General features: G+C 38.0%; 1 protein-coding gene and 1 long non-coding RNA gene across 4 annotated transcripts; both read right to left on the bottom strand.

Annotated features, from left to right (window-relative positions):
- Positions 1 to 4,321: 4,321 nt before the first annotated feature.
- On the bottom strand, positions 4,322 to 7,196 carry LOC141737678 (uncharacterized). The gene is made up of 2 exons (XR_012585223.1): positions 6,811 to 7,196; positions 4,322 to 6,249 (listed from the first exon to the last, which is right to left on the bottom strand). It is a non-coding gene; the product is annotated as an uncharacterized LOC141737678 (long non-coding RNA).
- Positions 7,197 to 19,217: 12,021 nt separating this feature from the next.
- Positions 19,218 to 57,876, bottom strand: GNAI1 (G protein subunit alpha i1). 3 transcript variants are annotated; one of them, XM_074582918.1, is made up of 10 exons: positions 57,610 to 57,876; positions 57,335 to 57,478; positions 37,757 to 37,799; positions 37,536 to 37,677; positions 32,678 to 32,835; positions 30,772 to 30,900; positions 23,991 to 24,120; positions 22,561 to 22,714; positions 21,429 to 21,644; positions 19,218 to 21,327 (listed from the first exon to the last, which is right to left on the bottom strand). In XM_074582918.1, the coding sequence occupies exons 2-9, from the start codon at positions 57,450 to 57,452 to the stop codon at positions 21,454 to 21,456; spliced, it is 1,065 nt and encodes a 354-aa protein (XP_074439019.1). In that variant the 5' UTR covers positions 57,453 to 57,478; positions 57,610 to 57,876; the 3' UTR covers positions 19,218 to 21,327; positions 21,429 to 21,453. The 3 variants fall into 3 exon arrangements, with proteins under 3 accessions (XP_074439019.1, XP_074439886.1, XP_074440817.1); XM_074583785.1 differs by having other exon boundaries at positions 57,335 to 57,542; positions 57,652 to 57,870; XM_074584716.1 differs by having other exon boundaries at positions 57,652 to 57,867.
- Between the last annotated feature and the right edge of the window lie 14,213 nt (positions 57,877 to 72,089).

Genomic DNA, 72,089 nt, shown 5'->3' on the forward strand with positions numbered 1-72,089 from the left:
CAAAGCAGAAAGGAAATCTGTCATGAAGAATTACAGCAGATAAGAAAAAAAAAAAAAGAGCTCAGTTTTCCTTTGTTGCATTCATTGGTGCAGTTGTGCTGTTTTGCTTCTGCCGCAGGTTTGTTGTTGTCGTGCAACAGAATATTGATTAGAGAAAGTAGAAAGAAGGCATTCACAAAAGCCTGAAATGTCGAAATTGGTAAGTATGTCAATTGTAGGGAACACCTGATCTAGAATACTTCAAAGAGCATTTGATCTTTGCTTCCCCCCCCCAGACATAAGCAGCTGCAAATCTAGGTTTGAAAAAAACGAGTGATCAGTTGCACAAAGAAAAAGATGTTAACTTGAGAAGTTGGTTTATGTCTCTTATTGCTCATTGCCAGGCATGGTAAATATTTGCCTAGAGTATTTACTTTTACTTTGCTAAAGTATCAGTCCAGATTCATTAACATACCCTACCTGCTTTATGCTACCCCAAAGATGAAAAGCAGCCATAAACTCTGCTGAAAAAAAAAAGATTACGCTTGCTTTGTATGGACAGCATGAAATAAAACAGCAAGAATGTACCAGTCAGTGTAGATATAAAAATCTGTCTCCACTGGTAATAGACAATTTGCTTTCCTAAAATGGTAAACTTTAAATGGAAAATGTGTCTCTTGGCTACGGACGTAATTTCCATCTTTCCTATAACATTGAGATATGTCTTAAAAGTTGCATATTCTGATAGTAGTTCATGTTTTTCAAAGGTCACTTATATCACATTTCCAAATCTGTTGATGATTGAGCTTAAACACCAGGGGAAAGATTCTTTTAATGGCTTTGTCTGTTCCGTGTCTATTTCTCTCTGCTTCCTGAAGGAAATCAAATCATGAGGCACTTTTAAGTCCCTGGTCACATATGTGAATGTTTCATAAGTGACTTCTGTATTTATTTTCCTAAAAGGAGAGGGATTCATCACCTCTGATTTACTCTGTTAGTAAAGCGCTACATCCAAAGCATAGAAAAGTCGATTCAAGTCTTCTGAATAACATTAGTAAGCTTAACATCAGGCCTTAAAGTTGTTTTTTGTAGAACAAAGGTATCCCTCTGTGTCTGGTTTTTTAGACTGAAAGCCATTAAACTTGATCATTACGAATAATTTAATGATCTGAACGTTATTTGTTGTACTTTCGACGCCAGACACATACCAAACAGGTCTTTCCTCATTTTATCCTCACCTCCCTTACTGTTACACTTTGCAGCCCAAAGAGACAGTCAAGTAAATATACAACGAACCTAAGTAGTAGACACAAAATCTGTATGTTATTCAGCTGTTTTCTTTAGGGCTCTTAGCACTTTGCCCGAGTCGCTAATGGAACTGCCTGGGTACTTGCTCAGCCAGATCAAAAAGCATCGGTAGGTACAAGAGCTGTCTACTGGTTGCCTTTCCCTCTCTATCTATAGATATCATCTATTAGATGATATTTAATAGATCACGTCTATTTTTTCAGGAAATATAAGATGAAGAGTTCTCAAAAATCTGCCTGAGTTTTGATATACTCATCTTTTTTTAAAAAAATATAACCCCTCATCGATCTCAGCCATAATTAGCAATGCAATTGTGAGGCTGTTTAGCTAGAGTCCCCCTTTTACTGAAAGTCTTGCAACATTTTAAAAGGTTTTGAGGGTTTTTGATGACTCTTGAGACACACACACAAAAAAATAATATTGTTCTCCCAATGGATAAGTGGTTTCATATTGCCTTCAAGACGGTGTTGTCTTTAGGAAAGAAACAGTCGGAAGACCACCAGATGATTGCATTGTTCCAGCAAAAGAAATATGCTGTTGGGAGCCCTTCTTGCTAGACTTTGGCTGTGACGTCTGTTTAGTCACACGATTTAGTCATGCGATATCCCCGCCTTGGACTCATCTGAGAAGAGCAGTATGATATTTTGAGCATAGAATTATAAGCAAACCCACCTGAAAGTAGATGCCTGGCGGTGAAGAGCACATGTATTTACATCACTTCTGATTGTAGCTGAAATATTAGGTTGCAAAGAGTGTAGAAAGTTTCCAACACACCTTGAATATTCTTTGCTTTGGGATTATTAGATCCCAAATACCAAAAGTTGAACCAGTCTCAGTAACTGAAAGCCCCCTATGTTAACGGCAGGTACGACTCAGATCTATCAGCACAAAGTGGCCTTCGCTGGATACTCATTATTCCATTGTTTAAGACTTCAACACTGAAACCCTGGGAAATTCTTCATCTTTTTCATTCTTGCAGTTTCTAAAAGAGTAAACGTTCATTTGCTTTTGACACTTAGAGCCATTGTAGCTTATTAAATAAAATGAATAGAGCTGGTGTCAGACGTCCAGAAACTCTTAGCCCTGGTGTTAGAAAGAACAAAGTCAGAACTTCACTGTCTACTTCTTTTGAAGCCAGAAGGGAAATAATTTTACATATAATGAGACCTATTCAACATGACAGGACGCAGATAATTTAATGAACTGCACAACTATCCGAAATATGAAATACACGCATAAGCTCTCCTTAAAGATGGAGCTACACACATATGGGAACTTCAGGTTTTGGCTTTTTACTCTGCAAACTTGCCATAATCTACAGGATTTTTGTCTTCTGAGTAGGAGAGTGACAGTCCTTAATATTGGAACCTATTATTTTTGCCTGTGGACGTTGGATTCACCCTACGTGGTAGGTACATATACCACCTACGTGGGTGGTATGGGATGAATTGAAACAGAATTCTGAACACAGGACGATCTTTCTGATCGTAATGGTAGGCTAATGTGTTGCCCAGTGACTCTTTTCACTCTGTTCTCCTTCGGTTTCCTACTCATAGAACTTATTAATAAAGCACTCTGAATTAATATTAATATATTCACATTTATAAAATTTGTAACACCGCACTGTGAATAATTTCTGTAACATAAGAGCTGTAGCACGTATTTATTTATAAAGAATTTAAGGATGCCATTCATATGAATCTTGATGAAATGTTTCCACTAAGGTAAAACAGTTCACAAAATGTTAAAAAGTACAATGTAAAAGGCGGCTGAAAATTATTAGTGCAATGAGGACAATCACGTCTCTTATTGTCAAAGTGCACATGAATATCAAACTCTTCAAACACTAACAAAAATTTCTATCCCTTGAGAAAAGTAAGCAAGAAAAAACATGGGATTCATCAGCACTGAAATTTAATCACTTCTGTATTAGACTTCTGTTAGGAGTTACGTGCAGCCATTAACACATTTAAACAGACCTAAACACCCTTCCTCGCAAAAAAAAAAAAAACAAACAGGGAGGGAGGGGACTCAAAAAACCAAACCATCAAAAGTAAGAAAACTCACTGAAATTTGGAATACAGGTTATAATTTCGAATCTTTCTCCTAACATAAAAATGCCATTGGCTGTTAAAGTAATGACTTTAAACAGGCTCACGGGTTACAAGTTTCACCTGAAACAACTACCATCAGCTTGAGACAAGGCTTTTCTAAAGAAAAAGTTTTCATCTGCTAAAACTATTATTATTGTTGTCTAGAAAATAGGAGAGTACTTGTAACTGAACAGACCCTGCACTTCCTCTATTGGGACAATAGAGTAATTTTTCTTGTTGTTGTTGTTTGGATTTAGGTTTTTTTTGCTATTTTTAAGGAACAAATAAGAACTCTTGACAGCCCAAATGAAATGCTAACTTGAGTCACTCACATTATCAGGCGATTTCATTAACTGGAGAAGTAAAGGGAATAAGGACCTGCAAAACAGCCATTTTTTTAGCTGTACTGGCATAAGGAACACAACATTAAATACATGGGTTTTATCACTGGCTTTATCACTTAAGGAAAAAGTGTATATGAATATATATACAACAGGTGACCGGGAACAACCCTGCCTTCATATTCTTTACTACATCTTGGCTCAGCCAGATGGCTAACCACAGATCATTGCACTCAAGCATAGGATTGTGGCACAGAGAAAATGACTACTTCGCAGGGCCTAACCCTTGTTTTAGAAAGGTGACATCATTACCGAGCACTAGGAAACTGAAATAAGACTGAGCTGATTTCCTGTTACTTTGCGTACCTCCCTCAAAGATGCATTTTACAGCCTGTATTCACAGCCTTGCAGGAAAAGGATGCTTATTTTTAGCAACATCCTTGAACGTTTCTACCAGTGAGCAGATCTATAAGCAAACAGGACAATTGTTAAATCTCATTGATCCAACTGTTTTTTTTGTTACTGAAGAACAAAGTTAATTAGACTACAATGGTGCATTTACATAATGCAATCAAGGACCAAAGACTGGAAAGAACTATATAAACATCTTACGTTTTTTATTACCTTTTTTTTAAATGTAAAAAAAAAAAATCGAGGTCACAGTTTATTTTTCCAAACAGAATGATTCATATCTACAGTTATGAAAGTGTTACAAAATTCAGACCATGCAATTGAGTCCTGTGGTAGAGATACAGACCGGCATCAGAAGATTTGACTTCAGAATCCTCCAGCAGCAAACCTGCCCTTTTCCTTTTCTTGCTGTGCCAACAGCATCTGTTCTGCCACATTATCTGCCATAAAATTCCCCATGCGGTATTTCCCATCTCAACTGCTGTTTCCCACAGTTACAGGAAAACTCATTCCAGGTTCTCATCTCTAGGTTACTACCAAAACAGAGATCGTCCGGACTGAACCAAGGGCACTGCCATCCAGTCCCTCTCCGCGCTGAGGGATGTTCAGCAGTAGTCAGTAAGACATCTCGATAAAGGCCCTTCGCCAAGAAGTCTTTTTTTTTTTGGTACGATCATCAAGCTGAAGATTCTCACTGAAAACTCTGTTTTTGAGGTCCCGCTAAGCTAAGTACGGATCTGGGCCACAGTGCGTGTCTTCAGCCTAAAACAGTTCCTCACCATGAAAACACCTGAGAATTCAGCCTCGCCTGTTCCCAGGCTGGCACAAACAACTCAGTGTGGGTCATCCAGCAGCAGGTTGATTGTCAAAATGTTGCAAGAAGGAACAACAGAAAAACAGTTTGTCTCATGGGCTGCATTTGAAGGAAAGTTATGGACACCAAGAAGAGAGCAGGCTCCTTGGTCGTGTTTTCTAATCTGAGCCTCCAACCCCAGAAGACCCCATGGCAGGAGACTTCTCTGGTGCCAGAGGAATAGCAGGTGTCCAGGAATCAGCTGCCCTGGGAGAGGCCAAGTAGGCTGCCACCAAGACTGTTGACAATCTCTTCCCAGTCTCCTCCACACACACAGGCTGGCTGCATCCCTCCCAAAATTATAAAATAATAAATCTTAAAAAATTGTTTGTTTTGATGTTTTGTTGGGAGCTTTTTCTGCCCCTACTCCTCTCCCAAACAGCAAACTTTTTGCCAAGAAGGCAGCCCACACAGAAGGGCTGATATAGAAATCCAGGCTGCTAGACAGGCGAGATATCATGGAGGAATGCTTTTAATCTCCATAGATAAGAGCTGGCAGCAGTAAGGAGGAATGCCCAGAAGCCTGTAGAGGTTTGGTGGTGGCTAAAGAGCAGCCTTCCAGCATACTGCCTGAGAGTTTTTCACTAAAATTTTCCTAGCCCTGTAGAACAGGGATGACCTTTATGAGGATTAAATGGTCTGAATAAAAAGCAACATACTGCTTATGCCTTGTATTGTACGAGTGTCCTTGTAAGTACCTGTATACACTATAGGATACTTTGTGCCTATAGCGGCTTTCGCTATGGAGAAAAGATCAGTGCTTTAGGCGTGGAGACCAGAAGCAATACAGTTGAGGGCAACGTCTAGTTGTGCTAGAAGGGAGGCAGGGATGTTTGGAGAAAGGCAGCATCAACAAGGCTGAGCCTGCTGAGCCCTGGCCCGCCGAACAATTCACCGGGGTACACCATAGCTCACAGCTTGCTCTTCCCTGCACAGAGATTCCAAGCATTTTGCAGTGCTGGCAGAAAGGACATCCTACAGCATCTTTCTCCATGGTGAGATGACAGAAAACACTGCATGTCAACACTGAGGAGCTGGGACCCTCTCAACGCAAGTGGATGAGCCTCTCGGTTTCCTGGTAGAGCTGAATTGTAACAAAGAGCGTGGATTCATGTACTGGTACCCTGGAGGATGAGGTTTTCTTTAAGGAGAAGAAATGCATCTTCAGTGGAAAATAGCTGCGGTATAAAAGCCAATTTGTGATGTAAGCTGTTGCTGCAGAGACTCACAGAAACCACTGATCTTCCATAATGGTTCACAGGGCCTGTAAAATGATAGAATGATAATTATTAGTTAATACAATAATAATTGTATTACGAAAGCTGCATACAGCTTTTCAGTTTTCAGTTGGGAGATCCCTGATACCACCACCAGTGCTGATTAACCTCAGGTACGCAACCATTATGGACCAAACTACGCTGAAAGTGAAATATGGCATCACAAGCTTAGGCCATAGCAGATGGTTGCCTTACTTTGAACTGATTCCTCACTGACCATTGCAAGTGAAGGATTTCCAAGATCCAGTGGGCAGTGGCAAGGCTCTCTTCCAGAGGAAGGAGTTCCCAGGAGACTGTATGCCCCTTCAGCAGAAATAAGAGCACTGAGCATGGTAACTGTAGACAGGTTGCTGCCTGCTTCTATCCCAGAGATACACAGTGGCTGAACATCTGCGCATAGGCTCTTACATAGAGTGAATAGCATAACGTGTATCTACATTAGATTTAGTTTTGATCAGGAATGTGCTTCCGAAGCAAATTTGCCAGTCATCCTCACTGGTTTCCACTGTGGACAAGTCCTTCAACATCTGAACCAGGAGTCCACCTACCATGTTCCAGCTGCTAAGGGGCACTTGGTCCAAAAGAGCAGATTACAGCTGGTCCAGAGTAAAATCCCTTGAAAACGCAGAGAGCTTGGCATTGCATCCTCGGCAACAGGCACTTCAACAAATCTGCTTCTCTTGGTCTAGACTGCCTGATAACAGGTACAGCCAAGGTGCGTGTGAGAAAAGCGATCCATGAGCAGGGGGAATACTGGAGACACGTTCCAGAAGAAGCAACAGTTTGTGCTGCGGTTGAACCGTGGTACAGCTCAGGCAAGCCACCGCAGAGCACAGCAAGGTGGAAGAGTATGGTCATAAACCAGCCTGTAACACTTGGGAAAAGGACTTCGATGCACTCTGTAATGCCTGTTGAAGTTACCACAGACACAACCTTCCTCGGCTTCTTTCTATGCTCAGGGTACATTTGTGGTGTTCTCTTTTTCTCTAATGGATTGCGGTGGTTTAACCCCAGCCGGCAACGAAGCACCACACAGCCGCTCGCTCACTCGCCTCCAGCGGGACAGGGGAGGACAATCTGAAGGGTAAAAGTGAGAAATCTCATAGGTTGAGATAAAAACAGTTTAATAATTGAAATATAATAATAATAGTAATAATAATAGTAATAACAGTAATAATAATAATGGAAAGGAAAATAACAGAGAGAGAAATAAAACCCCAGAAAGACAAGTGATGATAACAATTGCTCACCACCAGCAGACTGATGCCCAGCCAGTCCCTGAGCTGCGGCCCCCTACCAGCCTCCCCCCTACGTTTTATTGCTGAGCATGACGTCATATGGTATGGAATATCCCTCTGGTGAGCTGGGGTCAGCCGTCCCAGCTGTGTCCCCTCCCAACTTCCTGTGCACCCCCAGCCTGCTCGTCAGTGGGGTGGGGGGAAGAGCAGGAAAGGCCTGGACTCTGTGTCAACACCGCTCAGCAATAACCAAACCATCCCTGTATCGTCCACACTGTTTCCAGCACAAATCCAAAACATAGCCCCATACTGGCTACTGTGAAGAAAATCAACTATCCCAGCCCAAACCAGCACAGGGATACGAAAAACACATCAGGCTGGAACAAGTCTGGCAATTTCGATTTCGGCTACAAACCGGTTTTAGTATCAGTTTTTATGAAACCTTGAGAATAGGTTTAGTTTTACCTTAATAGGATTGCTGACAGATCATATAGTAAATGTTATATACTAAAACTGTTTACAATCTTACAGCTGGATTTAAGAAGCACACAAAATGTGAAGGGACACTATGGAATATATTTCTGAGAAGTTAAACCCATTCTGAAATCAGCTATTTTTTATGGCAGAGAAAACATGATAAAACAGACTAAAATAAGGTTCAGGTAAACATGCTTTCTAAAGGGACATTTTCCAAGAAAAAGGTTATATATCTAATTTCTAAAGTAGTGGTTTACCCTGTCTCTTTGGAAAATTTAGACTACTTTTCTAAACTATGCCTTTAAAGAAATGCTCAGTACCTTTCCAGGCCATAAGGATAATTAAATACTAAATAAATTTTCTGTATTGCATCACTGCAGCCCAGAGAGCCAGATCTCAGAAATGGCCGAGGGATGATAGTGCCGTTTTGGAGACATCCTGAAGAGTAAGCCTGAATACGGTGATCTCAGAGTTACTTGTTCTGCCACAGACTCCACACGCAACTTCAAGCAAGAAATTTATTGTAAGGAATTAGGTAGGCCAGGAAATGGTCTTTGAGAGATTCTGATGAAGTCAGTTTTGGCCTTCGCTTTCAGTAAAAGAGTAACACCACATGTCATTTCCATTAGTGGAAAAGAACTTCCAGTTTGTTCTTGCAGAAAATATCTTAAATACAAGACCACGTGCAAAGGGTCTGTTTCACAGGTACAAGAACCATCCTCACCTGTACTCTACGGGGTATTGTTTATATACTCATACACAATAAATAAAAAGCAACTGAATTCAGAACAAAAGGGGGATTTTAAAGTATATAGTAGAACTATTTAGATTCATTAAAACATAGTATTAATACAGGCAGTCTTGTTGCTAGTTATTATGTGATGCTACTGTTTATGACAGCATTTGGACCTAATTGCATCAGACTAAACAGACCATATTAAATGCCCACTGGATACCAAATGTCTTGCTTAAAAGTCCTGCTACTACACCATTATGCATCAGACAACATCCGTTAGAAGTATTGCCCTGTTAGAAGGCGATTGTTCACCTGATTTTCTAGCCTGCTTGGGGCTGTGTGGTCATCACAGGGAAGTCAGCGTTACGTTATCCGGTCACCCTCTAACCTCAGTGGAAGCAGAATTCAGTTGTGTGGGACAATGTTGAACACAAAACTCCTGTCTACGTTGGCAGCAAAGCAATGAGCAGCTCTGTCAGGTACATTTTACCGTTGTGTTCTAATACCTGTAACTTTGCTAGCGTCTTGAGAGAAATTCCCTCTCTCTGATGCTGTTTTTGAGGGACGAAGTGTAGTAAGTGTTCTGATGTTTGTGGGGTTTTTTTCTAAAGAGGGTTCATATCCCTCTTAAGACCAGGCTAATCTCTCAAGCTGATTTACTGCAGTAAAATTGTATCTGACCGGTAAATCATGATGTCATCTGCACGTGCTGCAGGCTCCTTCAGCTGCGATTCACTTTGTGGAATGACTTCTTATGCATCCTGATTAAATGAGGGAATTGAATCTTACCCATGTCTTATTTCCATGAAATGCTATTCCAGATAGTTCACCTCAAATGATCATCTATGGAAACAACACCAACAGGATTTTGCATTCTTGGTTACAGCGGGTAATTTGTGTAGGAAACGAGGCAACTTCCAGTTCAGGATGAGTTTGTTCTCTTCAAATAGGAAAGATTTAGAAAGTCCACTTCTGGCAGTCCTCTAATCCTCTTGGACCATCACCGCTTCATCCCTAATGCAGCATGGTTTCATACCTAGCACTCCACTGCCTTGGACCAGACTGACCGTCTGTGACTACCACCATTAGAAGAGCAGCCAGCCAGGAGCTCTCTTTTTCCATTAGCAGTGTAACAGTGACCGAGAACTGCACTTTTCGAAGTACCAACCCCAATAAAGCCGCACATGATATAGTTGATAGCCGTGCACAAAGCACTTAAAAACTCAACACAGCAAGTGCTCAGAAACACATGCCAAAACCTCCTTTGATCATGTGTACGGCATGGAGTTTGGGAGTTGCATGGAAGACAGCTGGAGGCTGCATATATGTCCATATGATCATCATATGGAGACTGTTACAGAAGAGAGATATACCCGTAAGCTTTATATATTGCTTTAAAAGGGCTTATTCTTTATCTTTCCATGTTCTGCAGATCTGACAGTCTCTTTCCATCTGCTTCCTCTCCAGAACATTAAAAATAGCATTCACAACAGAGACGTTAAAGTCTTATTTTTCAGCTATAACAAATCCCACAGCCACTGGCATCCCCAGCTGCTTCCTCTTCCCCAAGATCCACTCACTGCCTTTCCTGTTACCTCCCTCTGCTAATAAAGAGCCCCCTAAATCAATGCATTTCTTGGCAAGTGCAGCCATCGGTAAATAACTAGAGGCGAAAAAAACCCGTAAGTAAGTAGAAAGGTACACTGGCTCACAGATTCATTAAACTACTCAGCTTTTACCAAAGTCATGAGCTGATGGCCCAAGTTAGGCTTCAGAGAGATTTCGGGCAGGCTACACTAAAAAGCAATTTGAAAAAGCACTCAAACCTTCAAGTGGAATCCCAAAACAGAAAAAGAAAACATGCATGACGTTTCTAAACTGTGGAGGAAACATTTAATCATTGTGGTCCACAATAATCATTGTATCACCAAGACTGTAAGTACCTGTGGTTTTTTTCCTCAGTATCTTTAGCACAGCTGTCGTGCTACAGAACACAGAAAAGAGAGCAACAGCAGAGAAGAATAAAGAAAACACAGAAGGAAAAAAAAAACCACATGAAATATTTAAACCCATAATAAGGCAATGAGAATAGAGCTGTAGGAGGATGGTTATTTGAGGCATTTTCCATATATTGCATAAGGTCACGGCTCTGGAGGAGAGGCAGAGTTATGATGGAACGCTTTGCAACAAAGACAGTATGATATTTTTTTTCAAAGCATTACAAACTACCAAGGCCACAAAACTAACCACCTGCCTCTCCAGCTGAAGAGCCTCCAATGAGCAGCAGCCAGCTGAGATCTAACGCAAAGATCTATCGAGCAAAACTATTCAAATACCCCACAGAAGTATTGAGTTCTGTCATTTGGCTCTTACTCCTCCATTATCTACAGCCTTTGGCATCAGAAGCAAATTCATCTTTGTGACTCAAAAGGCATTTTGATTATGCTGCTTCATGATTGTCGCGCTCCACGGCATGCCCTCCGTGTTGTTTGACAGCAATAAAAACATAAATCAGATTTAATGATTAATACATACAGGGAGGTAAATGATGGTAGCTTCTCACCGTACTTCTCATATCACGTCTCTTTCAAAGAATTCAGCACAGAGGCAGAATGCAGCACCACTGGGCACCTACACAGAATCCAAGTGGAGTTGTGCTGATACAACGGCTAACAAAGTACCTTATTTTGGTATAATGAAAAGCTATAAACATCAATTTGCTGTGCTTAAAGCACAGAAGCCCGTATAGATACTTTAACTCCACTATTTTACCTTCCAGAATACAGCTCTGAAGAAAGACCTGCCTTGAAAGTCCAGTGTATACCTCCTGGGGCATTGCCCACCTAAGAACATAAAAGTCCCCTACGAAGTTAAGAGAACTAATGCAAAGAAGAAAACTGACTTCCTACGGAATCTCCTTCTGAACCCAGTAGTCAAAGACTAATGGCTCTAGAGCAGAATTCTGCTTGGCAATGAGGCAAAGAAATGCTTTAGCAGTAGCCTTTGGTCAAAATCAAATCAGGCCTGGGACTAATACCCTGCAAGGAGGCTTCATTCAGAAATTTCTTGTCCAGTTAAAACTCCTGCAGCCCTGTTTTCTTGATGGCCTTTCCTCAACATTCTACCTGAATTCTTCCAGAATGAACGCAGTATTCTGATACTTATTTATCTTTCCCTGGTCTAATAACATCATCTTAATGGAAGTCAGCCATTAATTATTCCAATCTGACCAGAAACTGCATGGAGGCAGAAAGTGGTTTTGGTATTTCAGTCTATGATAATGTATTTTTCTTTCTTTCAACCTGCATTAAAAAAAAAAAAGTGTATTAAATTTTATAGTAATCTACAAACCTCTCAAGTAATATTTAAGCTTTGGGAATGGAAAATTCTGAAGCCTGTTGAGATGATTCAAACTGATATTTCTTGGTAAAACACTCATTTTCTATTCTTTCCCCATCCATTCTACAAAAAGGAAAATTTAAAAAAAAAAAAATCTTTCCACTTTTAAACCCTTTTTACTTATAAATAGCTCTGCAATTCAAGACACCCAAGGAGAAACGGAAACTGATGCAGGAAAGAATTGCAAGAACAAATGAAGGACTTAAAAAACGCGTTGTGCAGAAAGTTTCATCGGGCTGAATCCATCCAGCTCAGAAACAGCTACAGGATGACTAGATCAGTCTTCAGTGAGCTCTGTAAGTTTTTCCTGTTTGCTGGTAGTTCAAAAAATAATTGATAAATTAATTTCAAGTTGAATTAGACATTGTAAATTATTGTGAATAAGATAGTATCTGGAAAAAAAGGTCTGGAAGGATGATTTTGTTACCATTTGAAGGTGAAGGGGAGGGACATGGCTGTAGTCGTACACAACATAATCCAGCTGGCTAGGGTACTCCTTCAGGATACAGGCAAATCAGCTCAGCATCTGCCTGGGTTCAGAGCAAGGATCTGAGTAAAGGTCTAACTCTGAGATCTTCTATTGAACTTATTTTACTCCGTACAAGACACACTTTTGGTCTGCTGGAAAAGAATGAATGATTAGGATGGGTAACTGATACATAAAGGTTTTAGCCCTTGCAGAAATGAGAAGTCAGTATTATGAGAAGTTAAATAAATTTAATAGGACAAGATAAAATCAAACATTTCAGGGTATTTACTAGCCCATTTGTCAGGGCACTTTTCTCAGAATCCAGCAGGCCAAATGTATTTAAAAAATCAGACTGAGTTTGAACCTTAGCGTCCCAGATGCCAGCTGAATAGCCTTGGAACTTGATTACAGAAAATACTACTAGTGCCATCATCCCCTCAGTTCTGTACATAGTACAACAATGAGAAGTGCTGTCTACTAAAACCTGGCAGAGATCTGCTTCATAAACACGTTTCTGAAATGCTGACAGAACGTGATCATGTGTGTGTGCTATTGGAAGAATACGAGCCTTGGTTACCTAATCTGCACGTTTTTAATTTTGCAAATTATTTCCTCAGTGAAGCGTCTTCCTTACTTCTTAGATGCACGAGTTTCACTGTGTTTTAAATAAACTGAACTACATTTCATTTGTCAAAGGCTAAGAAAACATGCTCATTACCACATGCCAGCTGATAGGCAGTCACTTGGCAAACTGTTTTAACTCACTTGAGATGCTGAACACTAAAGTGAGGGAAATTATCCCATTTCTGACAGAACCGCTCATGGCTTTCTGAAGTCCTTTTGAAAGTGATGAAACAGCTAACTCTTTTTAAAGCTTGCACTGAAAGTCAGTTTCTGTAAACAACCCTTCTACAGCAGTCATCAGTTTGGCCTCAGAGGACGTTAACGCTTGTGCTCTGGTAGTTTAGGGTCCGATATCGTCAATACTGTTTTAATATTCCTTTCCCCTTCGTCAAGGATGTCAACTGTCAATGTACTGCATTAAAACACTAGAGCTATCAGGAAGCACCATCAGTTCTTTGCTGCAATTCCACGGAAGACACAAATACTTCATTCTGCGTCTCTTACAGCCTGTGGAAGCGTTGTATTTCAGCACTGGGCTCAGGAAGGCTCAACACAGAGCACTGAGCGCTCCATTAATCTTCCTTTCACTTTTACTGGGGAAAAAATGAAGTGAAGTGAAATAGCTTGTCTCTATCTCTGCACTTTCATATTTTAAACACTATAAAACTCATTTAACAGCCTCAGGATTTATCTTTTAGATCATTTTTGAGACTCTGCAACACTAAAAATTCTGGATTTGAAAAAAAAAAAAAAGCTCATTGAAGACCAGCAAACTATTACTCTGCAGCTATATTAGCATTTTATTCTGTCTGGCATGGCTTTTAACTAGAGGAAGATAGATCTTCAAGGGCTTAGAATCTGCATAGGACAAGATGTTTCAAGATTAAGTGTATAATATACCAACAACTTTCTCGTAGCAGCACCCAAATACATCATCTCTTCGTGTAAAATTGAACTGACATCAATTCAAAATTGTATTAAACCAATACAATTAATTTTTAAAAATTGTATTAAACCCCGAGAGCATCCAAATACAAACTTAATAGACATCAGAAGAGCAGTCGCTTCCCTCCATCTCTATTCAGGTCCTCTGGGGAGTGCTCCCTTCTCTCCTCCCTGGGAGAATCAGGGTGCCTCTTGCCTATTTCTTTTTGCTGAGTAGAAATATTGAGCTTTTCCTCAATATTTCTAAGATCAGGCTGCCTGGGCCTTTCATACGCAGACATCGAACAGCCTCACCTGGGAAAGGTATAAACAGCTGAGCAACCGCACATACCTCACTGTATCTCCTCCACAATTAGAGCTCCAGGTAACAAAAACATACAAGAACATACCAAAAAAACCAACTTTATGCCACATTACTCTCCTAAAGTTGCTTTCCTCAAATGTGAAGTTCATCATGGAGTATCTTCTTTAAAGCTTTCCCAGAACATCAGTCTCATATGCCTGACTGACTACAAACACCTTGAAAATGTTGGTTTTGTCTCAGTAGATGATATAGTTTATGACTTTCTTCCATCCCTTAAACAGTCAGAAGGCCAAAGACTGAGAATTTTATAAAGAATTAAGTTATAAGTAGAAAAACAAGGCAAACGTTTAAGCCAAACCAACATAACTTGGCTATGAAAGATACTGGCAAAATCTATAAGCAACGACTTCAGAATTTGATCAAATGTGCTCAAATCTCCATGTGCAGTATCTCACAAATTACTTTTTTTACAATAACATTTCTATAAGTATGAGGGATTAAAACTGTATCTTTGTTAAAGATTAAACATAGTAGGAAGATCATCATTACAAACTGGATGTAACAAACTATCCTTGCTGACTTACAGGCGTCCTAAGACATAACACACGGGACCAAAATCACATCTTGAACACATGTTCAAATGTTTGCTACAACAAAATCACTAAATATAATTTGGATGTGCTTTTTCTCGTCATTGTTGTTCAGTCTTATATTCTAAATAATGCAGTTGATAACTTCTGATTTTTATTTATTTTAATAAATCCACCAATGATTCTATTAAAAACATGTAAGTTTTGTCAATTTACACCGATTGAAAGTTAATACTGTTCTCATTGGAAAATTATCTCTGTTTTAAAAATAAAGCTCTCACAGAAAGTTAGACACAGTATTTTAAGTTTGTGGTCAATAGCTCTACGTCCAAGTGGTGACCAGCAACAAGTGGCATTCCTCAGGAGTCGGTACTGGGACAGGTGCTGTTTAACACCTTTGTCGGTGACATGGACAGTGGGATTGAGTGCACCCTCAGCAAGTTTGCCGATGACACCAAGCTGTGTGGTGAGGTCAATATGCTGGAGGGAAGGGATGCCATCCAGAAGGACCTGGACAGGCTTGAGAGGTGGGCCCCTGCGAACCTCATGAAGTTCAACCAGGCCAAGTGCAAGGTCCTGCATGTGGGTCGGGGCAATCCCAAGCACAAATACAGGTTGGCGATGAATGGATTGAGTGCAGCCCTGAGGAGAAGGACTTGGGGATGCTGCTTGATGAGAAGCTCAACATGAGATGACAACGTGCGCTTGAAGCCCAGAAAGCCACACCCTGGGCTGCATCAAAAGCAGCGTGGCTAGCAAGGCGGTGGAGGTGATTCTGCCCCTCTACTCCACCCTGCAGTGAGACCTCACCTGGAGTACTGCATCCAGCTTTGGAGCCCGCAACAAGAAGGACATGGACCTGTTGGAGCGAGTTCAGAAAAGGGCCACGAACATGATCAGAGGAATGGAGCACCTCTCCTATGAAGACAGGCTGAGAGAATTGGGGTTTTCCAGCCTGGAGAAAAGAAGGCTCTGGGGAGACCTTATAGCTGCCTTCCAATACCTAAAAGGGGCCTACAGGAAAGAGGGAAGGGACTCTTTAGTGGGGACCATAGTGATAGGACAAGGGGTAATGGTTTTAAACTGAAAGAAGGTAGATTTAGATTAGGTATTAGGAAGAATTTTTTTACTGTGAGGGTGGTGAGACACTGGAACACGTTGCCCAGAGAAGCTGTGGATGCCCCATCCCTGGAGGTGTTCAAGACAAGATTGGACAGGGCTTTGAGCAGCCTGGTTTAGTGGGAGGTGTCCCTGCCCAGGGCAGGGGGGTTGGAACTAGATGATCTTTAAGGTCACTTCCAACCCAAACCATTCTGATTCATGGAATCAAAAGAGGAATAGCTGCATCTTTGTTTTAATCTACCAAAAAAATCATGGCATACAGAACAAGTATTAGCCTGTTCCAATCAAAACCATGCAACACTCTCAGGATGATTTAATTTCATAGGATTCATAGATTTTGTGGGGGTTTTATCACATTGTAAGAGAATCACTACACTAAAACAGATGAAGAGTGAGAATTTGTGACTACACCTCAGTTCATTTTTTTCAGAGTAAGACGTTACGGTCCCTGGGGTAAACTGCTACACCTTTGAGCTTATGTGCAAAACTCACAGTATATTCATTTGTTTTAGATTAGATAACTGCTGCTTTATTTTGACAAATGGCCAAACCCTTCTGGAAGTATCTTGGTATCTTTGAAATGTGTCTCCCTCTCAGCCATTTGTACTGTACAGTTTCAAAGTGCATTCTGATTTTGTAAAAATGAAGACACTTATTTGTAAGAGACATTTGAGATGTGCTCTGTGTGATACTGTAAGGGCTTCTGTGTATCCCTCTGGAACTATAAGCTACAGAACTGAAAAGCTCCACCTGCTCAACTTTCTGGTTTCCTAGACTTCTTCACGCTTTTCGTAAGTACACTTATTGTCTAATCAGCCTGCACATTCTTACACTATAATAATAACAATAATCTTATATTACATACAGACACCTGTATGATCTTTATCTGCAAATTAAAAGATTAGCATATTCTGTAGGATTCATTCCTTAGATGGCTACACAATAGTACAACTTGTGAGTGAGAAAGCACAGTGACAACATCTCTTACCAAACTTTTCTATTAGTGGAAGGACAGAAACGGAGGGAGAATAAAGAAGTTAGCTGAGAACAGCTAGTTCTGTGAAGCTGCAGTGACTTCTGCTGCTGACAACACATTTGGTTTTAAACATCTTTTGTTCCATTGCAATTAAAAACAGAGTCAAATTTCAGATAGGACATTCTGATCAGTACATCCTTGCATACATACATCTATCTTCACTTAACAGCTGCTCTGAAATTCCTTTCAAAATTGAGGCATTGCACTAGAGAAATATAGTTCTACTATAGAACTATATTTCTACACTGTGGGCTCAACTCTTGACCTTCCTAAAATCCAGGAACATGACCAAAAATGGTATAGCATTACACTATCCCATATGGATCTCAACCCATTGACTGCCTTTTAAAAAAATAAAACTGATCAATAACCCTGATCTCTGCTGTGTCAAGTAACAGCATAAAGCCTTTCCTCTACCACAAACACAAAAAAAGAAACCGCATGCAGAGCAAACCAACCAGAAACACCTGATATGGAACCAGAACCAACTTTGAAAAACACTGCTCCTAAACATGCTATGGATAAAAAGCTTGATAAATGCATTTTAACTCAGCCATTTTTTAGACACAGCGTACTTTCATGACATGGAAACATAACTGAAATTCTGCTCCTAGCTTCCTCTATGTCAAGGTAGCTTCTTTAAAACAACTCCAGAGACAGAGCTGGAAATGGTTTTCTTGCACCCATGCAACTGAAATTTTAATATACCTGTTCTTCAGAATCCAAAACCCCTAAATTTTTGTAAAAAGTTACAGGCACTGATATAGCTAATTACTGGTAGTTAATTACTCAACAAAAAGTGCCCCTTAGATTTCCAGTTCAAGACTCTCTCACCAGTCTCACCTTCCTCACTCATAGCCTGTGAGTGCACTCTCACAGGCTGTGAATTATTCGAGGTTGAGCTGCTTTCAGCCTCTTGTTTCACCTTCTACACTTTTTTCAAAATGAAACAGTCAGGGATTTTTAAGTTTACAACCCCAGTATTACTCTCTGACCCACAGACTATTAGTTATTAATATGAAGTACAGTAACTTCAAGAGACATCCACACAGAAGGATGGCCAGTATCTTGGTAGTTTCCTTTTTGCTTGATTTGGAACAGAAACTTATCTTTCCATTTTCCCCAATTCCAAATGCATACCAGCCATCATGCTGTTCAGCATGCGGCAGATTGAACTCTTTTGCTTGCTACGGTTTTATGAAGAATTTAAATCATGAAGCTGCTAATTGCGTACATGGAAACAGAAACTGCAATCCAGCAAACGCTACGCTGTTCCCATCCTATGATCCTGGATCCTGTCTTAGTTACCGAGAAGTTACTACATGTAACATCAAATTTCCTCCAAATTCAACAGGCAGCATCATGAAGTCTAACACCAAATTTTCCAACTACACTTCCTCACAGTTAAGCCCCTTAAAAATAACTACACATTTAACAATGGCTGCATTTTACTGAAATTCAACCACAGACAATATGCTCACAAGACCACACGGGCTGGAAAAGCCTCCGTAAGGTTGTAATCCCCTACATATACTAAATTATGCATATAGTAAACTTAGAATATTCAAAATAATCTGAAAGAATATCTAAGGTAATAGAGGGAGATTCCTTGTGTAAGGCTAGAAAAACCAATTTGCCCGGATACTTTGCATGAAAAGTGAGAAGAATGGAGAACTGGAAGAGAACAGAAGCTCAGACTGCTCACGGACAAGACTGTCCCTCTTAGACAGTGGCAGACCTACAGGATTTCCTCCATTTTCTGTAGTACTCCAACTGAGAAGCAGCCTCCTGACAGAACAGAGATAGAGTGGAGCCTTTTTACAACTGCAGTGAAAACTAAGTGTGCGGTTCCCACTATTGCACATAAATCCTCTTGTAGCTTTTCCTAGAGCATTGCCTAGGCTGACAACTTTAATCTCAGGACAAAGATTGATCAACCAGTACAGAGCATCTATAGGGAAACATACCTGCTGTCCACTCACCAAGTCAGAATAGACACACTCACCTGCCAGGACTAGGAAGCAAAAGTATTTCACAATTTTATTCCATGGTAAGATGTAAATACTACAGAAAACACTAGTTATAAAATTCCAAAAATTCTCCAACTGAAGTTGTTATGAACAATAGCAAAGGAAAAATATTTAGGAATTAATCAATAATCACTTTATGCCCATTTTCATGTTACTATTTCTTGCAAAAAGTTTTTTAATTTACTCTTGACTTTGTATCTTCTCATTTTTACTACCTAGTTATGTCCACAGAATGGATGCAAAAAGATTTCCATCAGCACATTTAATGAAAAACATTTCTTTCAAGCAAGGCACAAAATTTAAATTTATTTACGTAATTTGATTAATCCCAATTTTTGTTTTACATTAAGTACAAAAACCAACTTGAACGTAGGTGTAAATACAATTTCCACAAAGTAGGTCAATGAGATTCAAAATCAGTTATGTGTCCAGAACTGTAAAGCACAATTAAAAGCAGCCCAGGATATACAGATTGCTTACCATAACTGCTGAAAGAGCTCATAATGTATGAATATACTTAACAACCTCCAGTAGTAAGTTATCTCCTTTCTAATCTCTCATTTAAAAAGCATTTAGCAATTCTGTACCTAACAAAGGAAGCATTAAAGAATGAGTAGTGCAGACAAGTTTTACTCAAGCTATCTGAAGCCTAACCGAAATACATACACAATTAAAAATTAAATAACGAACAATGACTTAAATATTTTGGTTGAACATTTCTAAGAACATAAATGCTAAGATAACAGAAAAATAGCAACAGGTTCAAACACTGATTTACTTCTCAAAGAACCTATGGTGTACTGTAGCTGCCAGAAAAATTTTAACAATTATAGAAAATCATATTTCCAAGTTTGATACGTTCATATTTTCTAGATGACATACATTTAAGACAACCATCCACGAACTTATTTACAAATACAAGCTTGTTCATTTTAAAATCTGTATAAAAAAATCAGTTTTGGCACTACTCATAAGGCAATGGATAAGATAGCAAAACACATAATGAAAGCATAACCAGAAGAAAATCATATTCTTTAACTTATTATTTAAAGAAACAGTGAGACCTTAATTATAATTAAAGAGGAAATTAAAGAATCAACAAGTCACTAAAATACCCTATCCAAAATACCGAAGATTCTTTTTATATGCAACAGGAAATTGCTTTAACCTGTGAACCCACTGTGCCATGTCTTCTGGGAGAACCTGATACTTCTACGGTTATTAAATTATCAACCTTGTTTTATTACCAGAAAATAGCAAAAAGCTTAAGGAGAACATGATTTTACTTCTTAAGTAAGCAGAAAAAATATTACTCTGAAGTCCAGCCTTTTTTAATGGTCTATAAAAAACCCCCGAAGATAATTTTGCCATTCACTGCACTAGTAAAGACCACAGTTTCAGACTTTTTTTTATTGATGTGAATGGTTTTAACAACTTCCTTTTTGCATTTCCATCAACTTCAATGATAGTTGAACCTTAAAATTCAGTTTCTCAGTGTTGCCACATTTGCACTGCAGACTGCTATCCCAGATTTCATAAACTGTGGATTTCATTTAAATTTAAAAAATAATCTTTGCATTTATCTTAAATTTATAAAAACATTTTTTCAAAACTTAAGGCAAAAAACAAGTTTTATTGGTTATGTTTCTTGAAGTCTGAGCAGGTGTACGAGGCTGTTTAAATATCAAAAAAGCTAATGCCATATACAGTATTACCAACAAAAGTAAAGAATAGGCAGCATGCACCCTTAACATGAAAAGAAAATTTAATTTTACAAGATGTTTAAATAATCCAAAGGCAAAAAGTGTCTGTCTCCTCCAAGAGTATCTTCATAAAACATGGAAATTTTAGACGACATCAAGTTACTAAAATATTCCGTTCAACGTTTATACAAATACATTACTACAATTATAAGTTTACATACAATCAACTGACATCTCAGTGTTAACTAATTACTTAAATTTACAAGACAAACATAAATAAAGCTGTTAAAACAGGCAAGTACAGTACTGATCTATCATTCAGCACAATGTATTTGTATTTCTTTCACCTTGAAAAGAATCAGATAAGAATTGTGCGAAGTCATTCTCCAAACCTAGAAATAAAATAAAAGAGAATTAAGTATATCCATGTAGGTTTTACACAGCATTGGCATATTCCAAATGCCTAAGTCCTGTTTTCAGGCATGTAATTTACCATTTAGCAACTGTTTGTCTGTTTCTCAGAAGAGGCCACAGTCTTTAAGGTTATTTTTAATAATGACATCAGTTACAGCATCAAAAACAAACTGCACATTTTTTGTGTCTGTGGCACATGTGAAGTGAGTGTAGATTTCCTTTGTGTCTTTTCTCTTGTTCAGATCTTCAAACTGACACTGAATGTAAGCAGCTGCTTCTTCGTAAGTGTTTGATCCTAGAAGGAGAAAATTGCTCAGTAAGCAGGTTTCAAACTGAGAAAGCCTAAGATGCATGCTATATCTTTGAAGGAAGTGGTTCTTTAGAAATAGTTAACCTAAACCTGAAGAGGAGTAATTCCACAACCACTGCTTTAAGATACCATAGATAAATCCTGAAGGAAACTTTCTGGACACATTTTTAAGAATAAAAACTAAGGACTCAAATTTCAGCTGCAGGAAGAATCTTTCCATTTCCTTCAGTGGCAGACAGAAAAAGTCATTAATGACCCATCATGGTTTCCTCGATTAGGATATTTTGTTTCCTTCATTCAAGTTATTCACTTTCCATTTTTATGTTTTTAAAGGGTTTGGGTTTTTCCCAAACTCAATTAAAGACATACACATTTCTCCTAAGCTTTTACCTCCCAATGTGCTATTTTCTGTATAATATAATAGCCTGAAGTTACAATGAATATGATACATAAAAAGTCTAAGACTTGTTAAATTAAATCATCCTCTTTTTCTATGTATTTCCTGAATAAGCCACCTACTTCTAACATGTATGTACATTCCCTGTTCAAGTAAACTCTCACGTATCCTCAGGGATTCCTGCTACTGAAAAAATTATATCTAAATACAAAAATAAGAGGACGTCAGAAAAAAAGAATGCGCTAAATAAATTAGGCTGAAAAGAGCTGCTGCAGCAGTAACATTTAAATGCTATCAGTGGACCAGAATTATTTCCCTGATTAAAAAGACAAATCTGACTTAGCACTATTTCATTCGTGATCCATAAAAACAATCCCCCATCTTAAACTATATTTCATTTAAACACTTTAGATACTGAGAGTTATTAAACTCCTCCAGATTTGCGCATCAAAAATGACAGAATTTAACTAAAAATTACTTGACACCTGCACCCCCCTCCAATACCTGCATATTCAGGGTAGCAAATAGTGAGAGGACTCCTTTTTATTTTTTCTTCAAAAAGATCTTTCTTGTTCAGGAAGAGAATAATAGACGTGTCTGTAAACCATTTATTGTTGCAGATACTGTCAAACAATTTCATGCTTTCATGCATCCGATTCTGTAATTGGAAAGAAACACCTTGTTATATTTTATCAGCCTGCAGTGGTAAAATCAGGATACATGTTTTTGATTAGTTACAAATGAACCAGATAAGTTAAAAAAACAAAGTTTCTAGCATACAGAATCACATTTTACCGCAGGAAAATAAAACACAGAGAGGCCAAGACCACTACCAAGAACACTTTCACGAGTAGGGTATAAGCAACTGCTGTGTTTGGGTTGTTTTTTTTCTTTTTTTCTTTTTTTTCTCATTTGCAAGCTTAGGCTGTTTAATTTTTTCAAAATTTTTGGTGTGTTTTAACATTTTGCAGTACAGACATTCTACAAGAGCTGCTGAGTTACCTGAATTTTTCTTATATTGATTAGATCTTCTGGAAACTGAAACTGAAATTGTGCACCTAGCTGAGATTCCAGCATAAGAAAAAAAATAAAAATTTCTATAGAACTAGAGAATCAAATGAGCAGATTTTTTTCCTTTTACCCTAATTTTTAACTCTGTAGAAAAACCATCCAGTGTGTAAGTACTTTGGCCAAGCTCGACTCATTTAAGTAGCAGGGTGCTAGCTATGACCTTCTTTGGCTACACTGGACTTGAAAGGTTTTTTTTACGTCTCTCTCCTCCCCAAACTATAAGAAGTTGCAGAACATGAGGAAGAGCACAGAATTAACGATTCACATACGATAGATAAGCATCACTTTAGAGCACTCAGATAGTAAAAAGACTGCGCGCACTGCATACTGACATGGGAGGAATCACACCTTGAAAAAGGAGAAGAGAGTGGAAGGGATTGGAAGGGAGGAAGAAGAGAAAAAATTCTGCCCCCCCCCCCCTTTTTTTTTTTTTTTTTTTTTTTTACACATTTTCAGAAAAATTTCACATTTAGAAAGAAAAACTGAAGACTGGGGAAAACAAAACATGCAGTAAAGTACAAACAGGTAAGCCAAGCAATCTTATTATATACTTCTAGCATACATAAAGAGCCTAAAATGTGTATTACTGACCATCTATCCTCATTAATTTATGCATCCTTTACAACATAAAAGAATGTAGCTGAAGAGAATACTTGTCTCATAGCATTCCTTCTGAGAACATGAGGAAATACTCTGAAACCTGAAAGCACGAATTCTATCACCGTATCTCTGAGACCTTTTACACAAAACCCATACATCTTATAAAGCAGTAATACTCTAAAAGATGTATTTATATCTTTGCTTTCAAAGTTATTTAGTTTCTACCCAACGACTATTCCTGTTTTCAACATTAAGGTACTTGCCATTTCCTCATCTTCAGCCAAGACCAAGTCATAATCACTTAACGCCACACAAAAAATAATTGCTGTAACACCCTCAAAACAATGAATCCACTTCTTCCGCTCTGATCTTTGGCCTCCAACATCAAACATTCTGCAAAACAGAAGTACAAAGCAGGGAATGAACTTTGGAATTTTTAGCTTTCTGAATATTAACCACTAAAAGCTGAAAGCATCAGCTGTGAAGCCAGATCACAAAATTTTTTAGAAGGCATACAAATCTGCAACATTTATTACTATTTAATGTCTCGATATTAAAAAAAACTGTTTTCACAAAGCCTTAAAAGTCTTCTTACACAACATTTTACAAAACGCGAGAAAGTGTGAGATGAAAGCTAAACACAACTGATTATTTACAAATAATTTGTACTATATTTCATTAACAGTTAATTGCAATCTATAAAAAATAAAAATACACAGCTAACTACTAATTGTAAACGAGATGAAACTGTTACTCAACCTTTAGCCCAAATGAATAAAAAGTTTAGAAAAATAAAAGGTATTGATCAAGAGTGTTAAGATTCTTTAAGAGCAGAGTGGTGTCTGTTTTAATACTTTGAAATAATGCAATATGAAGGAAGATGGATACAAGTAAAAATGACTTGATGATTGTTTAGTATTCTGAATATAAATATATAAAATTTAATTTTCACTTTTTCAATTTTAATCTGGAATCTCCAAATCCTGGTGAGTTTCAGATCCTCACTCTCCTAAACCAAACTGCAACTTGATCTATTTTTCAACTGTCCATGTTTAAATAGAATATTTAAGAGACAAAATTATTTTCAAAGTTCTCTTAAAAGACAAAATAAGCATTTACCTAACAAGAATAATCATTTTCCCTCTAATAAAAGCGTTTGGGTTTTTTTTGAAATGCAGGTAAGTGGGAGAACTGAGCTATAAAGGTGAATTTTGTTTCTTTTGAATTCTTAGCTTAGCAGAAATAGAGCAATAGGAAAAGACCACATTCCAGAACTTAACAGCAGTGGATCAGCAAATTAGCACGATATGAATGGATTTGCTTTTCTCTGCTATCTCAATGCTTTAAATGGCCATTTACTATTATGGGCTACAGCCACTCTGAAAGACAGAGCTTTCATTAGACATCATTAGGAACTTCAAGTATTTTGCAAGCCAGATAAATAGCATCTGAACCGTGAATCATGGGGGCGGAGGGGTGGGATGGACATCCAACACCAATAAAAAAAATAAAAAAAAAAGAGAGAAAACAGAATTTTCCCACCTATTCCTTTCTTATCACAGAAAAGGTCTGGTTGCCTCAAATTGCTGCAATGAGTTACAGCTTCAAAACAATGTAAATATGTCACATATTACTTCCCTCGCTATGTCAGTCAATGTTCTATCATGTAAACATATTTTTTCCTCCTACTTACACAAAGATGCAATTATACCTTTTAAAAATGGCCTGACTTCTGTCTTCAGAGCTTTTCACAAGTAATTTTAACTTTTTTCTATATTGTCACAAAAAAGAGCTTAGAAGTCAGTATGTATAAAAATGTTCAAATGGGAGGAGGAAGAGAGAGAAGAAAGAACAGAGGACAGACCAGTTCCTACATCTCCGTCCTCTTTGTTGTAAGGAGCAGAACGGCCAGCTCTATCATGAAAACCTCAGTTAGGCAAACGTGTCATACAAACAGGAAGAGAAATCCAGACCAGAATAACAGTTGTTAAGATGCATAGTTACAATTCTTGTAAAGATATTCCAGCATGGCCTAAAAATCATTCAGAATTATATTAGTAATAAGGCTATCATGTTGAGGGGTTTTTGTCAGAAAGTGCGGCATGTAGGGTTGAACAATAATAAATCTCATTCTTTATAGGACAGAAGAGAATACAAAATAGAAAAATTAACTGAGAAACTGAACAAGAAAAATGCTCCTTTTATTTTTTGTGGACATCAGCTTCTAAGGAACATGAGAAATTAAATGCTTTATACTGATGGCAGTCCTGTAATGTGAATCTGCATGGGTCTCACCTAGTTCAATAATATCTCATGGCACTGCTCCATGCAAAAGTATTACTACTAACATGGTAACTGATAGGCATAAGAAAACAAGGCACAACTTCCATATTAATAAAGAACTGTTGTAGTAAGTATTTTTTCAAAGAACAGCTAAAATCTGTAAAGAAAATAGGTCTGCACAAGAGGCATTGTATGATTTTGGCTTATTCAGACTATGTTGCCAGCATATACCCTGAGAAGGGAGGAAAAATGCAGAAGACAGACAACTTCTAGAACATAAGAAAAATTTAATTTCCATATTTATGCACTCATTTTTGAATTTTTTGTATACTAAAATCTAGTGCTGAATGAAGCCTTGGCACCACAGTTTCACAGTGAACACGCAAGAAACAGCGAGAAATAAGAACCCAATGGATTGTCTTCTGTAATGAAGCTTCTTCTCCATATGATATGAGTACAGACATACAGAAAAAAAAACCTATTTGGCACACAAAATTAATAAAAAAAATAAGGCTGCAAGTATCTTTCAGAAAAATTAGCTATTCTGAACAGAGTGGTCTTCAAGTACATAAGCTTTCCATCTGCCCTCTTACAAGTCATACTGAGGCCTATTAGGTCACAGTCCCAAAAGACTGAAACACTCACAGAAGCTGCTCTAATCTGCAGACAAATTTTTAAAAGTTTTTAAAGAATCATTTACAGATTCCACTTTCCAATATGTGAGGGCGTGCACACAGGGTTATATGCAAGCTCATCTTTTAAGCACTTGCCTCAGGTGCTAAAATTCATAGTACCGTCCACGATTCGACTACTCAAAAGAACCATATTTTGCTTACGCAAGGTAAGTCAGAGCCTACAATGAACTAAAAAGAAATACAAGGCAGTGCTGAAAGTAATGAAGTTTGTAACAGCTGAATCTATCCCCCTTATACAAAGAATGAAGATCTAGACAAATGCTTTTTAATGACTTTCCATTATTTAAAGAAGGTAGACTTCTCCGATGAGATTACAAGGCGACTATGCCACATTAAGACAAATTACTTGACTGAAGTAAATGTAAAACATTAAAGACACTTCTCTAGTCATCACTCCCCTAAGCTATGTTACTTAGGTATAATAAACAGATAGCTTTCTGAATGGTTTATCTGCAATTGTGCAAATGTAAGGACTTACGCAAGGTCCTTTCATTAGCACAATGTTTCTGAAAGCTAGTGTTGCCAGATTTGCTACGTTATGCTTCTTTCAGACTATTTCAGCAAAGAACATGATTCCAGTACCACAGAAAATGTGATGTGGGATAAAAGGACACCAGATATTTATTATGATTGCTTTCACTTCTTTTTTAAGGTTATACAAGTTGTTTACTCCAGTCCCCAGCCTTGCAAAAGACTGAATTTGGCAAATGTTTTTTTGAGGCAGGGTGTTTACAAAAATATGATACTGTCCTGGCCACTGAAATGAAAAACAGGTGCTCTCTTTTACCTCTCTAGCCTTCAGAGTAGGGACAGCATCTCGCTTCAGAGGAGAGGAAAGAAAATAAGAGCGAGAGACTTATGAGTTGAAAAGAAACTAAACTACTTTAAAATAATAATAAATAATAATAGAAATACATACAAAACTAGTATGGAGCTCCCAGGATGACAATCAAGTCAGCAGCAGGTGCTCAGAAAGTCCCAGACTGGACTGACCAACGGAGCTGGACGGGAGCTGAACTCAGGAACTGGATTCAGGAATCCAGAGATCAGAATCAAAGGGAGACAGACAGTCCGTCCTCCTTGGACACCAGCCATTGAAGAAAGAGGCTGACCCCTTTGATCACTTAGCTTTTATACTGAGCATGATACAGATGGGATGGAATACCCCGCTGGTCAGTTTTGGGTCAGCTGTCCTGTCCACTCCTCCCCACAGGTGCAACCCGTTTACACTCTTCCACTTCTGACCCTCTAACTTGGTACATAACACAGTTAGCTGACCTTATAACGATAAGTGTAAGAAAGCAGGAGCCTCTCTGCATACCATTCCTTGGTACTCGCTATAAACATTAGACCTTATCTGCTAGGAGCGGACACTGTCTGAAAGATATGCCGTTAATTTCAGAGAGTTAGAAGAGGCTTAACTGAAAAGAAAATGGTTCTGTTTTCCTCAGACTAGGACAGATACACATCTGGAAAGTCTCACATATTACAGAGTTATTAAAACCAACCTGTATTTTTTTTTATTATCCCTCTTTCCTGTTTTCCCTGGGCTGTAAAATGACAGGGGGGGCAGGTAGACAAAAAAAACCCTACCGATTTAATGTTAGTGTGCTACATGACTACGTAAATTGCACTAGAAAAGATTCAATTAGAACTGATATTCTTAGAAATCTTCAAGTGTTTGAGTTGCTAGATTTTTATTTAAAAAAAAAACACAGTAAAAAGAAATAAAGAAGAAAACAAATTAGAAGAAAAATAAAGACCCTTGGCTTTCTGATCAAAAACTGTCAGAAACATTATAACCTCTAACGAGGTCTTCTACTTGGGTATGCAAGTGACAATGCTCATTGCCTATTTAATGTTCTACAATGGAATAATGCCATCTTAAAAACATTTTAAAGATTACTCGTGTTAGAATTTTAAAGTGAAAAAAGCATTCCTTAGGATTGTTCCTTACCTTCAGAGATACCTTTCAGGGTAAGTATCTCAAGATCACCCTATATAAATTCAAGTCAGCCATCAACTTCTACTTAGTTCTCAAATAATTAGCGATGGCTGCACCCATAGGATATTTCATACTTCTGTCAATTCTAATGCTAACATTTTATAATTTTGTACTAAGACCTTGTCGTGGTTTAGCCTCAGACGGCAACAAAGAACCACGTGCTGCTCGCTCGCGTCTTCCTAATACAGGAAGAATCGTAAGAAAAGGCAAGACTCTTGGGTTGAGACAAAGGCAGTTTAACAGGACAGTAAAGGGAACAGGCAAACAACAACACGGATAGGGGAATACACAAACGCGATTACGGAACCGCCGCTCGCCGGCCAGACGCCGGCCGGACCGGACCCGGGACGCCCCAGCCCGCTTTTAAGCAGCAACTTCCTGCCCCCTCCCCCGGCAGCTCAGGGTGGGCGTGGCTCACATGGCATGGAATACCAGGAAAAATTAACCCTATCCCCGCCGAAACCAGGACAGACCTGAATTTCCATAAGATTTTGTTAAATTATCAGAAGAACATTTCAACAAAATAAGGTGTTCTTTGAAGACAAAAGTAGTAAGTAATCAGACTCAACTTCCGAACTAGTCTATAGAAACAGGATGAAGATGACTTGCTATTTGCATTTTAGATTGAATCAATAATCAAAGCTATGCTAAGCACTTTAGGGAGAAGGCTGAAATGAGGCTCAACCTCAAAGAATCTAAACACACACAGGAAAGAAAAGATAATGAAAAAAAAATCCCTGAAGTATACAATATTGCAGTTAGTCATGTTTATGTACCCTCACCCTGGTATAATCAAACCTTTTATGCTTTTAGTTCATCTCAAAAGTTCTTTTCAATGTTATGTAAGAGTATACTTCTTCAAGCGCTTTCAATAACTCATTAAGCCTAAGGCACCTAAAATTTAAACACCTGCGGTACAGGTGTTCAAATGTACAACATTACAGCTAAATACTTCCAAAGGCCTGTCTTAAAGTTGCACATTTTATAGAAGTATAATCATATGGTCCTTATAATGGACTTTGTAGGACTGTAATCATATGGCACTTATAACAGTCCTAATAATCAGTACAGGCTGGATGTAGAGCTACCTGTCTACGTATTCATTGAGAATGTAGAAAAATTTAAACACATTACAACAGGTAACTGAACAAGAAACATTAGGAAGTGATTGAGAAAATGGATAGCTCCTCAGAACACTGAAGATCTCTCCTGAGGCTTGGCTAAGGACTACTATTCTTAGGTTTGCAAGAGATTCATTCCCATTTACCGGTATTTTGTATACTTAAACCCTAAAACAAGGAAACAAAACATATTTCCACAGTACTGATGGCCCTGAAGCACCCATATTACAACACCTGCTATGCATTTACACAAAAAAAGTATTTTCCATGAAGATACTAAACAAATACATTGGACAGACATGCTGACAACAATCTCTGAACAATCTAAATGCAGATGCAATGTGAGCTTTACTGAGTTTTCTTCTCATTCTTCCTGATCAGTCAGAGGTAGAATATTATTACATTTGTACTATCCTATGCTTTCATCATTAATGTCTTTGGACACACATTACAGGAAACATAAGTCACACTCTTTCATGACTAAATAAAGTACTACCTTAAAGTACAATACATATTTGAATTCAGTTCTTCAGGAAAATGGATTTACTCTTTCATACGACAACAGCAAACATTTACAAACCTCCAGCTCTCCAACTGAATTTAAAGGGAAGAATCTGATAGAACAGCAGTTATTTAATATAGCAGAAAATGAGATTTAATTTACATAAAAAATATCTTTACAAAAAGCTTCCAATAAAACCAAAGCCTTTATTACTTAATATCTGCATATTTATTCTGAGTTATAGGAGGAGTTCCAACAACTCCCACATCCCTTCAGAAAACTGAGCCGAGCGTGAAGATTTTTTTTCAGAGAAAAAGGGGAGGGAGATATCAAAGTTGTGATTAGACAAATTTGTTACATTACATCATTGAAAGCCCATCTCCTATAACTTTACAGAAACCATAACAGACAGAGGAACATGCAGCATGATTTACATACTTAAAATGAAGATCTTTGAAAGTAAAGTGAGTTTCCACTATTCCTGTAGTTTTCACTCTAGTCCTGAGAACGTCCTGTTGGGTTGGAATGTAGCTGGTTTGTGCTATCCTGTCCAAGTCATTCAAGTAACTGAAGGTAAAAATAAACACTGCTTTCAGTTATTCATAAAACAGTAACAAGATAAGTACAAAGACTTACAAAAGTTCTAGGTCCATTAATTATATTGTGCTTGACTTTCATAGAACAGCTTTCTCTGAGATGAGACAAAAGACAAGACACATTATTTCCCTCAATTTTCTGAGGTTTTTTTGAAATAAGGTTTAGAGACACAAAGATATTTCATCCTAGAAGAAAGAAAACTTATGCAATTAACTCCAGTACAAAGAATTCTTCTTCTGAAATCGCAAAATTCAAACATGGTTCCACATATACCAACGTTATTTGCACTAGAACTCCTTCATCTTTGTAACCTACTGAACTCCAAGTTAAACTATAACCGAAGCACCAAATTACCCTGGATCTGATAATACGGACAAAAAGAACAACGCAGTGTTTTGGCCAGAATTAATGTGTTTAAGAAAATGATTAATAAATAACAATTAACTTTCTATTGAGAATTTCTAATAGTACATATTTTTTACAATAGTAAACTTTCATTGCCAAAATTCTTGCAATGCAGGCCAAGAAGCCCAGTGTTTCTAAAAACCATACAAATCTCATTTGTGCTTTTCCCACAGTAAATAGGGAAGGCATTATGTTCTTCTTTCAGTCTAACCAGAAATTAGCGATTTTAAAGATACGATTGCAGTGCTAGAACAACATTTTTGTTATGAAACTGGTGGTAGAGGTATCTAAAACAACATAGAACAGAGAAGGTTATTAGAGGAAAGTAACCATCCTCCAAATTAAGTGCTCCGTATTGAAGAAAGTTTATGCAAGTGCTATTTCTTAAGTCAAGAGATCTGTCATCGTGAGCTCAGCTTGTTGCCATCCACCTTCTGTACCCTTAGGAGAACTTCAGTAAACAAGTAACAACCATGCTGGGAGTATCAATGTTATTTCAATACAATTTGATCACATTCTATTCATTCAGCATGCCATTACTCCAGCTATAGTCTTCTCAGTAACCTTACCTGCATGTTGTTTATTTATGTAGTTATTCTAAAGAACAGAAGTGCCTTATTTTAAGGAAAGTGAAAACCAACTTCAAACACTACAAATCAATTCAGCTTTAAAAATTTGCCCTATAAGGCCAGTATCACTACTATGTCATTCTTTACCATCTTACCTCTCCCTCAATGGACTCTTCCTTGCTGAATCACTGCTACTTGCTGCCATCACATATTTCTCACACCCTTGAATCCTTACTGTTTTATTTCTTTAATAAGCACCCTAGCACAGAAAACACATCCTGACTGTTCCCTTTGCTCAACCCATTTCTAACAGAGACCACTAATTAACAAAGAAAATGCAGCAATGTTGAATGACAGAAGAAACTCTATTATGAATGTGAAAGTGGTATCCTTGGTAACACAGATTCACATCACGTAATCAAGTCTCCTGGACATGTTCAGATACTAACAGGTATTGAGTTATGTTTTTGTAAAAAAAAAAAAAAAAGCTATGTAACGCATTAAAGCATCTTAAAACAATCTTTGTCTTCCTCAAAAGGATGAAACAACAGGTCAGAACATGACTCAAATTCATAATTATACCACACCTCTTCCTCTCCAACTCTGAAGGTTAGTTGCAGCATTTTGACCCAAGTAGACAGACAGTATTTTTGTCCAGATACTTCTATATTTTCCACCTACATGGGAGCAGGATTTTTCAAAAGATGAGACTTCTATTGCTTTAGGTACTACGTACAAGACAAAGAGGGTCCTGTTTGTCACATAGTACTTACTAGGCAGCAGAGTCATTAAGCTGGTATTCTCTAGATCTGTTGAAACAAGCTTGAACTCCAGTGTCTTTCCACAGTCTCTTGATAACTCCAGCAAGCTCTGCAGTCATAAATCCTTCTTCTGCTGCTCCAGCTAACACAAAGAGTTGCCGAGCATCATCCTTTAGGATGTAAACAGAAAGTGGAGAGACAAACATTGAGAAATACAACGGAAGTACTATCACCTAAGAACTATATTCAGCAAATGAGCTACTTTTCTAACCTGGTAAACATGAATGTAACTAAACCAACAAACGTGAAGGAAAACAACTGGGCTTAGTTTTCTGCATAGGATATTAATTCCCACATTTTTCAACAACAGAAAGAGCAGTTAACCAAATTCCTCATCAGCTGATAAAGCTTCTTCTGATCTATTTATAATTTGAACTAAGCTTCTGTAAAGCAAAGTAGTAACAGATTTTGTGCTCAAGTCTCAAGTTAACCTTACTTGTTTATCAAATACCACAAACTGAATGGAATAGTTACAATGCATACTAGAACCTTAAGAAATGCAGATGTATGTTGATTGACTGAAGAAAACATATTAAACACTTAAGCTTCAAAAACCAACTTTCTTTGAAAGTGACAAATATTCATTTCTTCACAAATCATGCATCCAGAAATAGAAAAATATTTCTTAAAGCCTTTCCAGATAAATCACTTACAAACATCCATTACCTTAATTTTTCTAGAGACCAAGTTTTCTTGGTAATGCTGTATCAAGCAAACATCAAGATTTTTAAGACAGCAAATGCTGGATTTTAAGACTATGTATAATGACTGCCTTTGAAAGTGAGGCTAATGGAGCACAGGATATCGATCTCCCAGTATCCTGTAACAGAATTTGACCAGTTGGCTACCTTCATCCAATTTTGACTGAGGAAAGAAACTTAAAAATGTTAGCCCTGTAAGGCATTGGAAAAAGAGGATAGTAGCTGGGCAGAGGAAAGAGATCCACATTAGTACTCTCCTGTGGGTAGCTGCCTGACCTTGGTTATTAGCTGTATGTGATCTAATGCAAAGGTATGTCAGCCAGAAAAATCAGCATACTTGTGGCTTGTAGCTACTACCCACAGCATGCACTGTTTGTCCAATAATTAAAAGAGAACAGATGATACTGGAAAGGAAGAAGGAGAAAATAGAGACTTAGGCACATCAGCTGGAACAGAAAGTATTTCAAGAAAGAGGATTAACACAAGCAACATATAAGGTTAGTCTCACAAAACAGTGAGTGTAGATACAGATATGAATTTGTAGGAAAATCTGGTTCTGTCACCTTTGCTACTCAAACAATAAGCTGTGAAAAAAATCCACATTTTCAGGATAAGCACAGAAAGTAGTGATTGTTCCAAAGATATTGTCTGTTGTAGACCTAAATAATCAAAGATTATGACAGCTAACAGGAAAATTGTTTGCAGACGGATGGAGTAATATCGATATTCACAGCTTGAAAACAAAAAGCTTGCAGTTCAGTCAACTCAAAACAAACTTGAAGAGATTTATGTATATCTATATGTAAACATATGTATTTATACATATGAACAGGTAACTGATATATAGTTCAAAAAGTCTTTTGAAAGCTAGAATAGCTACAAATCTAAAATGAACATTTGTCAAAGAAATTAACAGAATAACAATTACTGTACAAGCACAGGACAAATTGTGGAAAATTAATAAAAATTCGGTCGATTGCACTAATAATTACATTTTAAAAAAACAGAGTAGTAAAGATCCAAGGGTTGGACACTTAGATCTCACTGACTGTAGTCTGAGCAACATTCCTGCATAAAAGAAACTCGAATGACATTTCTGATGCTGAATATTGTTCGTAGATGCAAATGCCAAGGACCTACATCTCATAAAAGCATCGGATCTTAAAGAAAAGCCAATATATTAAGACACATGATAGAAACAGCTTAGAAACTGACAGTCAATTTTGTCATGAATGATTATGTCATTTTACACCTAACATGGTCTGACTTTTAAACATACGAGATTTACTCCATTTCAAATAGCTCTAATCTCTTACATGGTCTAAAATGGCAGGGATGGGAAAGATCCATTTCAGCTTTTTAAAAAGCCCAAACATTAAAATAAAAAGTGGTCTCTGTTACCCCCATACTCCCTTTTCTAAGGATGGCAAGTACTACAGATACCGTAAGTGAGGTAGCATGCTACAATCAAGTCCTATTTTCATTATTAACCAATGCCAGATACTTTGCTTTAATTATACTGGGGTGGGGCAGCTTCCTCTCTAGGTGTCACTATTTTTATACCAGATTTCATAAATGAGAATGTAAAAAAACTAATTTAAGCATCTCTCTAACTAATTATAGCAAATCTTATATTCAGAAAACGTTCTATGGTCCTTTAAAGCACATACACTAGATGTCTTTCAAAAGATACTTTACTTTCTACTTTAGTACTGAAACATCCTGTAGGACAAAGGAAGATACACCAGTCTCGAGACTGACCATCACTGAAGCTGCTGGTATAATCTGTGCTCCCCTGATTCAAAAGCTTTAAAAAAGAGAAAGTTCAGCTCACTGCTGTTACCATTAGTCTTATGACAGAAATAACAGTATATGATTTTCCAAACAAACATATTCCATTTAGCATAAAACCCTCAAAAATTCCCCTCAGAAATTGAAGACAGAGTCTGAATGTAACAGTTTTTCTCAGGAATTAAAATTTTGAGCTTTTTTTTTTCCAAAACCCAAAAAACGTTCCAACAAAATAGAATAAAATTTAAAAGGCTGTACTATAGTAACTGCGGAGTAACTATACATTTTTTTAAGAAGTGAGACAGATGTATAACACAAGCTCTGAATTGCTTTTTCCATTTCTAACTTTACAATTGGTAAAAATCTAGTACCGATGTTCCAATAGCAGTGTTGCTCTGAAAAAAGAGCTTGGACCACCAAACCTGCGTAAGTGCAAAGGGATGGACAGCTATTTTAAGATTATCCCTGACAAAAGTTTGCCTCGTCATTTATACAGCTCTCTGAAGTCGACCAACTCAGATGACTTCACACTGATATCATATATAAAATAGCCCTCAAAATCTTGTTAGTCATTTTAGCTGCTAACACCTAAATTTACTCCTCCTCCGTTTTCTCTTACTATGTATTTAGTAACATGAGTCTACCATCTGCCTCTTTCCAACATTAACTGCCAGACTCCAGAGAGGACTCCATTGCACAAATACTGCAATGAGATAGTGTTGCTGCCCTGGAAAACTTTGGTCTTAAGGGAAGACAACAGCAAACCAGAATAAATGTGGAGAGGAAAAAACAATGACAATGAAGCTTTTACTAGTTATGTTTATGTTTGAAGAGGTTTCAGCTAGAATTAACATATGTACATAAAATAATGACTATCAAAGAGCAAAATGAAAATTAACCAATAATTCACATGACTGCCAATCAGATTTGGATTTCAGATACAACTTTATGACCCACTTTATGGAATCTTATGAACATTTGTATTCCTTATGACAACCATACATAATGCATTTCACAAGGTCACTGAAGGTATATTCTCTAATATTTATAAATTGCTTTTTAAGCAATCAACAAGATCTTGAACACAAGACTTTGTCATGAATGAAGACTTTACATACCATTTCTTATTTTTCAAGATGCTCCTCTCCACCCAAACCACAATTAAATCTTAACATCACGGAAATAACTATGACAAAATATCCCTCTGACTACCTTACATACTTATTTCAATACAAGAACAGCAAAAAAACCTTCCTCCATCTTCCCTGCAAGACAGTGATAATGTGGCTAGGTCCTGCTTCAAAAAACATACTATTGAGCTTTCCGTATTCTGACATTGATTTCTATGGAAAGAAAGTAAAGGCACACATTCTGAGCTAAGATGCAGTGCTATTCAGACTAACAACTTTGGTGATCAACTTCAGCATTGAGCAGATTCCTGTAACCAGAGGACAAGCAAGAACACTTAAGCTAAGCATTTTACAGAGATTCAGAGCCTCTAAGCTCCTGAGCAGACATGTACTTAATCAGGGTCACCACAGGTAAGAGTATAGGGTTAGGACTGGAAATACAATAAGCCAAAAGAATCAATTCTGCAGACCAGCTTCAACACGTGGAATGACAAATAGACTCATCGGAGGTTTGTATGCAGGACATTAAACAAAATAAGAAAGAAAAGGTGCAGAAAAACTTAGCAAAAGGTCTCCTATTTCTTGGGAAAAATCCTTAATCCATATGGTATCATGAAAAAATTAGACACCAGCAGCAGGGGTATGCCCACGCCTCTCCCTTGAGTAAAATAAAGTCCTCCACATTGGAAGCCAGTATGAAACAGGATCAAGCTCAGGGGCCGGATATGTTTTAGGCACTGCTGTACCTATGGTCTAATTGAGAAGTGCAGACAGTAGCTAGATGTCTACCTATTTAAGCTATGTTTTTTAAGGAACATGAAGATGTCTAACTTAAATGACTTATAGAACATAAAAGCCCACAAGTCTCTACAAATAAAGACACATGACTGCACAGTTTAATGTTTTTCAACAACTCCCAAGACTCAGATGTTTAGTTCTCCAAATTCAGATGGAATTTGGAGAATTGTATCTAAACCAAATAGTTGTTGGGAATCAACACACTGCTGATTGCTCTGTAGGTCACTTTGCCATGTAAGGACTAATGACATTCAGTTTTCAATCAAACTTTGTATCCGATAAAGAATATTTTGGGATATCAAGAGATTTTTTCAGGAAATAGTAACAGTCAAAAATTGAAAATGAATGGATATTTCAGCTGTATATCTATGTGTGTACTTCAATACTCACAGCCCTGGTTGGATCACCAAAGTCTATCTTCAACCTCCCCATTGCTCTAATGATAGCAATAATGGACTGAATGGTGTTACTGTAGACAACAGCTTTGTACTGTTTACATTCTTCTTCTGAATAACCAGCTTCATGGATAATCCTACGGAAGGAAAAAAAAATAAATTCTCTATTCAAATAAAAAAAAATATTTCTCTATCATAGTATTTCACCATACTTACTTCATTTGTTTGACAATTGTGCTTTTCCCTGATTCACCAGCTCCTGAAAAATAAATGTGTGAAAATTTATTAGAGTAGACTTTTATTGATCTTTGAAAATACATTTATCTTCTACACTTCAAGTACCTAACCAATATAAAAACCTTCAGTATTTGAAAGTACAGTTGTTACAAATTAATTTTTAATACCAAAATGTATTCAGTGTCTCCAGCTGAAATTTTCAAAATCAAGATATTTTAAGAACAAATCACTCAGTTCTAAGAAGTCTTTGCTTTTCTTTTTACAGAAGCAAGCATAATCTTTACACAGTCTGCTGGGGTTTCTAATGCAAACAGATAATCAGTTGTTCAAAGGCATCTGCCTTTTTACTCAACACCTAACCAAAAACCTCCTTTACGAGTTCCTCACACTGTATTAATGATCTTCAGTGTTGCAAATGAACCTCTTCAGGGTTCTAGTCCTCGTAACCAACTTTTGGACCTTGCAAGAATAAACTGATGCAGTCAGACTACTTTTTGTTGGAAAAGACTGCATGAGGTTTGCCAGACATGCTGATACCATTTTTAATGCTAAACAAATTTAAGAAGAAAAAAAAAAAAGCTAAGTTAAAATACAAAGCTTACAAAACCAATTAGCATGTCTGTCAGCAGACAGGGGAGGGGGGGATGCAGTTTTTTCTATCTCAACTTTAGCTTACTTTATCTCCACTTTCTTTAGTCTGCTTCTTTCTCTGAAAAATTTATGGAAGTCTTAGAGCTGTGATCTAATCCCTTTAGACAGCACACTCCTGCTTTGTCTGTGACTTGTGCTGAATTCTCTCTCTCACATTTCCTCTTCCTCAATATGGTTTTGCAGAAGGAAGTATAATCTGCACATGGTCTACAGGTGTTTCTAATGCAAAGAGATCACCAGTTGTCCAATTCCAATACAACAAAAAAAGCCCTCTCTTCTTTAGATGTCACTGTGACCATGGGAAGCCACTGATAAAGGTTGTGTTCACCTTCAAAAAAAGGACAAGAAGGGGAATATGACGCATTACCAGACAGTCACCCTCACCCCGATCCTCACACTAACTCCACAGCAAATACTCCTGGAAGTCATTTCCAGGCACACGAATGAAAAGGTGTCTAGGAATTGCCAGCATGGATTTACAAAGTACAAACTGTGCCTAACTTGATAACTTTTCATGAGGAAACAGATGGTTTTGTGAATGAAGGACACCAATAGATGTTGTTTACTTTGACTCTAATAAGGCTTCTGATGCCACCTCCCATAGCGTCCTTGTACCAAATTGGATAAATATGAACTTCAAGGTGCCTGGAAATCTGCCCAGACAGCCAGACTTAAAGGCTTGTGGTCAGGGGTTTAAAATCTATTTGGAAGCCAGCCAGAAGAGGCAATCTTCAGATGATGATACTGGGCTAATACAGCTTAACATCTTCAGCAATGACCTGAAAGCCAGGATGGAACGCAACCACATCAAATTTGCAGGTGACATCAGCCTGGGAGGCCAGGAAGCGGTCACAACACTGGAGAACAGAGGTGCTATTCAGAGGGTCCTCAACAAGCTGGAGGACTGACCTCACAGGAATCTCACGACAGTGAAGAGAGACAAATGTGAAGTCCTGCAAGTAGCACAGAATAACCCATGCAATAATACAGACTTGGGACTAACAGGTTAGGCCTTGCAGAAAACAACTGTGGGAACCAACAACCTAAAGAGTCAGTAGTGGGCCCTTATGGCAATGAAGGTCAACCACATACCAGGCTGCTGCAGTGGGTCTGGCTGGGACGGAGTTGTGGCTGCCCCTTCCCTGGAACTGTTCAAGGCCAGGCTGAATGGGGCTTTGAGCAGCCTGGTCTAGTGGGAGGTGTCCCTGCCCACGGCAGGGGGGTTGGAACTAGATGATCTTTAAGGTCCGTTCCAACCCAAACCATTCTATGATTCTATAATTCTTCACAGCATCCCACACAGTGCTGCGCTCTGGATTTGTGTCTAAACCAGTATTGATAACACATTAGTCTTTTTGCTATTGCTGAAAAGTGCATGCACAGCATCAAGGCTTTTTCTCTTTTCCACTCTGTCACCACCCCTAGTGCGTAGGCTGGGGGCAGACGACAGGTTGAGAAGGGACATAGCCAGGACAACTAACCCAAGTTGACCAAAGGGATATTCCATACCACATGATACTGGGCTCACTAAAAGGTCACGGAAAGGAGGAGGAAGGGTGGACATTTGAGGTTATGGTGTTTGTCTTCCCAAACAATGCGTGCTGAGACCTCGCTTTCCAGGAAGTGGCCAAACATCTGCCTCCTAATGGGAAGTAGGGAATTAATACTTCTTTTTGCTTTGCCTGTGTGTGCAAGCTTTCGCTTTCCCTATTAAAATGTCATTATCTTGATCCACAAGTCTTCTCACCTTCCTTCTATTTTCTCCTTATCTCAAGGGAGAGGACAGCGATCAAGAAGCTGTGTGGGTGTTTGGGTTGACCCCAGGTAACAGCTACCACTGCTGCACTGGCAAAACTGCAGCCAACAAGTCAAAAGAAGCTGTTATTCCCCAGCAGTCAGCAATCATGATGCTGTATCTGAGTGCTATGTACTATTCACCTCCTCAGCGCCCAGTAAATGAGATACTGATAAACTAGACAAAAAACAGGAGAAGGTCAATTAGTTGATTAGGGGGCTGGTGCTCATGACAGAAAGCTACATAGAACTCAGCTTTATAATCCTGGAAAGACTATGGGGAGGGGGGGAAGGTGAGGAGGGGAGGTGGAGTGTGTGTCTAATTGTTGTCCTCTCCATAAAATCCACTTAAGAGCACTGAAGACAGAAGCAAACTTCTCAGAGATACACAGCAAAAAGATGTGAGGCAATCAAGAAGCTGCAGCACAGGCAGGTTCACAGAGGTATAAAGCGGAGCAGGTAACCTATCCCCATGGAAGAGGTTAAGCACTGGAACCAACTGCACATAAAGGAAGCAGAAACTCAGCTTTGGAGATCTTCAAGATTCAACTGGACGAGGCCCTGAGCAACCTTACCAATTTGATGTTAGCCTGGCTTTCAGACAAGGGTTGAGCTAGATGACCTCTAGAGGCTTCTTCAAACTTAAAATATTATTTGATGTCAGTATAACAATATTTTTACACTTTGACTACCGTATAGTAGTGATGCCTTTGGGGTGTTCTTTCATCAAACCAAATATGTAGCTTCGTGACAAGCTCAAGCCAATTTAAGACCAGTTGCCAAAAGCTGTGCCACCTCCTCCCAGCACTGCTACTGATGTGTCTAGACCTCCCTCCCTCCAACACACAGTAGAATGAGCATTAGCACTGACAGGAGCTAGTGTGCTGCAGAATGAAGTAGCTAAGGAATAGAGTAGGCCGGTCAACATCAATCTAAGGTTGCTTAATGCCATCTTTAGCTGATGTCCAAGTAAAAGACTTATTTTTTATAAAACTGCAAGTTTCTTTCTAGATGAGCAATAGTTCTCAGACTCTGAGCTGCCATGGAAGTTCAATACTAGTATATTAATATAAACAGAAAACAGACACACCACTATAAAAGTCATTTATTATTGTGACACCTGAAGCATTTATAAACAAAATTAACACTTAATCTGTAAATACCTAATTATGCATTTAAGCATGAATAGGTGACAAAAGTTTAAAGATTGGCTTCATTACTGAAATTAATATAATTTAGTTTGGGTTAATACTTTTATTCAAAAAATTTGAAGAAAGTCCCTGCATTCAACAGCAATTTTGGTGATAATAAGAAATATTAGTAGAGCGTTTAGTTTACATTACCCTGTCAAGTGCTCTTTCTGTTAAAAAATTGCCACATTTGACTAAGCGAGCAGGTCAGCGTCAGGGGTAGTCACAGTATTAAAGTTTAATTATTTTGTAGTACAGTTTCTACTCATTTTTTCCCCGAGTCAGATATGCATGTTTCTTTGTGGTGTTAGAATTCACGTGTACCAAATACCTAAAATTCTCAGAAAAGTCTTCTCAGTAACATAACCACGAGCACTCATAATACATATTAAAACAAAAGTCAGTTACTACAGAGTACCTAACATCGACAGTGAGTTCCTGGAAGATATATTTCCCTGTTTTATTTAATGGAAAATAGAAACAGTTGTGTTTGCTTTGGGATTTTTTTTTTTTAAACTGCATGCTAAAATGCCTGCAGCTTGCCTAATAATCTCTGTGAAGTATGTAAGAAAATGACACCTTACTCACTGTCCCATACTAAAAAGGAGATTCATTACTTTTGCACTCCTGAACCAGAGCTCAGCTAGGTTTTTTGATGGATGCATTTGTAAAATTTCCTCCTTTACCTCAGTGTGACTAAGGCGTCCATACAGCAAAATAAGAACTACCTCTGTTTGAGAAAGTTTTAGACAGGAGCAAGCAGTATTACATATTTCATGTGACAGCTGCATATAAAATGTCAGAGCTAGCTGTACTGTTACAACCAAACCCTACCCAAATTTAGACAGACTTGATTGCATATTCCTCAATTGTCTAGTAGAAGATGCTATTTATTACCTACTACTTAAGCGTGATACTTGATTTTAGCTTCACTACTGCCAATAATTTGCACAGAAAGTCTTACTGGCTCAGTTACTATTTATGTATAACATATAAAATATTAATAAAAAGACACAACAGTTCTGCTCAGACTAGAAAAACAGCAGTGTATCAGTTCCAAATCTGAAAGAATGGTGGGGACTTTTTGTTTACTTAGTTTTAAATGAAAGTCTATGCTAACTGTTAGGTCATCACTTTGACAAAGTTTTAATAACTCATGAGTATTTTCATCTCTCTTGCACACTGTGTGTCCTTTGTGTGCTCCTCACAAAAAAGAAAAGAAAAAAAAAGGGCAACGCATCCCATGAAAATTCCATTTAAAGCACAGAATTTTAAAACTTTTATTCACATGGTTCAGTAGGAATGTAACTTCAACTAAGTCTAATACTCTTATTACACCTGCTTGCCAGAATGCTTCATTATGCAAACTGACAAAGCGTGGAGGCAAGCATGTCCAACTTAATCAGCACAATTTAACACAGGAAACACCATGTGACTATAATCTGAAGGGTCTTCTGCCTCAAATTTCAGTAACAAGGCTCTACCTTCACCTGTCAATACTGCCACAGATAGCATTGGTGCTATCCAAAGCTGTTGTTTACCTGGATCCAGCATGAGTTATGACAGCACTCAGTGAATTCATACCTAGTGCCTAAACCAAGGCCTACGAATAACCCTGCTGCCCCACCCATGGCACAGTTAATCTGAAGCTCGGCTAAATAAAAGGGACTAAATTTGTATTATAATTTTTCTTTCAAAGCCAACTTTCAACTTTGTAAATAGAGGGAAAAATCAAAGCATCTTCATGTTCAAGTGTCTTAAAAATTAAAAAACAAAAAACCCAACAACAAAAAAACATTTAACAGATCAACCTCACATATAGCACTCTGAAGGAACTGAGTAGGGCTAGCAAAGCTCAAACAGATTTAAGAAACAGCTAAAGCAGTATTTGATTCTCCAAGCTGTAATGTGGACAGTTACATAAGAGCTTACTAAAAAAACATTAAAAAGATAGACTCAGTTGGACTCAACGATCTTAAGGGTCTTTTCCAACCTAAATGGTTCTATGTTCTATGACTCACTACTATGAAATTGTAGCAAACATCACTTTAGATAGATTCAATATTATTTTACTTTCCAAATGGAGTAGGTCTCTGCTTAAAACAAATTTTAATCAGTATTTTATAATCTAATTAGAAATAACAGGTCAGCAAAAATGTTACTGTAAACTAGTCATAGTGTCTCATGATTTATTATCCCACACACTGCCACATAGCAAGCATTCCAGAACTACAAATTTCTGGAACAAATGTTTTATGCACCCAAGTACAGAAACTACTGTTTTTAAGTACTGAGATCTTAATAGTAACATTTCTAACTTGTGAAGCATTTGCTAATTGCTTAATGAAGAAACTAATCAAATACAAAAATAAAAAGCAATGCAAACTTGCAAAGTTGATAGTATCCCTCTTTGGAGGAAACCAACTGACAAGTACAGTAATTCCTAATAGCAGAAATATACTCCTTGCAATAATAACACAGAAAAAATTGTAGACTAAATTTTGGGAAAAAAAACCCTAGATGAAGAGTTAGATAAAAACTGAAGAGTAGAACAGAGCTGGCTTTGAATCACGAAGTCAGTCAGACAAAGGAACAGAACCCGCAAACAAGTAGAATAGTCTTGCATATTGCCAGAGAAAAGTTCAAGTACAGACAAGAGTAATAAATATAGAACTTCCAATGGATGCTTGTCAGCTTTTCAGACTGTAAAACAGGAGACTTGCACCATGAAATTTAAAATTAAAAAAGTCCTCTCCCCACAACTCTCCAGTCTTCTGTCAGATATTAGTGTTTCACAGTGGAAGGCATGAGATGAATGGTGCTTGTTCCTCAGATGCCACTGGTCATTGCACAAGCTAAATGCCCAGTGATTATTACTGTTTCTGTATGGGACCAGTAATCTTTTAGAGAAGTACGTGGCAAGCAGACAGCTTGGAAATATAATCTCTTAAATTTATCTCCTCATGACACATTACCAGACATGAGACTTAAAATTAGAATTCAAGATATTAATCATTGTTACTATATTCAAAATACATCAATGCTAGTACAAGAAACCCACAAACAGTGGAAACTTGTTGCCACAAATCCACTAGACAGGCTGACCACTAAATGAAACATTCTCTGACACCAGCACCCACACATCTGCAAAATTTACTTTCTGTCTTGCATCTCCACTCCCTCTTTCTGAGGTCACCTAGCAGCTACACTTCTTATCCACCACCATCTTGTATTCTTCTAATTTGGGGGCTGCTGCTGCCACTGACAGTTTATGTTCCTTTTTCCTTTCCCAACCAAAGGTTGACAGTACTCATTACTTATAAGGTGGCATTAGTCTTGGAATTTCCATAGCTACTGGAATTTGAACATGCCAGGAAACCTTGAGTGAGTTAAGTAAGAAGCTGTGTGAATAATATCTGGCAGAAAATATTTCAGTAAATTAGCCATGTAGTAATAGAGCGTGAAACCCAGATTACACCACTGGTTGAAACCACAGGAATGACAGATTCTAAAATTGTGACACTGACTCAGATAAAAGATCTGAGATAATTCTCAAGGTTTCAGTAGTTGCATGCTGGCTTAGTTCTACAGAAGCAGCACTATTTAAACCTATATGACACTGTCACTTTTGTAAATTCCCTAACAAATCAAGAATTAATTACAACTAATTCTTTCTTTCCTAGGTCTTTAGTATTGCTCTTAGGAGATGTTTGAAATCAACAGTACACAACAAAACAGTCAATTTTATATAAAACATCATTTAAGAAAACCATTGTTATTATAAAACGCTACCTCAAGAAGCAATCGCATATTAAGTCACATTAGCATCCTGTGTGTTTGTTCAGGTCTAGACCGCCAATAAAGTGCTTTAAGTTTCTTAGATACCTAGGCTATTACTATAGTAAACACATAAGCAAGAGATAAAGACTGTATTAATTAGTTTAGTATTGAACAAAGAAAAAGTATGAGTTTATATGCAATACAACCTCTGGAACACAATAAATTCTAAAAAAATAAAGCTTATGGTGAAATGAGCACATACTCCATTTTGCAAAACTTAAGGTCACTTCTATTCACATCTTTATCTTTAGAAGTATGAATTGAGTTTCCAGCTATTTCAAATTTTCCATTAGTGCTTAATATCTTTTTATGACAAAGAATTTATGAAAGCATGTTTTTGCGTAGAATTTGACGCATGTTATAAGCAGACACCTCAGCAGAAACTTGTTATGTACAATACACTTGAATGCATGCAGCTTTTGAATACAAATTATATCTAGCTCTTCAAAACTGTTCTTATGTTTATAGTCCTCAACTGTTTTAAATTACTGGCTGTACAGCTACTGTTACATAGTAGGAACCCTTTTATCATTATGTGCATCACTTATACCATAACCATATTGTGGACTGGGAGTCCCACTATAGAGGAAGGCACCAGTACAATCCTAAGTGTCAGATTTACGAAAACTCTGTGAAACATTCAAAAGCAAATATGGTACCTTGAAATTGAATCTACTTTTAAAAGATGTATCTGTTGAAAAGATACAAGAGATCTCTTAAAAAACGGTATCAATGCCTTACAGAGGGACAGTGCCATTGCACTTCAAAATCTGAATCATTTTCTTCAATTAAGACACAGGCGTAGCTTCCCTTCTGTGAGGTGCCAAACCCACCAGGACCATGACAAGCTGAGACTCAAAGGTTTAGAAATAAACCTCTTACTTATGCCTGAAATTAAATAGGGAATGGATGCACACCACATAGTAACCATGCTTGCTACCTGACAACTAAATGCCAAACCACCACTGGTTAAAACATTTGTGGCTCCAGGTTTATCTAAAATGTCAATGCTGACAGTAGCTTGATAAGATTATCAGTTGACTACTTAAAGGTATCAAAGGCCAGCCTCCACACTACTATCCTATGAAATATTTGGGAATCTCCTCAAAATTCAAAGTCCAGAAACTTGTTAGTGTTTCTAATGGATCTTCACTAATAGCAAATAACTGATCTTCTCTTCAAATTTAAAATAAGATTTAAATTTGCTACTTAAAAAAAAAATTGAAGTCGAAGTGGTTATCTTCTTCCACATATAGTACTAATCTCAGGAACAACCGCAACATAATTTGAAACCAAGGTATGAAACAACCTGATTAAAGACCTCCTAGAACATGAGTTTGAGTAGATATTGTATATGACCACACTACATGAGATAAATGCTGAGTGCTCCAACAAAAAGAACCACCTCCTTTGATGTTACAATGCTTACCAAGACAGTTACTGTCAACTTCTGCCAACAGAGGACAGCACGCCTCATCCAGATCTCCAAACATATAAATAAACCTCTAGATATCCAGAGTACCCTGACATTTTTCTTGACAGTGTGGTTGGCTGAGATGTCCTTTTACTGTTCACTGAGCTATAAACACAGTGTGCAAAAATGGTAGGTTCAGTGACTGAGATACCAGAGAGAACTTCTACTAAGCAGAATATGATTAAAGATACCTTACAAAAAATTACCCACTGCAACAGAGGCATACTGTATGCAGGTTATTCTGGTGGAGAGATACAACAAAAGAACTTGGAATTCACAACATATTTTCGCCTCCACTTGCAATTCAGATCAGCACTGATGTTGTATTATCTACAACTGTGACAGATCCAACCAACCTACCGCATATTACTATGTAACCGTACAAAGAGTCAGCAAAACCAGACAGCAAGGTACATGCATTCATATCAAAACAGGAAAAAGATCTCTTATGTTAATCTCAACTGATTTTATTCAAAGCTCTACTTGTCATGTAACAACAAGGCATTATTTCCAAATGAGATGTATGGGTACTGTCAAAGTTTATACCAGGGTAAATGTAGTTATACTAAAAGTCAGCCCATTATTGTAAAGGTAGTGCAATAAACTTTAGTTCACATAAATTCTCAGTCTTCATCCATGCCTAACTTAAGAGTGTTTTTCATCTTGTAGCTTGAGAAGTAAGACCCACAGAAATAAGAAAAATAAGCACATTGACAGTTTACTACAAAAAGGTCTCCAACTCCACCAAAAATTATAATGACTTACAAAGTGACATGAATTGAAATGTTAAATGAAAAGGACCTAGCTACCCAGATTGACCTTTTTCAAAAACAAACATTTTCAGAAGTCTTATTTGTATTTGAACCAGGAAAGAAAATTCATGTGTATACTCAACCATATTCTGGTTACATGCACATGCATTTTCCCACGCAAAGCTACCTACAAGGAGAACATTATTTGTGATTAACAGTATTAAAACAAAAATTTGGCTTTTTTGTTGTTGTTGTTTAAACAGACTTTCTATTTAACTAGTCTCAAATTAAACTGAGTGAGGTTTGAAGTATATAAAAGTTTCAACCCATTCCAACAGGCAGTTGCACCTAACAAGCCCAGAAGCAAGGAATAAGATACCTACAGAAATAGCAGCTTGTTAGGCCTCAAACAAGTATGTTGTCAAAGCCTGATCTAATCTAACCCCACAAGGCCCTGTGTTCCAGAACAGTAGACAGAGAAAACAACCTAAGTTGTCTCTCACCTAGGAATTAAATGACAGCCTTTGCTAGCAAACACTGAGGCACTAAAGCGTATTAGAAGGAATCCCTGTCAATGTCTTTAAGTGCATTAGAAAGCATATAATGGTTTTGTTAAGAGTTTACTGGATTTATTAAGGATCAGTAACTGAACCTGCATGCAGTTGAGAAATCCACTTTCAAAACGCTTCAAGAAATATTTAATGCATAAAGATACAGACGACACTTAAATGAGACTTAGCAGCTTATTTTTAGTCCACCCTTGTACAGTACATTACTGGCAGATTCTGAAATCAATGAGCATTCAAAATAACATTTAATGAAATAAAATCTATAAATACTCAAGGCAATTGTCATGTTCACTCCAAATTTTGCTATGGCAAGACATTCATCTCCAGTCATAGCAGGTTCTAAAATTGCATTCCAATACTACATTAACACTGTATTCTGTTTATAATATTAGTACAACTTCACTGTTTTAACTGGAGACTGTCTCCACTCTCCTCTCTACTGTTTGGACACTTGAGTTGGCAGTTACGCTTCTTGTCCACTACCATCTTCCATTGTTCACAAAGCGCTAGGTAGAATAAGATTCTTCCTAGTCAAGCCTACGACCTGTAAGTTAGAAGAGCATTCAGAAGAATAAGGAAACATAGGTTTGAGACTCCTTGGACTTGGAATGAAAACAAACTCCTACCTTGATTTTCGATCAAGTGCCATAATCAACACACTCCTTGAGAAAGACTGGTACTATCTCCTATTCCAGCAATGAGTTTTTAAAATAAGTGGGTTTTGAATACAGTTTGACATGTCACCGGATCTCACAGGTGAACATAATTTCACATTTTTCCTAAGACGTATCTAAAGCAAACTGTGACACAGAAACGCAGAAAGAATCCTGTTCTGCACCCCGTGTTCCCCTCCACCTCCTGCTATGCATCTCCAGTACTCCATTTGCATAGGGCATATATCTCTGCTCCTCATCATGCTTTTATTCAGGTCCTCACCAGACCATTATGAAATTCCAGTAAAACTGACCACTCTAGAGGCAAGCTAAGTCCAAACAGGACAGCCAACTTGACTATTAAACCAGCACAAAACTGAATTAAGCATTTAAAAGTGCGACGGAGGGGGCAAAACCATTCAGCCAGATGCTGCAACAGCATCCTTCTTTTTAGCAACACAGAGCTTCTAGAACGGCTCAACTGCTTATGTCACTACAGTATCAGACAGCATGCATTGCTTATTTGCAGCATTCCAATGTGCATTTACAAAGTAGGCAAGAACCTCTTGAGTTTTACTGGAAACTACTAAAAAAGGACACAGAGATTCAGAACACCCTTATGATCGTGATGGGTAACAACTCATATTCTGAGCCAAACAACTACAACAGCTTCAACCTTGTAAAAAACAACAAATAGTTGTATGCAAGAAATTATATCATCAACTTTGCAAAGGGAAGATGGGATACAGGTAGCCATTTGATTCTAACAGTATTTTCATTTCAAGAAACAGACCATATTAAATTCTACAGGATATTGAGAATTATAAACCTGCCTCACAGCTTCAACAGGAATTTTCATTACAGTACATTGATTTTTTTCCTTTAAAAGCAATCTGTTTAGAGCAAAGATTATGAAGACTTCCTGTCCATTCTGGTTGCCTAGATACTGTTGTATTTCACTAAAGATTTAATCAGGTACCTTTGCTAAGTACATTATGCACTTCAAATGCAATACTACATTTCTAAAAAGCATATATGAAAAAGCAATGAGGTACAGTTTATTTCATAAATTGAAGCACTGTATATTCAAATGGTCTTGATTCCTTTAAATAAGTAGCTTTATGAAAAGTATTTTCTAATTTCAGTATCAATTTATATAGGTACATATAATATTGCAGTTCACATGCATCTCTAAATATAAATACACAGATGTCAACACTGCTACTTGATTTATTAAGTTGATACCTAAACAGACAAGAAATTGTGTTGTTCAGAGCTTCAATGACCTTTCAATTACCAAAGACAGGAAAAGAAAGCGATTTATATGCCTATCATATGCGTAACAACAAATCTCTTCTTTAAAGAATTGGTTCTTAAATGCTCTATGTTAATTATCCCCATCAGTTGAGATCCTGAAAGAATAATCTCAACAGAATTATTTAAAAATTACACAGAAGCGTGGTTTTCAAGGAAGGAGACAGTCATCAATTAGACAAAAATGAAACAAAGTCAAAACTTGATCTGAACAGATAACATACTTTCAAATCCAAGAATAATGTATATGGGTATCTGTGACAGTAGGTGATTTTTAGGCCATTTTGCTGGGACAGCATAAACTCTCCCTCCTGTTACATATTTAAGCTCTAGGTAATTCTAGAGATTTTGAAGCTGGCTCCACAGCTATGCAAATACCAAGGGTAAGGCCACGATAATGGGAAACGTCTTCCAAATCCCCAACTCTAATACGTCTTACAGCTACACTGTGAAAGGGTTACGAGCAGTTGCAAATATGGATAATTAGTCTACGACATCATAATATTCCTTTGTTTCCCACCTTGATTCTCATTAAGAAATCTAATTGTTGTCTTGTCTGCTCCTAACAGGAGACAAGGAGAACAAAATATGTTTAGCATTGAGAAGAGTCCAAATCTTCTATTGCAAAAGCATACATTTCTAGTACACAAAAGTGTCTAAGCAAAGAGTTTATCTTTGCCTTAACTGTCTAATAAATTTCAGTGTCTTAATTATCCTTCCACTCAGAAACGTCACTAAGTTGAGCCATTTCAAAAACTGCATTTGTTCGAATAGTGCGCTCAAAACTTCTTGCTCTCACAGGTTCACAGTACTGATTTTTCCAACTGCTCTCTATATACCTTACCAATTTAAATACTTTTTGGATACAGAATCTCTCAGGTGAAGCCAACTAAGCTTCATTTGCATAATAATAAAACAGTAATTTACACAAAGCCTGAGGTAACAGTAGGACACTGAGCAAACAAGGGCAATAAATAGAACCGCTGACCTCAGTAAAACCAGACAGTGACTAAGATTCAACCTCAGAACAGCAAATTTTCATCAGTACAGGTTCTCCTACACATTTACTGGAAAAAAACTTTTAATGGGTAATTATCAAGTTAATTCATATCTTTATTTCAACATTTCCATGGCAAAAAAAATGTCACACTTAACATCTTGAGTATCTTTTTTCTACTTCCAGTTTTCTACCTTGATGTTTGCTAGATTTGCATATTACAGGAAACACTGCAGACATCCATCAAGCTTAGCAGCAAAACTGACTTCAGAATTTCACGCCCTCTGAAGCCAGACCCATGACTTGGTTTCAGAATATTTAACCAAACTTTAGGATGTGTCAACTACTCCAGTCTTCCTTCTCAGAGGACCAAAACAACTAACGGGTAAAACGTGGCAGCAAAACAACAATCCACTTTGGCAATATGGTTATATAAACCAGCACAGCCTAACTCTTTATAGCACAAAGCCCAAGTTCAAGTTGTGCCAACACACAGCTATGTAAGGAGCTATACTGTAAACTTTAGTTCTGAAGTGAGTTAAAAATAACTTCACAAAGGAGGTTAGCTTAAATACACTTCAGTAATATAACCTATAGGACTGAAGTAAACTGTCATATGAGCACAATGATGACACCATAAACTGTGCTGCCAAAAAAAGTAGGAAGAAACTAATTAGTCAGTGTATTACAGAATTTATGTGTAGTCTTGAGCCACCACTGATGCTGGGAGTGAATGTGAGAGCTTTTTAGTCTCTAATTTGGGGGAGCATTATATTGTTTTTAAAAGATAACTTGAAGGAAAATCATCTTTTAAGCTTAAAATGTTTGCTAACTCTTTAAATAAAAAAAATAAAAAAAAATAATGCCTGATGGAAAAGATAAGTTAAAGTTATTTTTATATATCCATAACCACATTTTTTAATCATGAGACAAAAAAGCAAAGTCGCCATTACTGGTATCATGACAAAATGTACAGTTTCTCTTTAGCCCCTTCTAAAACAATTGCTGAAGTAACTTTTTTCTTAAGAATGTTAAAGAATTAAAATCATGATACAATCATAAATGGTGATTTTATAAAGAAACTTCCAAAATGCAGATTTGAAATAATAATGCGAAAGATGACCTGAAATCACTGAATATAATTTGTATTGTAGAACTCTATACACACATTAAAGATCAGTATTATGATGTTGTAAATTATCACACCAACATTCAAACAGAAAAAGACAAGCGTAAAAGAACCCAAACTGCAATTATACAAACACAACTATGGTCAAATGGCTGTATTTTCTATACATCCATGAGCCTCCTTTCACAAAAGCAAGGGGGATTATTACACTATTGGAATCCAGTAATTTTGACACTGTTCTACTGTTTATTGTTGTATTTAGTACAAAGGCTTGAGGATTTCATTGCCTTAACTACAAAGTCAGATATAAAAGTCCACATAAATAACATTCTGATTGCCAGAGTCCAACTGTACCATATTGAAATGCAAGAGAGCTCCTAGTTCAGAACTCCTGCTAAATCTAAGCAAGCAGGCAGAAAGCCAGGGGGTGTGAGGGGAGATGGCGGGGCAGACAGACAAGACCAACAAGCAAAAAAAAAAAAAAAAACCACAAAAAAACCCCCTACAACACCAAACATTAAACACTTCTTTTAGGTATGACAAAAGAGCTTTTAAATAAGAAGTGAACTTTGTAAATATCTATAGTTAGTTATCTCTGAAGTTGAGAAAGGAAATATTTTGTCATAAATGTTTCAGACCAGGCTGGCATAACTTATAAAGATGACGTCAACATCCCTGAAATGTGCAATGCTTGTTTGTGAGAAAAAGGATTTTTTGAGAGCTCCCATAAATTCAGACTTAGAAAGTCTTTTTTGTCTGCAATTGTGGAGAAAGAGAATATTCTGGAGGAAAGACAAGAGAAGTAACAGTACAAATACAATGTGCAGTCAGGTCTGGAGGAAGGCAAGTATTGCCAAGGACTGTGAGGATCACACTGTTGAAAAGATGAGTATGCAATGGGAGTCAGTTCACTGACCAGACAGTTAGATGCAGGTCTGTAACAAAAGAAAAAGCAGACAGAAAAAGATGCCAGAGATGTGAAGATTTAGAAGAACAACTGAAAAGAATTGTTCTAGTTACTGCCTTAAGGAACAGGAAGAACTGCAATGAAAAAGATTAAGAGCAGTACTCTGTTTTAAGTTAAAAAACAGGTATCTTTAAGAATGCAACATGCCAGTGTTCCAGTATGAATCACAAGGACCTATTCAGGAATGGAAAAGTGGCTCTGTTGATCATGAGTATAAAGGTACCCACTGAACTGAAATCCACAGACATGATTATCCAGAAAGAAGACAGACAGCTACAGTTGTCAAATACATGGTCTGTGACCTCCTGGATCCCAGGATTCACTACTAAAGAATGTTTAAGATGTACCCATTGCCTTTTTCATTCAAGATACTAAGAACCTGAACACTGAATTTGCTATATTAGGTGAAGAATGTGATAATCCACAAGACAAAACGCTAATCCTATAAACTCATGCTGCCAGTTTGAATGTATTCATAAAACCTGATGAGTTAACCTCATACCAGAAGGCTTTCTACTAAATGAGGTACTGCCTGTTCTCCTGCAATTGGCACAAATTCAGTCTTATGTGCTTTAGCTAATTCAAGAGAAATGTACTTGCAAATCCACACCTGATCTGGATCACATGTATATTAATGCAGCACACAGACTGGTCACACAGAACCACTATTTCCCAACATGTGTAAAATTACATTCATTCTGCAAACATCACTGCAGTTTTTATTTGTTGAACATGAAAATTTAAGATGAGGAACCATGAAAGCGAAAAACAACTTTAGTCTACTGCTTTCTCTACTTGGAAGCCAGACAAAACATACATTGCTTTTCAAAAATCTTGCTCACACTAAGTATATGACCTTATCTCTAAGGAACAACAACAACAACAAAATATACAATAAAACAAAATATTACTTCAAACAATTAGGAAACAGAAGTTTAGGAACTGTCAACTTGACACAAATATTAAAGTGCTTAAGGAAAAGTACTTTCCTACATTAATTTTTTTGTGTTGGACAATATACTAGACTGCACTTATATTTTTTATCGAGTTCACATGAAATGTAAGTATTTCTTCGTAACACATTGATTGAATATAATTTTAAATTAAATAAGTCCATTCATTTAATTATTTTAAAAGATAAAATCACCAAATTTCATGTATAAACAAGCATTTTCCATTTGGCTTACCAACTACATGCTCAAATTCAGGTTACTTCTAATAATGAGGATGGTACTCTGAAATTTTCCAGAGAAGGTTCTCCTGCTGTTGGAATAGCACATTGAAGTGCATAGAATTACAAGGTTAAAATACTGTTATACATGGATAACATTTAGAATCCAATATTTTTATTCCAAGACCTGATGCATGACCTGCGATCAGATTTGTACAAAATTATGCACCAATTCACAGATATGCAGAAAGAAGTTAGATTATCCAGGCCGGTAGTATTTTGCACAGCTTAAATATGTCTGCTTCTTCCTAGAGACAAGACAACAAAATATAAATCTAACATGGATCACTGATATTGTTCACAAAGTCATGGCTGAAGTACAGCAATGTCACATCTATCTCTTTTAATTAAATCACTCCAATTTCCTGTTGTAGAAAAAACACTTCAGAAAAGCACATAACGGTATAAATTAAAGGCTAGAAATAGACTGATGACTGATTTTATTATAAACACATCTTTCCTCAGTTGAGCATTCTTGCTCAAGCTTCAGTAGGATTCCCTCACCACACAAAAATACAGTTTTTTATAGATGGCTGGAATAAATCTGTCTTATTGGGTCAGTAAGTATACAGCTACACGCTCTTCTTCTACATAAGCAAGGTACTTTAGATGCTTCTCACACATTGCATTTTCCTGGCAGCAGACCACAATTTGTACTTTTCCTTTTATTTCAGTATCTTTTTAACTGAACAAGCCCATAAATAGATGTAGGAGTACAACCAAGTAGATGATAAACTATGACATATGGGCTGAACAAGCAATTGGGAAAGTAAGCGGTGAGCAGAAAGTGACTCTCGTGGAAGTAACTTTAAATAGTTTTGCCATCAGAAAAGCATTCACATAACATTTAAGACATCTAACACAGCTGCAAGGAAAAGTTACATAAAAACGTTAATTCCAAGACACATGAAATACACAAAGGCACCCATGGATGTATATACAAAACCTTATTCTGAGTTCAGTAAACATTTAGGTAATTTTTGTTTAAATAATAATTCAAACACTGTTCCTAAGAGAAGCTAGCCAGCTAGTTTTCACACCTCTTTAACAGGGGAGGGGGAAAATATCAAACCAACTGAGCTACTATGAAGAACACTATGACAATCATAAACACATGTATTTGAGCATTTGTTTCATATTCTAAGATTTCATAAGATTTCCACAAAAAAACATACTTTCCTCAAAAGCTCTTCTGTATTAAACCCACAAAATTTATAGAATTTAAAAATAAAAACTCATAGCATAGGACTTTATACATAAGAGCAGTAAACAACTGAAAATAGTGACAAAATTCATTCTCAAGTTTAAAGCATCCTTCTATAGATGTGGACTTTATCCATACCCACAAAATATGATGAAAGATATGACGACTACCAAACTACATGTACTAAAGTTCCATACAGAACAGGAAAATACTGAAAAGTCATTTTAAACGCCTTGCCAGAAGACACATAAAGCATTACTTTGCTGCCTTGGAAAGAGACAGTAATGTCTTCTGCCATATTGCTATTGATCGCATACAGGATAACCTTTCCATGCAACAATCTGAGGATTCCAAAGATGTACAGGACTAGACACAGTATCAACCAGAAACCTAATACGTTCTGGAAAACAAACCAAAAAGAAAAGCTTTAACTGTTTCACAAGCAAAATTTTAAATCTTTAAACACATTTTAGGACATTTGCTTTTCCCATACTAGTTTTGTTTCATCTCTGTATCTACATATGAAAGTGCTTCAGTTTCCTATACCTTTCTGGAGCTATTTTAGAATTTAACAACAGAAACAAGTTATTTAAGAGGTCTACTACAATGTTTGCTCATCTACAGTGCTCTGTTCACAATCTAGCAAAATCAGTTTCGAGGAGGGTGAGAAATTGGGCAGTCGATTAAAGTTTGTCTGAAACTGTAGCTCTGGGAGGGGAGGGGCAGCACAAGGAAAACTGCAGATCAACAGCTTTTTAACTCCGGATTAGAAGGATCCGCTCTGGTTTAGCAATACAGCATATACTGCAAAACTCTCTAAAACATTAATACAATGCAAATCTTGCAGCATTCAGCTGTCCACCAGTTGTACGGTAGTTTTATTCCTGCACAAATGTATTTCTGATTAAAATCCCTGCTTCCTTTTTTCTGGTATAGTAATTTTAAAAAATAATGTTATTTCACTTATATTTACTCACACGCATTTCACTTAAAATACACAAAAAAAGCTAGCTTTCAAGTGCTTGTGAAGAAGACTCAAGAACACATGATAACATATTATGTGAGTCACTATATTATACATTTAGAACCCCCATCAAGGTTGTACTTCCCGTTGTAAGATTTCAGCAACGTGAGCAACTTCCACAAAAATAAAACAAAGCAAAAAGTTAAATGGTGTTTTGCCTTCTGTTCCTTTGATGCTTTCTGCACTTTAATCTTACAGCAACAGTTTAGGAGACATTCGGGTCTACAAGAAACATTAAGAGCAAGCATTCCCCAATCTAAAGTTTCCTTCCTCTGAGCAGAGGTCCACAGAATGCAGGTCCAAAGTTTGAGATGATGTCCCCTTCACATGGAAGTTCGGGGCCGCACTAAGCCAGGGCCCCGGCACAAACTGCGCCATGCCCTTTCCCCGGAGCCCTGCCTTGAAGCCCGAAAGGCGCCGAGGCGCCCACCTGCCCTCACAGGCTGCTGTGCGTCCCCTCGCCCCGAAAACCTGAGGGGCCAAGAGCACATACCCCACTACAGCAGAGCGGCGTCCCCTCCGCCACCTTATCTGAGGATGGCATACCACCGCCCTCCATCCCGACCAGCCGGGCCCTCTCCTCAGCCACCCCCGGGCGCCACACAAGCTGCGAGGTGGCTCGACGAGCACCTGCCCGCCCTCGCCCACACGGGGGCCTTTACCTCAGGGACGGGGGGCGAGGCGACATCTTGCCCCAGGGCAGCGCTTCCCCTCAGGGCTCAGGGGGGGATTACCTCAGGCGGACCCTCACCTCACGGCAGCCCTTACCTAAAAGGAGCAGCTTGACCTCCCTGGCCGCCTTCTCGCCATCCTCCCGCAGGTTCCTGTCGATCATCTTGCTCCTCTCCACCGCCGCCTTGTCCTCGGCGCTCAGCGTGCAGCCCATTTTGGCGGGGGGCGGGTGTCGTTTGCCTTCGCCGGGAGAAGAGAAGCGACGGAGCGGTGGAGTTTCGCGCCGGGGGCCGCCGAGGAGGCGCTGAGGAGGGAGGGGGGAAGCGAGTGCCTCCCCGCTCTCCTTCTCCTTCCCCCCCTCCCTCCCTCACCTGAAACGCAACGGCGGCGTAGGCGCCACGCGCCGGGTTTACCTCACACGCAAGCAAGCGGCGAGCAAAAAAACGGGGAAGAGGCGGGCTGGCGGGCGGACAGGCGAGCGGCGGGGGAAACGCTCGCCTGACACCGTCCCCGGGGTAAGGCGGCAGGCTGCTGAAGGAGGGCGGGATGGAGGGAGACCGCGCACCAGCGGCCACCGCCGGCCCAAGGGCTGCCGCTGCCGCCGCCCGCGCGCTCCCGCGGCGCCGCCCCTGCCCCTCCGGAGCCGCGCGCACCACCCACACGGCGGCGGCGGGGAAGAGGGCGGGGCGACTGCGCGTGCGCGCGGCATCGCTGGGCCGTTGATGGGGGGGGAAGGAGTGGGGGGGGACAGGACACGCGACGGAACCAAAACGTTAAAAGGGTTAAAACGGTTAAACGTAAGCAAGGTTTAAAAACGGGCGTGGGGGGAAGGAAGAACACGGCATCCGCCGGCTCGCGCCTCCCCCGCGGGACGCCATCTTGTGCGGGGGAAACCGTTGAGAGCTCGAATTTAAACGGTCCTGTGCGGGCGGTTCCATTCCTCGGCCGGGCCGGGCGGGGCGGGGCGGGGCGGGGCGGGGCGGGGCGGGGCGCCGGGCAGGGCTGTACCAACGCCTGGAGGCGGGCTGGGGCGCGGCGGGGAACGGCAGCTGGGTGGAGGAGGTTGTGCTCCTCAGCCACCGCCCCGCCTGCCTTGTGCTTGCTTCCCGGCCGAGCTGTGTCCAAAGGGCCTCAGGGCCCGGCCCCCACCGGCGGTGGGTGCTTGTGGGCTGCAGGGCAGGCGTCCCCTCAGGAGGGGGAGGCCGGGATGGCGGCGTGGGGCAGCAGCGGGGCCCTCTGCTCTTGAGGCTCGCCCCTCAGCAGCGTTTCTCCCCCACAAAAAGAATGCCAGCTGCAGGCGATCTCAGCCCACGGCTCAAAACCGCTCAGCCAGCTTTCTCTGCATGTGCCTGGCTTAAGCGTAGGACTGTCTGCGTATCCACATCCTGTCCATGGGTTGTTTTGTTCTTTAATACAAAACCCCGAAGAAAACCATGCGTGATGTCTCCAACTCGAGCCGTTTAGATTGCAAAAGAAAGATCCGATTACCTCGTAATAGGATCACAGAAAGAAATCGGGTTCAAAGGGACCTCGGGAGATCAGCTGGTCCGACCTCAAAGCTGGAGGATCAGCTGGATCAGCTGAGTTTCGGTGTGACTTTGTATCCCCCCCATCTTGTGAGCACAGCCAGCTCGAAACACAGACAATTTCCCAGAGTTTCTTAAATAAAAGAGCCTGCATGTGAAATAAAACTTCGTGAATCTCAGGACAAGTTTCAGTCAAAACATCTCATAAGACACCAGAGTCTATGAGGCAAATCTTTTAAATTTGGGTTCATCTTCCCCATTGAGTCCTTAGGATTTTTTTGTTTCTACAAGATCTCAAGAATTTCTGTCCACAGAATGAGCTTGAAAAGAGCAGAATTTTACAGTGCAGGAGGTATTTCAGCATTAAAGTACAAAGACTTTAAGTCAGGCTCAACTATTGCTCTACTTGGTAAATTAAAAGGGTTTTTTCTGTAATACTTGATGGAAAAGTGTATCAAATGTTCAATTTTGTTGGATGTGTTGGATTTTATTCTTTACAGGGGTCCTTAAATGCTGATGCTGAATAAGCCATAAGTAATGATGTAAAATGAAGTAGATGATAACGCTCAGTTAAACTGCGACTTAAAATAATTTAACGTTTTCTGCTTGGTAAGCATGCACTCAACCCTAGAAAAGTATGGTAGAAAATCCTTTCTTAAATAAACCCAGAACAACATTAACTCTTGATGCTTCATAAGACCTCTGAGACATTTTTCTGTCCATCTTCATTGTGATCCCACCATGGAGAACGGCTGGGCAGCTGAGAGGTGTGACTCGCTTCTCTGCCACCAGCCATTCGCCCGCCTGAATTGCTCTTGTACGCAGTTCGTTTCGTGTCCTTTTGTGCAGACTTCCGCGCTGGTGCCATGGGATAAGAGTTTTTACAAAACAATTCATCTCACATGTGGGAACCTCGTCTTGTTTCAGGGTTCCTGGCATCTTCTGTGACAAAGTGGCAGAGGTACTGATGTAGACTGCTGCTCAGGAAAGAACGGAGTGAGGGGAGAGGAAAATTAATAAGCTTAGGGATAGTTTTCTGGTTTAGAAATAAAGGATGAAAAATAATTTCTGAGAGAAACAACTCATGGTTTGGATATTGGCAAGTGAAAGCATGCAGATTAAGGAATAAGAAGTAAACAGAGATTACGGTCAATGGAAATATGTGATAATGAGAGAGGGAGATGTTATAAGGATGGAGATACTACAAGTAGGACATTCCAACTTTGCATGGATTTTGTTTCATTTACTCATGTGTCTAGCACACCCATTTTTATGCTTTTGATTAAGAATGTCTGCCATGGTTCTCTCTCTTCCCTTCTTGCCCTTTTAATGATGTCACTATGCCCATGGGTATAAAGGGTGAAATAGGCCTGAGTTCCTTTTCTTTTTATTATCCTGTAGCAGGAAAACAGAACTGTATAGTATCTGCTTTTTTACACATTTAGCTGGTCTCGAATATAAACAGATTATCTTTTTAGTCCTATTTATCTTAAAAACACTTTATTTCATAATTAGGGACTTTTCTACTACCTTTTTCCTATTGCAAACCTGTGCATAAGGTGTATCATTTTGTACATGGATAACATCACCAAAACCAGGGCTTCTCCTGAACAACTGCTTGTATATGTTTTCTCTGACGTGCATGTTACTTGTGTTGAAATTTGCATCCAATTCTTACTGATTTTTAATTTTACAGGAATAAGAGAAATACTCATTGCAGGTTACATGAGATTCACCAATATTATTTCCTTATGCAGTCTCCTTTGAAATAATAAAAGATCTTTTCAAACGTGTTCACCAATATCAGTTGTTTAGTTCTACTGGAGTAATGGCCCAGGTGATAAATTACTATATTCTAGAGTTAGTTCACATCAATAGAAGCTCTCAGGATCATGGAATAACGTGTACTCTTTTTATAGTGCCCAAGAAGGCTGAAGAATGATTGTGCTAACTCTGTTGTGGCCAGGAAATTCCCAATATTCAGAACAAAGTTTGCCAGAGCAGTGCTTTACAACAAATAAAGTCTTACGTGATGTTAAGTTGTAGAGCTGGGGAGGCCTTAATCTATATCTGGAGCTAGTATAGATCTGTACATGATGTTTTAAAGTATTTTCGTATAATCTAAAATATTCTACTGCATGATAAAAGAAACTATAGTTAAATAGTTAAATATAGTCTGTATTTGGGCAGTACACCATCTGTCAGTTTTATTCCAAAATGTCAGATATGTGTTTGCTCTAATGCATTGATCAGAGTTGCTTCACAGCAGTGTGGTTATACAAGGTAGCCTGTTTGATTCCTAGAGTCAGAATTGTGCAGCTTTTCCCTTCATCTGACAAGTTGGGAGATTGCTCAGAAGCTGTGTGTGTGTTTTGCAGCCTTGTTCCTGAGAGAGGATTATTTCAAGAGATTTTATTGTTTTGCTTGTTTTAACAACAAATAGCTGTTGTTTGGTATGACCTCCTTTTGAGTCCCCATCACCTGCTCTCGGGCTTATTTTTTCTGTAAGATTATCTTTAGCAGCTACTGCATGGGCTTAATAGATAGACTTTCTTGTGTTTGGTATTGAATATACAGTGTGTTTTGGAGATAATGATCAGCCTTTTGCCTTCTGTTTTTCTGTTTTTCAGATTTTAATTTAAATTATCCAATTCAGCCACCTTACTTGCTCTCATCTTTAACGACACAGCACACAAAGTTGTATATGAGCAATTGAATGCAATTGTTGTGAAAGAAATAGAGGAAAGTGGGCAAGAATTTGAATTTCTGTCTTTGGAAAAGTGACTAGACCAAGGTAAAATACTTTCTGAATAAAGTGTGTAACTATATGCATAATTATAATGCAATGCCTAAACTAAATAACATTGTATCTAATTCATTTAATTTCTTTTTGTGCTAAGAAAACAAAATGTTCCCAAGATTCAGTGCATGGTATCTCGTTCCGTACTAGTGCTTCACTTTTAAAGTGTGTATATTGCAGTTTTACCTTTAGCCAGCTTCTTGACTGTTTTACAGTTCTAGTAACCCCCTTTTTTTCCTGATTAACTAGGGGCCTCCCATGCCATGCTGTGGTCCCATGTGGCACTGTATCTAAATCATTACTAAGGGCAAGAAGCTATATTACACTATTTGAAATTTAAATAGATGAAAACCCAGTAAAATAGACATCAAGGCAAATACAAATCCATGCTATGAATTAAATGTCAAATGCCCCTCTGCCTCCTTACTGAGTCTTCAAGGACCTCTGGACCTCTGGATTACACTAAATGCATACACAAAGCTGATTCTCCCTCCCATTAGTGTGATTAATTAATAGATAGTGGGTACTTTTGATGTTAATTAATGTTGATAATGTCCTTGTTCAGCAATGTCACTAATGACAGGGCAGACCTCAGATGTCACGTGCAATACCTCTGTGAAGGGCCTTTCTGACTAAGAGATTTTGTATGTTCAGTTCAAAACAAATTTTTTTTTGAACCACAAAACAAGTTCAGTTTTAAAATTTCCTGACACTGTAGCTGAATAATACTGAATTGATTAAGCTGTAACTTGGTAGCATATTAACGCCAACAGTGCTTGTTAATATGGATGCAAGTAATTATTGTCAGTGCCTTGGGAGATTCCAAGGAAATTCTAAGGTGTATATTGTGTGAGGATGGTGCTGTTGGGAGGGAGAGGAGACGTATGCCATGTAAGTCAGTGCGTGCCATGTACAACCTAGTACTCACTGCTGCCCTGAAATATACAGTGAGGATTCTGTTAATTTTAATGAAAGCAGTGCTAATCACACTGATGTGGGAGGAGAATCAGCTTTGTGTATGCATACAGTGTAATCTAGAGGTCCTTGAAAGTGGACTACCTGTAGTTTGCTAGGGGAAGGCTCAGCAATCGGGCAGAGGGGCATTTAACATTTCATTCATATTATGTTAACCTTTCCAAAAGATCAGGTTTCCAACAAGTTGTGCAAGTCTGTAAGTTGATGATTTCAGTGTTCAAAATACTGTAGATAAGTCCTCTACTGGAATATGACACAGCCAGGAGCAAATGTTCAGCACGGCAGATTTGTTCTTGTGCTGTCTGCATGTTTCTGAAAGATTATCTTGTTAGACTTAATTCTGAATAGTTATGGCAAAAGAAGCTATATAATCTACTATGCATTCGAACCCCGAGCTGCAAATGAACTAATCACAATATGGACTTCATAGTATAAATAAACAAAAGAACAACTCATTGAAAAAATGAGCATGTTATTAATAAAGATTATATTAATTTGTAAGAGAGAGACACACACGCAGATACAGATCTGTTTCCATAGTGCTAAGTGGCCAGCACAAAATCCTGTAGAACTTCAGAACATAAAGCCTTTACTATGCTCATAGCAGAAATGAATTATATGTAAAATAAACCACAAAAAATCAAGTAAACATGTAATATTAAGAAATATATGCCTCTCTGTAATGTGGTCTGGGCAGTTTTATTATTCTTTGTTCCTTTGTAGGTATGGATAAATTGAAATTCTTTCACAGTAAGTGTGAAACAGCACTGTGAACCACTGACTGTTGTGTTTGTACATGTTATTACATGTGAGTGAAAGTTATATACATGAATATATATATTCACGTGCAATTCTCACATCAGCAAAAATTACAGAATGACTACTAAAGCCTTGGTGTATCTTTTTTCCAGTGACTGTTTCGATTTTGAATTTTAGGAAGTAAACATCAGTGTTTATGCAAAAATATCCATCAGTCTAGTGGGTCATCATAAGTTGGTTCTTTTCATATTAGTTTAAGACAAATATCTTTATTCAAGATCTGTAAAAGTATAGTGAGTGAAACAACTATGTAAGATGTTACACTAAACAAGACATTCAGGAAAATTAGTGCAGGAATGTTCCGTTTTTCTCTCACATAAGCACAGTGTAGCTATCAGAAAATATAACAACTTTTTGACTGTCATATGTAGTGTCTTCATGTGTACTCTGAAGGGCAGCTCTTATGAGCATGTTTTACTGCATTTAAAAATACCATATGAACATTAGTTATTGTGATAAATAGATTCTATAATATATTAATACAAGGTTTTAATTCCTAGTTATAAACATACTACAAATCCAGCAACCATTTTGGTGACAAAGCATATCAACTGATTACTTACAGAGATTCAGAGACTTTTTCAATAATTGCAAATTTAAAATAAATTTCAGATAAAGTCTATTGATTGAATTGAGTAGATCGTGACTATGTTTTCCAATAAATATTATTTGTTTTCTTGCAAATGAAAGGTACATAATATTTACATGTAAATGAAAAATAATTTTTTAATAAGTGGTCCTTTTTATTTTTGCTGATGTTTATGTGTGAGTTACGTCAGTGGTCTTTCCACTTCAGAATGTTGAAATAACTGTGAGGTTTTTTCCTTAGCTACACCAGTTGATCTAAATAAACCAGCAAACCTTAGTTTTAAGTAGTTTACTAGGAAGAACAAAGTTCATAGTTCAAATCCTGGGCACGCTGAAGTCAATGAAAATGTTACCGTTACTGTCACTTTACCATTACTGTTCCTCAGTACAGCCAGAATTTCTCTTTTGGAACTGCTCAAGCGCTTCATTATATGTGTGTTTAAGTGTATTCCTGATCTACAGCCAGGGTGCTCAGGATCTTTCAAAATTCTTATGTAGTTAGACAGATTATGCTGACACTTAGTGTGTTGCAAAACCATTGTTTTTACTGGGTAAAAGAAGAAAGTCATTATAACTTTTTGTTTAAAACCGTATCCTAAACAATTTGGGAGGAAAGATAAACTCATAGTTTAGGCCTTGAAATAGTAACATCTAAGTTCATTTCTGTCTCCATTCAAAATTTTGTGTTTCTGTGGACTGAGTAATTTTCTCATTTAAGTTTCTCCTTAAATTGCCTAAAAAAAGCAGAATGCTTCCTGTCATCACAGAGATATGGATGAATATGCAGGATATTCTCTAATGTGGTGGCAAGGTAGGTAGTATTTTGTTGATTTATATGAAATGAATAATTACTCACAGCAAAATAGGTATTAGCCTCATTAGAGGAAATAGCAGTTTCTAATGCTTCTTCCTTAATCTTCCAAACAGGAACCAGTAAACCCAGCCCATAGTTTGTTGTATTTCTGTGCTCCTTCGTTTGCCTTGGCATTTGCTTCACTTTTATATAAAATCAAATTAGTCCAAGTTGCCTGGGTAATGTTATTCATTCTATTGTTTGTTTACATGTTCAGTGTCCTTAAAGCTTGTAGTAATAATGGGCTGCTACTTTTTTTAAACAGACTAGTTCACTTTTCTCAATATCTGTGCAGAATAGAGAAAATCAATGGTTGCAAAGTTATTAATTTTTAATTTTCATTGTGAATTGAATATCATTATGGTGTTTAGCTGAATAGTACATTAAGTCTAATGGTGCCTGGTATGATAAATTACATTTTGAATATAATCTTCCCTTTGAAAACTAAGAAGTTTTGCCTTGGAACATTCTGTTGATCCATTTAAATCTCACCAAAAAAAAATATCATACAGACCAGAGGAGGATTCTGACAGAAGATTTGTTCATTAATAAAGTTTGCAGAATCAATTGTGTTAACAGAATAAAATCAATTAACACAAACAATGTTTTTTATAAAATTGCACTGTTGAAACAGTCATAAAATCTATCTGTGAAATACCAAGAAAATATTTTCAGTAATATTTTGTTTTAAAAATGTTATGGTTAGCAATAGAGATAATATATATTAGGTAACTACTGTCAACATTACTAATACTAAATCCCAAATCCACTGTAAGGAAAGAAGAACGCTGTCATCAATATCCATAAGACTTGGTTGTAACTTTGTATTACACAGTGTTGAAGAAAGTGGTGAAAGAATCTAGAAATAAAAACCTTGCTTAACAAAATAATCTCTTCTTCTCTCCAGCATGCAAAAATAATTCTTCCTCATCTGTCACAAAATCACCTGATTGAATAATCTGGCAAACTATTCTATGCGGTTTGTACCATTATGTTGAGTTTTGACTACTGTATCTAGGCTTTATTCCCAAGCAAGTAGATACTGTTTTCAGCTTCTCTCCTGAGAGGCGTTTGGAAGATCCAGATATTTCCCTAACTGAAGCAGAACTATAAAACTGAGTTGTGAGCCTTTTTCTGCAAGAATTTGAGGAACCCAGATTAAGAAAACTATGTATTGATAAAACTGTCTAAAGGAACAAAAACAGGAAATGTTTTTAGATGAGAAAGAGCTATCAGGAATTTAAACAGGAAAGACTGAGTACTGTTTGTTACTGCAGAATGCTAATGCTGTGTGCGGAATGACCATTGCCCTAACGATTAGAGCTTTAACAGAAACTCACTACAAGGTCACGCAATCCAAGTCAGCCATGTAAAGTGGTCCACGAGGTACTTTGCTGGTTAAAAAAGCTGCAAATGGAATTAGAGACAAGGAAGTCAAACTATCCCTTAAATTAGTAGGACCAAGAATTGTGATCAGAAAAAGATGTAGGGCACTCTAAAGAAAGCAAGGTATTTCATCTAGGGGCAGAGAAGTCAGAGGCAAGCTGTGATGTCCAGATGAGCAGTGAGCTCCAGCTGGAGTAGAGTAATACATTCAAATAGAGTGATCAGGAGCTGATCGCTAATGAAGGTACAAGCAGGTGCTGGCACACAGAATGGGTTGTTATCTGCAGGATAGAAAGCCTTGGGAAAAAAAAAAGGAAGATGTGGCAATGTTTTAAATGCCATCATGATGGTTGTGCTTTATGGTGTGGCTCAGGAGCTGCCCTTCCCTGGGGTGTGGTGGGGCAAGTAGACTATGGACTGGGGCTGGTGGGCTCGCAGTGCTGCTTACCACTGTAAGACGCAGAGGCTTGCAGGGCTCACTGAAACTTGTCAGCAGAGAAACCATTACAATTCTTAGCAGCTCCTTTGCTGATGGATAAGAATTATTATGTCAATGAATAGCTGCAGTTCACAAGTTTCCACTTGCTGGGGCTAATGCAGTCCCTCCATCTCCCACTGATTTCACAGCAGACCTGCTGGCAATGGGCAGTTTTTGCCCAGAATTGTGTCTTAGACTGAAACCAGATAGTGAGCAAACTGGTTTGGAATCCACAAACTGCATTTTTACAAAAACAAAACAAGCAAATGAACAAACCAAAAACCAAACGAAAAACAAAACATAAAAAACCTTGAAAACCTTATAACATTCTCATATGTTCTAAACTGGCCAGTTTGGTAGGTTTCTTTCACCTTAAATAATCCTTCTGTCTCAATGATCTGTGCTTCCTTTGCCTATTGGAGCAAAGTAAGAGTAAGTCCCGTCACAACCCTTGTTTTTGCTGGGCAAAGTTGGCGTGAGTTTGGGCTATATTGTGCTTTTTCATTTCAGGAGATATTCTGAAATACATTCAATTAATGTATAAACAGTAGGTTTCTACAACAAGTTTCTATTCCTACAAAACCAGATCTGATGTTATTGTACTATCTATTAAAAAGCAGCAATGGGATGATACATATAGAAATATTATAAAAAATAAATAGGGTATTAACATTGAAATAGCGCTGCTGAGATATCCCCTGCTACCATAGGCTGGTCAGCCTGAATCAAATTAACAGAAAACACATACACGGTTCACTTCCTTATGAATTAAAAGGTAGGAATAACATCCATTCCAATCAAAATGTTACTGAATTTATTTTCCAAATATATATCTATATTTATTAAATCCTGCAAGGTTTTTGACTAAGTATTCCATGACGTTCAAATTGGAAATGCAGCAATATGCTCTATCCAAGATTCAGACCTGAGAGAGATTTAGAAGTGAGCTGGCAGACTTTTAAAATGTATATAAAATTTTGTATCTATGGATAGCTAAGTATTGTTGTCTTTTGTGACACTTATGTAAATATTATGTCCAGATTTTCACCAATGGATGGGATTTGTAGCAGGATTCTGCAGGAAACAGGACTCATTTCTGATCTGTTCAACACTGTGCTTGATAACTTTGAATTAATTATCATACGATATCTGATAAAACTTGCACGTGACATGCAGGCCAACAAAACATTAAATAATGATGAGGCTAAGGCAGTTAAACATTAAAAAAAAAAAAGATGTTTCTATAGCTAAACAAACCATAAGTGTCTGAAGAGGCAATTTGACCTCTTCTTGAAGTTTTTAGGAGACCAATATCAAAATACTACTTACAGAGCTAGTGTCGATGCACCAAAAAAAGGAAGCTGAAAATCTTCATTCAGTGTATAAATCATCATAAAAATGCCCAGGGAGGATTCTCTAATAAAAAGGGCGAGGACCGTGAGCAGCACAGGCAGGAGCTGGCTGCCCTGTGCCTCTGGGTGGCTTGGGCAGCCCCTGCAGCTGTGTGTGACCACCACCATGGCGTGGGGTCCCAGCAGTCACCTCCTGCTGGAAACTTTCTATCTCAAATGACAAGTATGTAATTTAAGGGTCAGTGATAGACAGAAAATCAAAGTAGATCATCTCGTTTTTATAATTCCTTAATGTCAGCATATGTATGATAAAATAATTGAGCAGTGAGCTGTAGCAAATCTCTTCCAATTAGAGATTATGTGTTGCCTCAATGGGACCTTGCGAAAGACCCTGTAAGCGAAGCTGACTCTCGATACACCGTGATTGTCCCTTAGTTAAACTACAGCTGTGTGACTTGCTACGGATAGCTTTGATTATAGAATTCTATAATTTGAATGAAAGGAACCTTTTAATTCATTATGAAACGTGGCGGAGGTACCTGGCAACTTTCATGTTCCTTTGAACTCCTTTTCAGCTCATTGCTAGCCTACGGGCTGCTAGGCCTTACAGCTATAGTTCAAAGCCTGATTTATGTTGCTGATTAAAAACCACTTAAAAGCCGTTGGAAAAGAGAAGTATGGGCACGTGAGTATGCAGTACAGGTCTATCTACCTACCAGGTCTACCAACCCTTTTACTGGATCTGGCTGCTGAATTTTGATTCTGAATTCTGAAAAAAGAAGCTGGTGTGGGCATTAAAAAGTCACCGTTGTAGTTATATTATTACGTGGAGTAGTCTGACTCTTCAGTCTCTCATGTGATATCTAAAACAGATAGTATACGCAATTGATAAATAGGATAATGAGAACTGGGGAGAGAACAGATAGCACTTTCCAGTTGTGGCATCATGGGGGAACATGTGATGCGAATACGTGACTTGACCGTGGAGATTGCAGAGACAAAGGACACTGTGACCTGCACTGATAGCGCATTGATTTTACACAGGGAATGCCTGCACGGTGCAGTGGTCATCAGCACGGCGATTTCTGAGCTAACAGGGCACTCTGCATCAAGGAGGGCTTATGAGGCCGGGCATGCTGCTGTGCCTTGTCTAAACGGCAGCCTGGGCTTCCCAGCACCTCTGGCTCCTCACCACGGTTCAAAAGTGCCTGTGTGACCCGGACACCCTCTACCAGTGTCCACACTACAGAACAGTAATGAATGTTCATAGCTTGCTATCCTATTTAAGGCCATAATAAGAGAGCAAACAACCCAGATTTCAGGGACAAGGAACAATAAAGGTGTCACACAAAGGGTGGTTTTCTCAGGAATAGGTGTTACAGTACTGACCTGGCCACAGCCGCCTAGCCTATCCAAATACAAATGTTATTTTTCACACCAAACTTTTTCATTTTAACTTCCTCTTTATATAAGTATGTGTATATTGTTTATTCACAAGCATGTTACAGCTTCTAGTGGGCTGAAGCGGGCAGTGGGGTATCTCTCTATTCATACATTTCTGCCTTTTAATAGGGTCCATTCAGAGCAAGACAAAAGCCCGACTGAATGCTGGGAGAAATTTTGTATCATAGAGTCATTTAAATGTGAACTAGGACATTGTCTGGACAATTACATAAAAACGGCAAGTGACCCTCTGTACAATAGTTGCTTTCAACAGGATCCAAGGCCAAGACAGGCTTTTGACAGTTGCATAATGCAGATGGGTCATGATCAGCCAAGACAGAAATGTTCGGCATTGTGCAAAACGGGAATCGCATTTAGCCAAGTTGGAACCAAAAAGACAGACAGACAAAAAAGCTTTCGTTTTCAGTATGCTGATCAATTTTCTAATTAATAAGATTCAAATTAAGAAATACTTATTTGTGAAAATAAATTTGAGAAAGCTAAATGCTAATAGGAAGATTGGAAAAGGCTGAAATAAGAAATCTGGGAGGTCTTCAAACTTTGACACACCTATTTGCAGAAACATCTGCAATATATTGTAAATAGTTTATGAAACTGCAGATTAGTGATCATATATGCTATTGTCCTATATGAAATACATGTGGTTTTATTTAGAAATATTTTACTATGCCTCTGAAATAGCTGTAGATTGATTCAGTTGCAGGACTGAATTTCAGAATTCACAAATCCAAATAATTTAGCTCACTGCTAGTGTCCTGTCACCTTTGCTTTTCTTCCTGCTTTTTCCACTGCAAAAAATGTTGCTTAGTACTTTGTGTTAATGCTCATTTGCTCTTTCTTATGCCAAAATGGTAATTTCACAGAAAAATATCAACAGTAGATCTAAAAAAATACACTTGCATCAGTAAATAGCACATTGCAGCGGTGTGAATTTTCTCCCAAAGGTAATAAGATCTTAAACTACATGGTATTGTGGCATTTCAGCGTATTTAATTTATACTGTAAAAGCCAAAAGCTTAACAAACAGATATATGTATATCACTCTCTATATATAGAAATAACGTACACTAAAAAGCCTTTTTTATATGTATGTGTATATGCGCATATATATGCATATATATATATATAAAAAAATAAATCTGCTGCATGGGAGCTATACCACAAGCTTCTTTGCTATCTATACTATTATTTTTTCACTGTAGCCTGAAGAGAAATCTGTTGATATTAAGGATAATTTATGGCCTTCCTTTGCATTCTTTCTTTCACTTCCAGGATGAGACCAAGAATGTTAATTACTGACATATAGGAATTGTAATATCATTTCAAATTAATTACCTTTTGTGGTATCCCTTCTTTCAGAACAGCTGGCCCCTAATATTCACGAGTAAATATTCCAAAATATTGTAATGGACAATCATGCAAAAAAACATCAACAAGGAAACTTTTTTATAAGTGAGGCTAGTAAATGGTTTGTTTATACAAACTGGTGTTGCAAATATTAGTATCTTGATTTTGTGTGACTAAAGACAATATTTTATTATTCACTCTGCTCTTTTTTTCCTTAAACCTTCTTATATCCACATATACTTTAGAGTAGCAAAGAAGTGAATTATAAGTTGTGTTGAAAACAAGATTTCCATATCTGCCCTTAGGTTCCTGTTTTTAATATTTACAAACTGAATTACAGTGCTGAATTTTATCAAGAAGCAGTGTTTTTACGCTAAGTCATAAAAAAAGGCCTCTATTACTTGTCGTGCAGTTCTGCTTCAAGGCTAGCTAGTTTTGGTTACTACTTCTTTTTGCCAAGATGTATGCTGTCAATCTCTGGAGCAAGTATACAAAAGACTGAATCTAAGAAGACCGAAAATTTAATTTTATTCAAAACAATACTGCACATTGAACAAGTGTTGTTTAATAAGAAATGTTGTTCTAACTTGTCAGTCAGTGCCTGTTACCAAGATGATTGTCCTGAATTTGATACTAATTAATCTCTTGAGGCTGTTTTTTGTCAGAGCTGTTTTTCCAAAGCCTAGGGAGGTAGGGAATTATTCCAAAATACTTCCATCTCTCAACACAGTAAACACATAAAGATTTAAGCTTTAACTCTTCCATGGAGCCTTCTTTACTAGTAAGTAACAGTGAAGGTAAACCATAATTTGATCTTCTTGTTAAATGTGTCTTGTTTACAAACTCTCTTTCTGTTATTCCAAGTTCATTTCCTCCTCGTGGACTCTTGTATGGATACACTGCTAGGGAAACAACATAAACCAGTGCATCGTCTCTGCATATCAGTGTAGAGCTGTGGAATGACAGGTCCTTGATAGTAGAAGATGCTTTCATTACAAAAGTAGTATTGAATTATATCATTGCCAAAAACATATAAAGCAATCATAAAGCAATCAAGCAGTGGTTGACAACAAATAGTCTAGAGCCTGACATTAATCATTCCTTCTTTAATTTTGTTTAATATACTTATTGATTAATAAAGACCTTTCCAACTATACCAAAATCCCCTAAAATTTGGTGGAACTTATGTGAGAATAAACTGAAAGATATGAAGAGAAAAGCAAGGTTTTCTCCAAACTGTAGTACTTTTCAGCAGAAAGATCC

Source organism: Larus michahellis, chromosome 1 (assembly GCF_964199755.1).
Source record: "Larus michahellis chromosome 1, bLarMic1.1, whole genome shotgun sequence".
NCBI classification, from domain to species: domain Eukaryota; kingdom Metazoa; phylum Chordata; class Aves; order Charadriiformes; family Laridae; genus Larus; species Larus michahellis.

What these genes read in the sequence shown, in the direction of transcription:
- GNAI1 (XM_074582918.1), bottom strand. Translation starts at nt 57,452, where the DNA reads ATGGGCTGCACGCTGAGCGCCGAGGACAAGGCGGCGGTGGAGAGGAGC. An exon ending in CTTAATGACTCTGCTGCCTA is followed by an intron (nt 30,901 to 32,677) that starts GTAAGTACTATG and finishes TTTTACCTTCAG; the next exon opens with TTACTTGAATGACTTGGACA. An exon ending in TTGCTACCCTGAATATGCAG is followed by an intron (nt 21,645 to 22,560) that starts GTATTGGAGGGG and finishes TTCTCCTTCTAG; the next exon opens with GATCAAACACTTACGAAGAA.